This window comes from Chenopodium album, chromosome 27 (genome assembly GCF_948465745.1).
Source record: "Chenopodium album chromosome 27, dcCheAlbu1.1, whole genome shotgun sequence".
Taxonomy (NCBI): Eukaryota; Viridiplantae; Streptophyta; class Magnoliopsida; order Caryophyllales; family Amaranthaceae; genus Chenopodium; species Chenopodium album.
In genome coordinates, this window is record NC_137860.1 from 23,158,727 (window position 1) to 23,229,188 (window position 70,462).

The 70,462-nt window shown below is 36.7% G+C and overlaps 6 protein-coding genes and 1 pseudogene across 13 annotated transcripts; all 7 read right to left on the reverse strand.

Moving 5' to 3' along the window:
- Nucleotides 1–8,363: 8,363 nt before the first annotated feature.
- Nucleotides 8,364–8,903, reverse strand: LOC145619794 (uncharacterized). Its single transcript, XM_081674487.1, has one exon. It carries the CDS (start codon nt 8,901–8,903, stop codon nt 8,364–8,366), a length of 540 nt encoding a protein of 179 aa, XP_081530613.1.
- Nucleotides 8,904–13,773: 4,870 nt separating this feature from the next.
- LOC145619795 (uncharacterized) lies at nt 13,774–14,142 on the reverse strand. Its single transcript, XM_081674488.1, has one exon. It carries the CDS (start codon nt 14,140–14,142, stop codon nt 13,774–13,776), a length of 369 nt encoding a protein of 122 aa, XP_081530614.1.
- Nucleotides 14,143–18,732: 4,590 nt separating this feature from the next.
- LOC145619797 (uncharacterized) lies at nt 18,733–20,625 on the reverse strand. Its single transcript, XM_081674489.1, has 4 exons — nt 20,213–20,625; nt 20,055–20,126; nt 19,579–20,008; nt 18,733–19,464 (listed from the first exon to the last, which is right to left on the reverse strand). The coding sequence occupies exons 1-4, from the start codon at nt 20,623–20,625 to the stop codon at nt 18,733–18,735; spliced, it is 1,647 nt and encodes a 548-aa protein (XP_081530615.1).
- A 3,932-nt stretch (nt 20,626–24,557) lies between these two features.
- On the reverse strand, nt 24,558–31,379 carry LOC145620676 (pentatricopeptide repeat-containing protein At2g41080 pseudogene; annotated as a pseudogene). Of its 2 annotated transcripts, none has more exons than XR_014108282.1 (5): nt 29,039–31,379; nt 26,657–26,755; nt 26,433–26,478; nt 25,321–25,431; nt 24,558–24,970 (listed from the first exon to the last, which is right to left on the reverse strand). The product of XR_014108282.1 is annotated as a pentatricopeptide repeat-containing protein At2g41080 pseudogene, transcript variant X2 (transcript). The 2 variants fall into 2 exon arrangements; XR_014108281.1 differs by having other exon boundaries at nt 26,356–26,478.
- Nucleotides 31,380–40,395: 9,016 nt separating this feature from the next.
- On the reverse strand, nt 40,396–47,041 carry LOC145620614 (ATP-dependent zinc metalloprotease FTSH 2, chloroplastic). Of its 2 annotated transcripts, none has more exons than XM_081675313.1 (5): nt 46,884–47,041; nt 43,353–44,558; nt 42,936–43,249; nt 41,395–41,635; nt 40,396–40,880 (listed from the first exon to the last, which is right to left on the reverse strand). In XM_081675313.1, exons 2-5 carry the CDS (start codon nt 44,529–44,531, stop codon nt 40,539–40,541), a joined length of 2,076 nt encoding a protein of 691 aa, XP_081531439.1. In that variant the 5' UTR covers nt 44,532–44,558; nt 46,884–47,041; the 3' UTR covers nt 40,396–40,538. The 2 variants fall into 2 exon arrangements, with proteins under 2 accessions (XP_081531439.1, XP_081531440.1); XM_081675314.1 differs by having other exon boundaries at nt 43,353–44,541; nt 46,884–47,038.
- Nucleotides 47,042–51,567: 4,526 nt separating this feature from the next.
- Nucleotides 51,568–54,996, reverse strand: LOC145619136 (uncharacterized). 5 transcript variants are annotated; one of them, XR_014108097.1, is made up of 5 exons: nt 54,694–54,996; nt 54,532–54,608; nt 53,328–54,189; nt 53,153–53,176; nt 51,568–51,965 (listed from the first exon to the last, which is right to left on the reverse strand). XR_014108097.1 is itself a non-coding variant. In XM_081673744.1 (3 exons), exons 1-3 carry the CDS (start codon nt 54,769–54,771, stop codon nt 53,589–53,591), a joined length of 756 nt encoding a protein of 251 aa, XP_081529870.1. In that variant the 5' UTR covers nt 54,772–54,996; the 3' UTR covers nt 51,568–53,588. The 5 variants fall into 5 exon arrangements, 1 of the variants encoding a protein (XP_081529870.1); XR_014108096.1 differs by having other exon boundaries at nt 53,153–53,184; XR_014108095.1 differs by having other exon boundaries at nt 51,568–53,176.
- Nucleotides 54,997–55,780: 784 nt separating this feature from the next.
- LOC145619138 (protein SYM1-like) lies at nt 55,781–60,172 on the reverse strand. The gene is made up of 5 exons (XM_081673745.1): nt 59,869–60,172; nt 57,050–57,205; nt 56,713–56,845; nt 56,557–56,596; nt 55,781–56,100 (listed from the first exon to the last, which is right to left on the reverse strand). Exons 1-5 carry the CDS (start codon nt 60,133–60,135, stop codon nt 56,013–56,015), a joined length of 684 nt encoding a protein of 227 aa, XP_081529871.1. The 5' UTR covers nt 60,136–60,172; the 3' UTR covers nt 55,781–56,012.
- Between the last annotated feature and the right edge of the window lie 10,290 nt (nt 60,173–70,462).

The following is a 70,462-nucleotide window of genomic DNA, read 5'->3' on the forward strand; positions in this document are numbered from 1 at the left end:
ACTACGACCAACCCCACCACCTAACCGCTACCACCGCATCGCACCGCACAGCCACAGCCCCACACCGGATTTCGACCCCCTTTTCACCAATTTTCGACCTCAAAACTCTAGCCACCAAATTCCGACCACCCATATAGCCCCCCTAATTCCGACAACTCTTAAAACCCTAGCCACCACCAAATTCTGCACTCCTAAAACCCTAACCGCCACCTAATTCCAACCACCTCCCTAGTCCACACCAAATTCCGACCCCTCCCTTGCCCCCACGCGAAATTCCGACCATCCACGGTGAGTTAATTTCGTTGCCAGCTGGGTTGATATGGAAATCGGGGAAGATGAAGAAGAAACGTCAAAAAGGTGGGCCCTACTAACGGATTCATGGACAGAATCCGTTAGTTGGTGGTAAAATCGAATTTTTGTGAATTTTGATGGTGGTAAAGTAAATCTTTTTTTTTTTGGAGGTGGTAAATTCAATCAAGTGGTTATTTGAAGGTGGTAAAAGTCAAAATTCCCTTTCAGTAATCCCAACTAACAGATTAATAGAATAACTACCTAATACCTTACTCTTTTTTTTTTTTTTTTTTTTTCTTTTTTTTTTTGGAAAACAAACTTAATACCTTACTAATCTTAGCTTGTTTGGATAATACGGAGTCATAATTAATTAATACATGGAGTATTGTAAATGAAAACTTTATTAAGGAGTACTTTATAATTACCTGACATAATCAGCACCAAAAGTACTAAGAGCAAAGCCAACTTAGAGATTACTGAAATTGAATGATTCTCCATAGAATTTTTTTTATTTTATTTTTTTTTTATTGATGGGATGAGAGATTGGAACGCTCAATGTCCTTATTTATACTACTTCCTTTGCCCCATTAGGCCGCCATTACCCTTTTAGGATTGTATCAATTTGCTTGTACCATCTTTTAATTAAGAATTTTGAAATAAAAAAATTGGTAAGTAAGAAAAAACTGTCATATTCGTTCAGAAACTTTAATAGATCAACCTAGTTCGGGTTAACGACCTCCATTTTGAGAGTGAGAGTAGGATAAGGGGATCATCAGCCTCAAAGTGCCCCAAGTGAGAATTAAACTCCCAAAATCAAAGTTTAAAGGTTTTTATCTTACCACTAGGTCAATACTTTATTGGTCTTTAGGGCGAAAAATTACTAGTTGGTTTAGATTGTACATGTTCTTGTAGCTTAATGAGCCCATGCATCTACTTTAGATTGTACGTTCTTAGGCCAGCCTACATAATGTTGGTTCATAGACTCATAGTACATCACATGCCTTGTATATATATACTCTTACAAAGTCATAAAAGTCAACAAGTCAAAGTCATATCACATGCCATGTAATTGCCCGTTGTTGAGTGGTGATGTGAATCAATGAGTTTGGGAGGTAAATTAGGTTTATGATTTTGGAATGTCCGTGGACAACGAATATGAAATGTTTTTGTGGCGAGTTGGTGCAATTGAAATGGGTTTTCTCTTAGCCCTTGTTTGGCATGATTATTACATAGTACGTAGTATAAGAACCTATTTATGGTCGTGATTAGTTTATGCATCATGTAGAGTAGAGCAACTCAACCAAAATCTTAATCTAATAAGCCATGACTAGTTCTTCTATCAAGAATAATACCAACAAATTTCCTAATCTAATTTGCTCCATACCCGAACAGACAAGTTGCAGTAGACTTTTGCACTATTCATATACAACAAAAGTTCTAAGTAACAAATCAAATCACTAGAGAGTTGTGTCAAAAAAAAAAAAAAAAAAAAAAAAAAAAAAAAAAAAAAAAAAAAAAACCTCAAAGAGTAGAGACTAGTTACAATAAGCTATAAGAGTATAAGACTCCTTAGTTCCATGGTGTTGGCCTGTTGGGTACATACATTTTAGCGTTTTCGTTATGCTTCAATTATTGCCTAAATTTATTATTATTTTTTTTTTTACATATTTGCCCTCATATATCTACATATTCCAATGCAAATATACCCATTTATCAAAATAGATACTTGCAAATTAATTTCCATGTACCTACTCCTAATAGTCGTCCTAAAGCATTTCCTTGACATAGTTGTAACTCTATTGTCAAAAAAAGAAAAAAAAAAGACATAGGTGTAAACTTGGTAAACTAAACTAACATTGTAGAACAGAGGGTGTATTAATTAGGAAAATAAGATAAGAATTTAGGAAAAGATAGACTTGTATTTAATTAATATTTGAAAAATATAGGGGTATATGGCAAATGAAGTAGTATAGGACTATAGGATGATGAAGGTCTAAGCTTATAATAAGGGATGTTGTCTCATACCTATCCGTATAATCTACAAGCTAAGTAAGAAGGTTGTGGCGGAAGTATAACTGTATAAGTGCCATATCCCAACTGCGGACACTGCAATGCCTCCAAAATTTCTACCCTTACATGGAAGATACATGTAAAACAATACGGGTTGTCCAACAGAAGAATAAAATAGTTTGACAAAGAAATTCATTAGGTAAGTGTCATTTTTCAATAAATGACAACATAATATAATGACATGTCAAGTTATAATTGGTCAATATTTTATTTATTTTTAAAAGGCTAAATGTACTATACATGTATATATGCTTGTAAATACATGTATTTTTATAAAGAATACGTCATTAAATTTTTTTTTTTTAAAAAAAAACATTTGCAAAAATTAAATTATAATTAAATTTCTGAAAATCAAACTAAAAAAAAAAAAAAAAACTGCAAATCAAATATTTACGGAGTAGTGTTCTTCAATTGACAATTGCGTTCATCATCGTTAATGGCCATTCTTTTTTATGATCTCTCTTCTGGGCAATTAGGATTGCAGCAATTAGGTTAAAGGTTCCGGCGACTCTTCCGGCGAAGGTTCAAGGCGGCGGCTCAAGCTTCCGATGAAATTTCAAGCGGTTTTAGGCGTATTTTGGGTGCATTTTTGGTGCTTTTTAGGGGTGTTTCTGGGTGGGTTTCTGGTGCGGTTTTCAGGCGACAACATAGAAATTCCGACATGGCACGCAGTTCTTGGACTATTTGGCGACGATTTTAGGATCGATTTTGGTCAATTTCAAGAAGGTTTCAAGCGACTTTCTCGGGAGGGATATGGTCAGTTTTCCGGTGGTGTATATTTTCGAAAATTTATTAATATTATAAAACAAATTTTCATAATTTATGAAATGATTAAAGCTTTCAGAGATTGATTTCGATAGGGAAGACGAGTGTGGAATTTATCTGAGCTAGACGAGGGTGTAAATGTGAGCAACAGCTCTGAATTGGCAGTCGAAAATGATTGATTAAAGATGATGAACGATGATGAACGATGTGAAGAACGATGATGAACACGGATGATGAACGAATTTAATTTTATGATTCCTAATTATAATTTTAAATTTGAAATTAATTTTTATTATAAAACAAGATTTTCATACTTTATAATTATACATGTATTAAAAAGAATACAATTAAAAAATACAATTTTAATACATTTTGAACATTAAAAATAATTCAAAATGAAAATAAAAATACAAAATAAAGGCCAATCAGATTTTGCCACATCAACAAGTTGTGGTGTCATTTTTAAAGAATGACATTGTAGAATTTTTACATATAAGACTGTTTATTTGAGATTCTTTAAAAAAAAAAAATGCTTATTTGAGAATCAATCAATATACCTATACTAAAGGCGAAACCAAAAATGACACTTGGCATAACTTGGTTAAAAATTTTCCCTCCAAAAGTTCCCCTTTTTTTTTTTTTTTTTTTCAAAGCTTCTTAGAGAAGTATTTAATTTAATACTTACTTTACAATAATATTTCTTTTCTATTTGGCAAGTATATTCATTTTTACACATTCAACAAAGATTTATATATTTATTTATTTTATGATGGAAACAAAGTCATATAATACAATAATGTAATATTATCTATAACTTTATTATAATGTAATCCGTGGTTATTTTTATTAGTCGTGCATGCATTTCTTCCTCTGTTTTCTTTAAAGATTCAAAAAATTGTAATTACAGAACTTTCATCCTATTTTGCAGTTTGATATTATTTTTTATAGTAAAATAATTGTATTAAACTAATGATAAATAATATTGAAATTACCGTGCATGGCACAGGATCTAACCTAGTCGAGAGCTAAACATAACTCCTCTAGAGTAATTCTAGTTCTTAGATAATTAAGATTATAAGAAATTCACTAGTAACTATTAAGAGCAGCAAAATTCTCTCCTGAAGGACGAAAATCTTCAAACCAACAATAATAATCACTATAATCCCCATGTCCCAAACCTCCATTTCCATTACCACCATCTTCATCATCACTATAGCAAGTAAAGACCGGCCTAGCATTAACTACAACAGCACCATTATTATCATCACTAAACCAAGTAATATTAGGTCTAGCCTCAACAACAACGGTACCATTATCATCGTCATCACTATACCAGGGTTTATTATCAGAACTAATACCATTACTTTGAGATCCATCATTATCGTCATTGTTGTTGTTATGTTGGGGATAACCAAAAGCTTCCGTAGCAAGCGTGAAAGAGATAAAAGCATCAACACAAGCATATTGAACTTGATCATTAGTTAACCAAAATTGTTCCCACTCACTCAACCCTAACTTGTTAGGTTTAACAACATCATCAGCACCCATAAAATAAGAGGCGGCCCAGGTTAATATCCGTGCTAAACTTGAGCTGTTTATAGCAGGGCATTTTCGTCCTTTCATGTTCAAAAGTAAGGGTTAAAAAGTCCAAGGCAAAATTGATGCTAAACTGCTGTTATGTTTGCCGTTACCTTGCTTTGCTTAACCATGGTTACTTGCTGTCACACCTACCCAAACACATTACGTGTCTTCTTCTTCTTCAACTTTCCATTGAATTTCTCTCTCCTCCCTCACAATAAATACCCACCATTGCACCATGAAACACGAGAAACTTTAACAACAAGGAGGCAAACCTTAAAGCAAGCACCACAACCAGTGGCGGATCCATGAATCCTGACTAGGGGTAGCACTGATATAACAGTGTTGTAACGTAACGTAATATAATCTGTCAAACAAAGTACGTTAAATTTTGGATATAATGCGTTGTGTAGCCGTATACTTATTAACAATCATATTCAAACATTTTTATTGACAAGGTTATTATTTTTTTTGAAGGCTTGTTAATTTTTTTTACAAATAATTTATATTCTAGATATCGATTATACTATGATAAATTTTCCACCTATATTTTTTTTAAGTCAAAGTTGCATATGAATTTATACGGGAAATTTTGGCATAAATTTTTCTCTGTGCACGTATACTAATGTAAAACTTTGACTGAAAATATCTTTAATAATAAAAATTATAACAATTGAATATTAATAAATTTTTCGTTGAGACGATTCCAACAAGTACTCACATGCTATATTTATTCTGATGTATAAATCACAAACATTAGTCAAAGTGAATTAGATTACTTGTGTAAAAAGTCAAAATATTTCATTTACTTAAACACAGATGGTGACATCATGGAGTATGATTTTTTTTATATTCATTTTAGTGTAAATTTTCATATTAATATAAACAAGATATAATAGTAGCCAAATAATTACAATAAATTAAATATTATGTAATGAAAATGAGAAGAATGTCATCGAATATAACAGATAGAGTATTTCATATTAATATAAGGATTGTTTATTTTCCCTCAAAAAAAAAAAAAATAAAGGATTGTTTATAAAAGGTGTGAAAATGGTAAAAAAATATTTATGTTGGAAAGATTGTAATAGGTAATAGCTTATCCAAAGTGGAGGAAAGTGGAAATTCATTGGGTTTCAAAAAAAAAAAAAGTGAAAATTCATTTGGGTTAAAAGGGAAAAAAAAAAGACACTAAGGGGTCTCAAACCCATGACCTCCTGGAGAACAAAACATTTCACCATCCTTCTCCCTTACCACTGAACCACTGCTCAAGATAGTTAACATATATTCGAGTTATAATTCTTATATAAATATCAAGTAGTTTTTTTTTCAGAAAAAACAATTTTTTTTTTTTGGTGGGGTAGCACGTGCCCCCCAGGCATCAACGTGGATTCGCCTCTGACCACAACCAGCACCTCCTTTGAAAAGGGAAGGAAGGCCAGAAGCAAGTAGCCCGTCATTAAAATTCCAAGCTAAAGGTGCATAACCACAACTAACATACACCAACCTTAACCCATCTTTTCCGGCGGCTAAATTTAACGAAAACCCTAAGAATACGGGAGAAATTAAGGGTATGGTTAACCCTAAAGGATAGGCGTTTTTCGTGTTCTTGTGCTTTCCCTCCTCCATTGAAGTTGCTAGATTGAGAAATTGAAATTCTATGATCAACGACTAATACTAAATTGTGAAACTTAAATTCGATAATTAACTGGGTATTTGACAAAATTCGATGGTGGAGAGGAAACTCAAAGGCCGCTTCAATGGGGTACTATGGCGGGGAGAGAGAGAAAACTCAAGGCTGCTTCAATGGAGTACTATGGCAGCTACAAGGAGAGAGAAACAGTAATTCTAGAGGTAGTAAAAGCTTAACTCAAGTATAATTACCGTGGTTGGGAGTGAGAGTTACTGTGGTTAGGAGTGTGAGTTACCCCGGTACTACAATAACGGACGCTTGTAATATGCCGTTAGATTGTTTGTTTGTGCCGCAATTTCTACCCTACTCCTGGAGTACTGTGAGCATGATACTCCAGGGGTCAAACGACGTCGTTCTATTATCTATCCCTACCTTCTTCTCTGTTTTCCCCTTTTTCTTCTTGCTATACTTTGTTTCTTGTATTTTTTTTTTCAATTTCATTGAATTTCTTCATCCCTGTTTTCCTCTTTTTCTTCCTGCTATTCTTTTTTTTCCTCTATTTTCTTTCAATTTATGTGAATTCAATCAATTTTTTTCTTTCAATTGCAATTTTTGAAAAGTAAAAATAGCACTAATTTAAAATAGAATAACAGAAGATATGGTTTATTTGAATATCACATATTTAGAACAAAATAACAATAGACTTTAAATAGAATAACATCAATTTGTGTACAAAGTAACACAAAGTTTAACCTAAAATAACACATAACTTGATAACTGAATAACTTAAACTTCTATTAAAAATAACATAAGATATTAAACAAAATAACAACTTAACTCAAAGGTTAAGTAGAATAATTAAGGATATATTAAAATAACAAAACAACACAAATTTAGGATTTCATTAAGATAACACATAATAAAAATAAAATAACATTAGGCTTAAAACAAAATATCATCATTTATTAAACAAATTTAAAAAATGGTGTTTTAGAAAAACGTTAAATAATTCTGCCAAAACAAATCTACTTTCAAAAACTAAAACAACACATGATGATCAACCCAAAATAACATTAGATTTTAAGTAGAATAACATTAGATATTAAGCAAAATAACATCATTTTTAAAGAATAAAATTAACAAATTAAAACACATTTTAGAAATATAAATCTGACTTCACAATCAAAAACATAATATGCGATGCTGAATAACATAAGCCTAGAAACAAAATTGATCAAAATAATAAGAACTTCTATAATTTTTGTTTTCAAATATGCAATTTCATCTAGTTTTTCATTATCATTTAATTGGTTTACCATACTTGCTTGTTTTAATTGCAAATTTCATGTTATAAATGTACAATTGCAAAATAATTTATAGATAAAATTAAACAAATACTTACTTCCCTTGATATGCATTTCGCTAATTATGTTGTTTTTGGACATGATCTTGAAGTTGAATTTGGCCTTTAATGGACAAGAAATTTGCAGGAGTAGTTCAAATGGAGAGAGAAAGTGAAAGTAGTGGAGTAGAAATGAAATGATTTGATTTTTTTCATCTACCTTTCTTTTATATATGGAGTTAGTTTCATGCTATTGCTTTTCCTAAGTTGTTATTTTGTCAAATTAGCCTGGCATGCTTCAATTTCTTTTACTGGGTTTTAATCCCATATATTAGATTGGGCTGGGCCCTGGAGTACAATACTAGGTACTCCATGAGTACCTAATACTAATTGTGTTTGTGCATATGGCAAATGTCAGATACTTTAGTATACTTTATTATTGTTTATTGACTACACACATATTCCAATGCGATTTAATTACAAAAATGCCATGTGCTAAACTTGGTTAATTTAGCACATTTTTTTTTACAGCTAGGAAACAAAAAAACCCCAAAGAGTACCCCTATCTCCCACGTCTGGCCCGAACTGCCAGATCATGAACCCTAGAGGTAACCCTTCTTGGTACAAAAAAAACAACACAAATAAGTGATACTAGAACTAAGGCAAAGGATATCCAAGAAGGAGTTAAGCAACTTGGTAATTTAGCACAGTTATAAACTTGTATTTCCTCATAAAATAAAAAGCCATCTTTTCCATAGACCAATATTTTCTATCCATCCCTTGAGCTAAATCCACCAAATTCGACACCTCCAACTCCAGTCTACAATTTCTTAAGACCTTTTTATCCCTTCCATTATTCACCCCAACAAAGGTGATCCTATCATCCGCGAGGAATTTACGTAGAGTGGCGGGTGCCGAGGCAGGGTAACATAGTTGGAAGATGAGGCAGTTGTTGTCTATGCAGAGTTGGAGAGTGGTTGCTGAAGCGGAGATGCCCTTGGTGCGGGGATAGTTCCATTGGACACCGAGGCCGACAACGAGGGAGGAGGAGGAGATAGAGTGTATGTAGTCGCGGCGAATGTTGTATATCCATTGGCGTGCCACGACGGGGGTGGAGGTGACGATGGTGTGGATTGGAGCTCTGAAGAAGCTGACGGAGAAGACACGGCGTCGAGTGTTGTATGAGTTGTCGAGAGACGTAGTTTTGATAGATTGAGGATTCATGTTTGTGTGATGCTTTATTTGTGACTTTGCGTGCTTTCTTTGGGGTTTTTACTAGGGCATAGGGGAAAAATGTACTCATTCGGTTGTGTGAGAGAGACTTATTTTTTGTTATTTCAAAATTAATAAAGGATAAATCTTTTTTTTTTTTTCACAAAATAAAGGATAAATCTTAATACTGAGTACAATATCTTTTATGAAGATCAGAGCTTGAAGCTTTATCTTTCTCTAAATTTTTTTTTATTTAACAGGATAGATTTTTAGTTAACAAAGTTTTAACTAAAATAGTTTAGATAAATTCTCTAAGAGGTCATATGTTAGGGGCTTTTTTTTTATTTGCTGAACTGAACTGAATATTTTATGAGAGCAGGAAATTAGGAATTGAATTGAAGAGAACATGCCTAGAGCTTGTTATGTTGACTCAAAATTGGAATTTTTAAGAATTAAAACCAACATGCTTACAATTTTGTGTTTTAGTAAAACAATGTTTCAATGAATAAACGCATTTTAATAATTTTAGTTTTTATCATTTCAAAAGTAAAATGTAGTTAAAGGGCCTGTTCTCATACGATTATTTTCAGTTTAGTTTAGTTTAGTTCAGTTCACCTCTAATAAGTTCAGTTCTGCTCATTTCAATCAATGAGATCAGACCCTAAGTCATCATTCCCACCTTTCTCAAGTGTTAACCATACTTGTTTAATCTTGTGTATTTGATTTTTGATCGGGCCGGGTAGTATAGGTGCATGGTTAAGAGGGGTGATGGCCGACCGATTTACGTGCGTGGTTAAGAGGGAGTGGCCGGTCGGTTTCAAATGAGATTAGGGCCTTAGGGGCGGGTTTAGGGTACTCGGGTTGAGTCAGTTTTTGACAGCTCTAGCTATAATCCACACTTTTTGAGGAAATTTTAAGGTTTCAGGGCCCAGTAGCAAAAAGTGTTGAGACCATAGGGGATATATCTCGGGGTTATATAATGACGTTTGAAACCATATATGATCATTATATGTTGTCATCATAAACGTACGTGGTAGGCTTGACTTTACAAAATCACTGCAAGTTATGAACGGGTAAAATGACCGTTTAAGGGCATATTTGGATAGTTCCACCGACCCAATTGGACTCCCGAAAGGTATTAGGGACCATGGAAAACATCTCGGCAATTTTTATGGAGTGCGTGGAATTTTCTTGGGACCATAGACAACAAATTGTGTTTAACATATTGGCTAAATGTACTACAGGTACATATTAATTCTGTTTTATTTCCTGTACCAGTTTTGACATTTGAGCAAGTTTTCTTTGTAATGATCTTCGTATGTGTTTAGGCAAATCTCAACAAGGACATATGAGAATCTGCTAGGTTTGAGGGGTAATAACAATCATACTACCAAAACCATACAAATCTATTATGAACGATTGATAAAGCAATAGATAAACAATAAATGAGCAATAAGTAGACGATAAGAATTCAACTATGTAAAGAGACTAAGTTCAGAAGTACAATACTGAGCAAGGACAAGCCTCCTTCTTCAGTAGGAATGAAGCTCCGTAGATAAAAGTAGAGTAATTCTATTATATTTAGAGTATGCCTGTGTACATGAGAGCTGAAAATGTCTAATTATACTTATTTATACCTATGGATCTCTAGGTTTTACAAATATCTTCTGAATATATTCAAAATAAAGAAGATCTTCTTGATTTATCTTCTTCCCTGTTCTGTAGGTGTATCTTTGGCAAGTATCCTCTTGATTGATATGAATGATGCTGCTTTCCTTGTTTACTCTAATCAAGCCGTTTTGCCTATTCTTGCTGAACCATTGGTCTTGGATTGGTGCCCTAAATGTAATGGGTCGTATGATAATACGGGCCCAACATTTGCCCCTAATTTTTATTTCCAAGTATTGGAAGTGAAAATTACCTAAAGAAAATGCTTAGAAATATTTTGAAATTTAGAAATTGCTCCAACGGTTAGCAAAATAGAAAGTGGTGGCGGTTTTAAGGCAACTTCCTCGATAACTGTGAAGGGCGGTTTATTTCCGTCTTTGGTATTTATTAGGTGTGCAGGCTCTTGTCTAATCACTTCAATTGCTTTGCCCCAATTTCAATTTCATCAGGTATTTTCTCTCTCTTCTCTATTTGCTCTGTTTTTCACTTTGTATTTTTCCTCTTGTTTTTGCGATGGATGATCATGTGAAAGTGATGTTTGCTGGGGTGGATGAGGGTGTGAAAAAGCCAAACTTGGTGGCGCAGAACGTCTTTCCTGCCAAGGATGTCTATCCTTCCACTATTATGAAGGAGGAAGTTTAGAACATCGCTGCTATTGCGCGATTTCCTGATGGGGTTGTGGTGAAAATTCCATCTTCTAGGGAGAGGGCTGACTGGACTGCTCCTGGTTGGGTGTGTTTCTTCGAGTATCCCTTTGTAATTGGGCATACTTTCCCTTTTTCTGCTCTTTTTCGTCAATTTCTTTCTAGAATTAGGGTTTCACCTTGTCAGTTATTGCCCCAGACTTGGGGGGTGTTGAGAATTTTGGATTTGCTGATTGCAAAATTGGGTATAGATTTTGATGTGAGGGATTTGTGTTATCCTTATACTATTAGGACCAGTGGTAAGGGTCGGGTTGATCTTCGTTTGAAGGATGGTGTTGGTCCTTTGGTGACTGATTTGGAGAAGGCGTTTGACAAGAAGTGGTATCACAAGTTCTTCTTTGGGAGGATTGATTCGTTGGGTGATGATTGTGATTTTTTGATTGACACTGTTGAGGCTGAAGGTATTTTGTTTTCTTATTCTTCTATGTTCTTCTCTCCTTCTTTGTTGATTTGGGCTTATTTGCTTGTTGGTTGCAGTGAGTAAATTGAAGCAGCGTTCTCAGTCTCCGTCCCTGATAGACTAGTTGTACGAGTTGAGTGCAGACGAGAGATCCTTCATCAAGTTGACGCAGCCTGAAGCAGTTATTCAAATCAAGTCTCTGGACGATTCTGATTCTGAGCAGAAAGTTGCCCCAACTATGTCTCAAGGTTTGTTTTCTTTCCTTCTTGTGCGTTTTGATGTTTTGCTGTATTAGTTTTTGGTAGATGTGCCTGGTTGATGCAAGTTTGTTTCGCTTTTGCTTGATTCAATTTGAGGGTTTTCAGTTTGTTTGTTTTTCTTGAGTCAGTTATGTCCTTACTGAATATACTTGTTGTGTTTCCTGCTGGGTATGCCAATTGTGTCCCTTGCTGCGCTCCTTTTTGAATTCCTCTATGTTCCTTGTAGATACGTCGAGGTCACTAAGGTCTCATGATCTTCTTAGCTTGTCTTCCATCTTGGGTCGCCTCAAGTCTCGCTCGTCCCCTCAGACCTCTGAAACTGTTCCTATCAAGATGGTTGGTTCAAAAGGTGTCCCTCCTCCGCCTCCGCCTCGCGCTAGTCTCAAGAGAAAGCTGGAGATGCCTATCGATGTTGATGCTGCTGAGTTTTCTTTTGATTCTCTGGCTCCGCATGTGGATACCCTGCTGTTTCCTTCTTTCAAAAATCGTCAATCCTCGATGACTTTTGCTGACCTTTCTCAAGAGGCTGCTGTGCAATCTTTCCAAGTATAGTATACTCCAAAATTTTTTTTTATAAATTCAACATTACTGAGTTATGCTTCTCACATTTTAACTTTGTTTTGCAGAGCCTTCAGTCTTGCCTGGGTGTCTTAGGCAAGGTGTCAGAGTTTACTCGAGTGTATGAAACTATGAAGAAGGAGCGTGATGCTCTGTCTGACAAGTACAAAGCTGCTACTGAGGCCCTGAAGGCTGAACGGACTAAGCATAGGGACTGCATTGCTGAGCGAGATGGGCTGAAGGGTACTCTGAAGGAAGCTGCTAACGAGGCCATTGATTCTGCTACATACTACTATGGGAAGGCGCGTCTTAAGATGATGGAGGATTTTCAACAAGAAAAGCATGAGGCCTGGGATTATGAAGGTGATAAGGCTTCCTTTGCTGCTCCTGGCTCATTGCTGTTGAGCTTTGCTGATGAGGAAGTGAACTCCCCTCACAATGAAGAGGTTAAGGATGCTCCAGAAAGTATGAAACCTATTGCTGAGGAGGTGGTCTCTGCTGATAACATGGGGGAGAATTAGTTTAAGTGGTGTTGTGTCACCTTAAAAAAAATGTAAAGCTTTGAACGATGTTTGTTTTTACTGCCTTAGTGCAGTTGGATAATTTGTCTTTTGTGCTACATTTCTGTGGCTGGATAATTTGCTTATTTTGTTGCTATGCAACTAAGTATTTCTGTCTTTCTACTATGTTGATTTTTGTTTCTGTATAGTGTGTTGCGATTGTGCTACAGTTGTATTACAGTTGTATTTGAGTTGTATTACAGTTATATTATTGCTTACATGTGTTTGCTTGCCTTGTAAGAATAGTAGGTCTGTTCTGTGCAAGAATGACTGATCATCGTTCTGCGGTGACTTGCTTCATTCTTGCCTAGTAGTGTAAGTAATGTTCCTTACAAAACAGAATAAGGTGAGGGGTGGCCATGGGTTTCCCCAACGGCCCTCCGATGCCAAAGTCAGTACTCGTAATGATCATAAATCAAACTGACAAAGAGTAAGGAGAGAGGAGTACCTTTCGTGCTGATTTTGGCTGTTGGAGATTTTTGTGTTTTTCTTGTTTTTTTTTGTTTTTTTGCTTGTTTTTCTGTTTTTTTTTATTTTTGTAAATTAAAAGACAAAATTGAAATGATAACTACGTACCTTTGTTTCCTCATAAATGATATAGTTTTAGGTGTGCTGCGTTCCAGCTTCGCTATACTTCTTTTCCTTCTGCATTTCTGAGTCTGTACGCTCCATTACCTACTACCTTAGTGATCTCATAGGGTCCTTCCCAGTTGGGTGCTAGTTTTCCCGCATTTACTTCCCTGGTGTTTTCGTATACCTTCCTGAGAACCTAATCTCCTTGAAGACTCTTGTTCTGACATTCTTGTTGAAAGACCTTGCTACTTCTTGTTGATATGCTGCCATTCTCATTCGTGCGTCTTCTCTAAGTTCTTCCACTGTGTCTAGGTTGTGGATTAGTTCTACTTGATTCATTTCTTCTGTCATTAACCCATACCTTGCTGTGGGTACTTCTACCTCTGTTGGGATTACTGCTTCACATCCGTACACCAATGAGAAAGGAGTATGGCCTGTAGCGCCTTTAGGAGTTGTTCTATCAGCCCACAGTATGTTGGGTAATTCGTCTGTCCATTTTCCTTTGGCTCCTTCCAACCTTTTCTTCATGTTGCCTATAAGGACTTTGTTGCTCGACTCTACCTGTCCGTTTGCTTGTGGGTACCTCGGAGTAGACGTGATAAGGGAGATGTTTCATTCCTTACAGAACTTGGTGGTCTTGTTGCTGATGAACTGGGATCCATTGTCTGTAATGATCTCTGCTGGTACCCCAAACCTGCTTAGAATGTTTCTTTTTATAAATGAGATGACATGCTTGTCCTTGATTTCCTTGTATGCTTCTGCTTCAATCCATTTGGAGAAGTAATCCGTCATTGCTAAGAAGTACACTCTCTGTCCTGATGACGGGGGTAGCTTTACTATATCCATTCCCCACTTCATGAATGGCCAAGGTGTCAATGTTGGATGTAGTTCTTCTGATGGCTTGTGTGTCAAGGGTGCATGTTTTTGGCATGCTAGGCATTTCTTAGCGAACTCTGCTGCATCCTTTCTCATGCTGGGCCAGTAGTATCCCATTCTGAGTGCTCTGTTGGCTAGATTCCTTCCTCCGGAATGATTTCCGCATTCTCAGCTGTGTAGGGATTGTAAGACTTGCTGAGCTTCTTTTCCTTCCAGGCATCGTAAGAAAGGTCCTGCTGCAGATTTCTTGAAGAGTACATTGCTGATTAGACAATACTTGGAGGCTTTCTGAGCGAATGCTTGAGCTGTTACTTTTCCTGTTGGTTTCGTGTTGCCCAAGAGGTATTCTTTCAATGGTGTTGTCCAGCTGTTGTCTTCTTCTTCTGTAAGGCTCGTTTGAATTTCGTAGACACTCATGGTTGATTCTTTCTCTATGGCTGGTGAGAGTACATGCACTAGGGAGATAGCTCCAAAACTAGTAGAAAAATTGAAAAAGGCACCGCCCAATGGCCACCGGTTTTTGAAAACCGGTGGCTTAAAAAATGGGCGGGATAAGCTAATTCACATTGCCACCGGTTCAAACCGAACCGGTGGCATAAATAATAAAGGCCACCGGTTTGAACCGAAGGCAATAATCAATAAAAAAAAACACCCCCCTTATAAACCCCAAACCCTACCTCTTTTCCTCTTAGCCGCACCTCCTTCTCTCTCCTCTTTCTCTCTCCTGCTCTCCCCTTTCCTCTTTCTCTTTCGTCTTCTCTGTTCTCCACGAAGCTAAGAGTTCTCCCCTAGATCTCCTCATTCTCTTTCTCATCTCCTTTTCTTGCTCTTCTCCTTCGTCTCTTTCTCCCTCTTCTCCTTCGATTTCCTTTTTTTTTTTAAACATCTCCTTCGATTTCCTCGTCTCCTTCTCCTTCAATCTCCTCGTCTCCTTATCTTTTCTTTCCACCATCACCAAGATCACCACCGCAACAATAACACCACGAAGACGTGCACCACGAAGACATGCACGAGGTTTGTGTTTAATTTTTTTTTTCTTGATTTTTCTTGGTTAATTAATTGGATTTTGTTGGGTTAAATTGAATGAATTTTCTGGGTTTAATCGATTGATTTTTCTGGGTTTAATCGATTGATTTTTCTTGGTTTAATTGATTGATTTTTCTTGGTTTAATTAATCGGATTTTGTTGGAATTTTTTGAGTTTCTTAATCGATTTTAATCACTTTTAATTCTGGGTTTTTTTTTTTTGTTTTTTGAGTTCGTGAATTAATTGTTAGTTGGGTGGTTTAAGGGTGGTAGGTGGGTTCGGTGCATGTGGGTTAAGGTGGGTCTGGTAGGTGGGTTCGGTGTAGGTGGGTTAAGTTGGTGGGTGGGTCTGGTGGGTGAAGGTGGGTGTTCGGTTGAAGGTTAAGGTGGTGCGGATGGTGGGTTAAGGTGGTGCTGTTGGTGGGTTAAGGTGGTCGGGTGGTGACTGGTGTGAGATAGTTCTGGGTTTAATTCGATTTAATTCTGGTTTTTTTTTCTCTTTTCTGAGTTCGCGAAAATCAATTTCAGGGATTTAATTTTATTTTTTTTTAATTTTTTTTCCTGGGTTTTTGTTTAATTTCTGGGTTTTTGTTTTTGTTTATGTGGGTTTTTAAACTGATTTTAATCAATTAATGGTTACATGCAGTGTTTTGGTTATTATTTTTTTTCCACAGCTTATTTTAATCGATTTATTTTTTTGTTTTAATTGATGCAGGTATATTGATAAGATCTTAAATCGAAGAACCAAGATGCAAGAATAGTGAATTAGATGTTGTATGGGGTTTTTTAGATTTTAATGTTGTAATTATATTTTAATTTAATATTGGAATTTTAGTTTGTAAATCTGATTATCTTAGTTATTTGGAACTGTTTTATGAGAAATTTATTTGTAGTTATTATTTACTGGTTATTGATGAAAATATGTGTGTTTCATGTATATTATGCATATATATGTTTCTGCAACATTTTAAGTGAAAAAAATGCAAAAAAAAAAAGAAAAAAAAAATTGTTTTTTTAGGGTATTATTGACACCGGTTAACCGGTGGCAATAGTTGTTAATACAAAAAAAAAAAAAATTCGGGAACGACTATTGCCACCGGTTAACCGGTGGCAATACTTAATTTTGCCACCGGTTTTGAACCGGTGGCCTTTTCAACCGAGTATTGCCACCCCCCAAATGACCACCGGTTCAAAACCGGTGGCATAGGGGGGTTTTGAACCGGTGGCCAATTGATATTTTCGCCTAGTGCAAATTCTTCTAGGTTGATGTTTGATCCCAAGTTTGCTAGGGCGTCTGCTTCAGTGTTCAAGTTTCTGGGTACTTGTTTTATCTTGAATTCCTTGAACTCTTTAATGAGCTTCTTTATGACTTCTAGGTAAGCTATCATCCTGGTGTCCTTTGCTGCATATTCCCCGTTGATTTGGTTTACCATGAGTAAAGAGTCAGAAATTACTTCAGGTGTTGTATCTTCATGTCTTTTGCAACGGTTAATCCTGTGATTAGTGCTTCGTATTCAGCTTCATTATTGGTAGCCTTGAAGTTACACCTTATTGTCTGTGCTATCTTGTCTCCCTGGGGTGATGTCAGTACTACTCCTAAGCCTACTCCGCGTATGTTTGTTGTGCCATCTGTATGAAGTATCCATTTCTGCGCAGCTTTTGGTTCCTGTAGCGCCAGCACTTCCTTCTGCGCTTCTTCTTCAAGGGTAGGGCTGAAGTCTGCCACGAAGTCTTCCAAGGCTTGTGATTTGACTACTGTCCTGGGCTCGTATTGTATATCGTATCTGCTCAAGTGTAAGACCCATTTCTCCATCCTTCCTGACATCTCTGGCTTTCTCATGATAGCTCTGATAGGATAGTTGGTACGTACTTGTATGGAATGGCTTTCAAAGTATGGACGTAACTTTACTGAAGCAATGAATAAGGCTAGAATGATTTTCTCTAATGATGCATCCCTCGTTTCCGCACTGATTAGGGTTTTGCTTACGTAGTAAATTGGGAACTGTTCCTTGTCTTCCTCTCTTGTAAGAACTGCACTGACCGTCCCTTCAGACACTGCAAGGTATAACTGGAGTGGTTCTCCTTCTTTGGGCTTGGAGAGAATCAACGGGTTGGCTAAGTATTCTTTCAGCTTCTGAAATGCTTCATCGTGCTCTTGTTCACACTTGAATTCCTTATTCTTCTTCAGTACTTCGTAAAAGGCTCTGTTCTTTTCTGAAGACTTTGAGATAAACCTGTTCAGTGCCGCAATTTTCTCTATTAAGCTTTGTACATCCTTCTTAGATTTTGGTCGCTCCAGGTCTAGGATGGCTTTGACCTGTTCTGGGCTGGCTTCTATTCCTCTCTGTGTGACCATGTATCCTAGGAACTTTCCTTATTGTACTCCAAATGTGCACTTTGTGGGGTTTAGCTTCATTCCGTACTGTTTCAGGATGGCAAATGCTTCTCTAAGGTCTTTGACATGATCTTCTGCCTTCTTGGATTTAACCACCATGTCATCTATGTAAACTTCCATTGTGTTTCCAATCTATTCTTCAAACATCTTGTTCACCAACCTCTGGTATGTTGCTCCTGCGTTCTTCAATCCAAAAGGCATTACCTTGTAGCAGTATATCCCTTGACTGGTAATGAAGGCGGTTTTCTCTTGGTTGTCCTTGTCCATGAGGATTTGGTTGTAGCCGCTGTAGGCGTCCATGAAGGATAGCAACTCGTGCCCTGCTGTAGCGTCTACCATGGCATCGATATGAGGTAAAGGGAACGGGTCTTTTGGGAAAGCCTTGTTGATCTCTGTAAAGTCTATGCAGATTCGCCATTTCTCGTTCTTCTTCCTGACTACCACTACGTTGGCGAGCCATTCTGGGTATTTTACCTCTCTGATCTACCCTGTCTTCAGTAGGTTCTGAATTTCCTCATTGATAATCTTGTTCCTTTCTGGCGCAAATTTCCTTCTCTTCTGTTTCACTGGTGTATGCATTGGATCCACGTTTAACTTGTGGGTAATTACGTTTGGGGAGATGTCTTTCATGTCTTCATAGGTCCAAGCGAACACATCTTTTTCTTTGTCTATAAAGTCGTAAATTTGCTGTCTGAGTTCTGCCTTTAGTTCTGATCCTATTTTGACCTTTTGATCTGGATGTATGGGGTTCAACTGGACTTCTGTAGCTTCCTGTTCTTCTGATATGCTCAATTTCTCTTGGCCCAACTGACCCTCTGATTGCTATGCTGAACTCTTTTCTGCAGATGTTGCTTTCAGTGCTATCTTGTAACATTCTTTAGCTTCCCTTGGATCCCCTCTGATTTCTTGAATCCCCCACCTAGTAGGAAACTTGATGACTTGATGGTATGTAGAAGGGATGGCTTTCATCTCATGTATCCAGGGTCTACCCAAAATCATATTGTATGAGGACAGAGTGTCGATTACTAGGAACTTGACCTGTAGGTTGATCCCTTTTGCGTATGTTGCCAATGTAATCTCTCCGCTTGTCTTTTTGGTTTCCCCACTGAATCCTACCAGCATTGTTGACTTGTTGACGATGTTCTTCTCATCTATGTTCATATGTTTCAAGGTGTCCAGCATGATGATATTTGCAGAGCTTCCATTGTCAACTAGGATTCGCTTGATCATGCAATTTCCGACTGGGAATGAGATCACTAGACCGTCATGATGACCTTCAACTGCATCGCTTTCTTCAAACATGATGGGGATGTCTATCTTGGACTTCTCCCTCTTGTCTGGTTGATCTTTGTTACTCTCTTTTGCATGTCGCTTTGCTGCTGAATATGTTAAACCGCATACTTCTGACCCTCCTAATATGAAACAGATGGTTTTGGCAATTGGAGGTGGAGGTGGAGGACCTCCTTGCTTAGACTCTCTTTCCTTCCCTGAAGCTTTAGATCTATCTGACAGGAGTTCTTTGAGGTAGCCTTTCTTCAGCAAGTATGCAACTTCCTTTCTGAGTGCGACACATTCATCAGTAGTGTGACCGATATCTGAATGGAAATCACATCATCTGGACGGATCTTTCTTCTCCCCAGGCCTATCACTCCTTCTGGGCCATTGTACGGTATCTCCCATCTTGTTTAAGGTCCTTATTACTCCTGCAGGATTGACATTGAAGCAATAGTCATGTAACTTGGGTGGAAGTTCAGGATCTTCCCTCCAATCAGAAAATTCTCCTTCAACAGCATTGACTGATCCCTCATCAAAGCGTGAACGCTGATACGGCTTGAATTGATGGTCTCTTCTGGGAAAGTTGTTGTTCCTTCTTGACGGACGATCTTCGTCCTTTCTGAGCTCTGGAGTCTTTCTTGCATATGCATCTTCTTCAAATCTGACTTGAGCCATTGCTTTAGCTTGCACGTCTTCAAAGGTCGTACAGGGATACTTGGTCAATTCTTTGTAGAGCTCGCTATGGTCTAGCAACCCTCTTCTGAATGCTTCAATTGTTGTAGGAGCATCACACTTGTGTATCCCAATCTTTTCTCTGTTGAGCCTGTTAAGATAATCCCTCAAAGATTCACCGTGTCTCTACACAACACGGTATAGATCTGATGACTGCTTCTCTATGTTCCTGCTGCTGGCGAACTGGACCTTGAATAGGTTTACCATTCCTGCAAAAGATCGAATTGTCCCATTATCTAAATTAATGAACCAAGTTAAAGCTGGACCTGATAATGTGGCTCCAAAGCCTTTGCACATGATAGCCTCTCTGATGTCTCTGGGGATTGAGCTTGTCATCATCTTCTGTTTGTAGAGGGACACGTGCTCATCAGGGTCTGTTGTTCCATCATACATAGCCATGTTGGGTGTGCTGAACCTCTTTGGCACTTCTACCATAGCGATCTCTTCTGAGAAAGGAGACTTTATATAGCCATCTGATGCCTCTTCCTCCATGGGCTTTGGCATTCCAGGAATCTTGGCGATCTTGGCCTCGATTTCTTTGAGGTACTCTTTGACTACCTTCTCTATCTTTCCTTCCTCAGATCCTTCTTGACTATTTTGCTTGCGAATTCCTGCATCCAAAGAGTCTAGATCTAGGGTTGTTTCCCTAGTGTTAGATCCTTTTTCCCCGTTAGGGGTATGAAAAGTACCTGACATATCAAGCTGCATGGCTATACTTTCAGTGTTCTTTCTGGTGTTAACGGTTTTAGAAGCAACTGATTGTATTTGGCTACGGAGGGCTTCATTTTGTTTGGTGAGACTGGTGAGTTTGGCTTCGGTTTGGACCTTTTGGGCCAATAGTGTTTCAATCTGGCTTTTTTCTTGGTCTAAGGTTTAACGGAATGCATTCAATCCCTCATTGATTTCGGCTATGGTAAAGGGTACTTGGTGCCCAGACATGGTGTTTGTATTGGTTTTTTGGCGAATTGGTAGGTTAATTGATTATCAGCCCCACGATGGGCGCCAAATTGTTTAGGCAAATCTCAACAAGGACATATGAGAATCTGCTAGGTTTGAGGGGTAATAACAATCATACTACCAAAAGCATACAAATCTATTATGAACGATTGATAAAGCAATAGATAAACAATAAATGAGCAATAAGTAAACGATAAGAATTCAACTATGTAAAGAGACTAAGTTCAAAAGTACAATACTGAGCAAGGACAAGCCTCCTTCTTCAGTAGGAATGAAGCTCCGTAGATAAAAGTAGAGTAATTCTATTATATTTAGAGTATGCCTGTGTACATGAGAGCTGAAAATGTCTAATTATACTTATTTATACCTAGGGATCTCTAGGGTTTACAAATATCTTCTGGATATATTCAAAATAAAGAAGATCTTCTTGATTTATCTTCTTCCCTGTTCTGTAGGTGTATCTTTGGCAAGTATCCTCTTGATTGATATGAATGATGCTGCTTTCCTTGTTTACTCTAATCAAGCCGTTTTGCCTATTCTTGCTGAACCATTGGTCTTGGATTGATGCCCTAAATGTAATGGGTCGTATGATAATACGGGCCCAACAGTATGATCTTCCTTGGTTTTTTACTATGCAGAATATCGAGTCAAGTCTTCCTTTTCTTGTGACTCTTAATCCACCTCATCACCCGGAAAATATGTTGCTGAAATGGACAACTGGTCATCCTGTACCCTCTGTCGCGACAACAAAGGCTTCCCTTGACCTTGGTAATATTCAAGGAACAAGAGGAATATGGTTTTGTGGAGCATATCAAGGTTGGTGAGGCCTCGAAAAATTCTTACAGTAGTCTAGACCGGAAAATGTTGTATATATTTCAAATCAATTGCGCTTATTACTGGGGGCACCCCAGTTTCTCTTCTTGAGAAACAAGTTTGTATCTCTAATGGCATTTCTGAAATTTTTTTGCATTGGAAATTGATAAATAATAATATTTTAATGCGTAAATTTGCTGACTATAATATTTCTAAAATAGCTTATGTGTACCGTTAGTCACGGCGTTAAGTGTCGAATTCAACAACAATGAAAGGCCTTTTCCAGATCTAAGTTCTCTGTTACAACGTAGCTGTCTTTAAATCAACACTACAAACCTTCCTCGTCGGCGGCATATTTGCTCAAACAACACCACGGTCAGCAGCCTAACAATACAATCATGCTATTCTTCTTCTTCCTCTTTTTCTCAACCAAGCTCCATTAATGGAGCTCGAGCTTTCATCCTCACGCATCTACCACCAACACCGCCATTTTCGGCGGCGAAGCCGCCGAATTAAACGAAAACCCTAATATAAAGGAGAGAAAAAAAGGGGCAAGATCAACCCCTAAGGGTAAGGGTATCATCTTCCTCCATTGAAGTAGCCTTTGAGCTTTTGAAACTCCATTGAAGATGCCCTTCAAATGGGCAGGAGTAAATGAGACTATGGGCAGCTGTAAATGAGTGAAGGAGGGTAGCATACTCCGTCAACTTTCTGTTAAGTTGAAATTAGACAAATTTTCAAAAAGACGCTTTTACCCTTAATTTTCTAGGCGAAAGTACAAAATTAACCCCATGAGATACATAATTGGTTTCTCAAGAAGAGAAACTGGGAATTACCCCTTATTACTTCTTTCTCTTTATTTCAGGCTATGGCTTCCATGATGATGGGTTGAAGGTATATTTCTCCTTTACTTTTTGACATAAATTTGTACTGCATGATATTAAATTTGATGCAGGGTTAAGGTTGTGAACACCTTACTCTCTCCAAGACGAGGCAGATCCCATTAGAGTGGATAACATTGGTGTAGGAATTAAATATGGCAATAAGCTCTATTAATTGATTATTTGATTTATTATATTGATTCACCAATGTGGGCGTTATATTCTTGTGGATAGTGCTCCTATAATGTGTATAATTTGTACTATTGTAGTGTATATTTTAGGAATATTTGATTTGTTTCGTGCATAATTTGTGCTGTCTTGTAAAAATGATATATTTAATTGTTAGGTTTTTTGTGGTTAAATGATCAAAATGTATCAAGTTATTAAGTTGAAGCCAAGACTAAGAAGTACTCCGTAAAAGGTAGAAGAAATAATGGACGAAGAGAATGCTGAAAAGAATAGGAAATAAAAATTAGAGATGATGATCCACTATTTATTGTGTATAAGAATGTCAATATAAAAGTACTTCACTATGGTGTTATCAACCGTCTTACGACGTGACATTCGAAGTGTTTTGATAATAAGAAATCAAGCTAAAAAATTTTTCTTATATTTTCAGCGATGATAATCTAAGCCCTAATAATAGGGGTGAAAGATCTTGTAAATGTCTTTGAAAATTTTGTAACTCAGATTTTCGAAAAATGAAAATCAAATCGACTACAAAGAGTGAAAAAAGTTATAAGCATCTTAGGGGTTTTGTTAAAGAACAATGATGTAACATCTTAGGGTTTTGATAAGGAAAATTTGTCAGGAAAAATCTTTTAAAGTGACCTTTTTGTTCAGAAAAACCTTTAAAAATTTTTTTTGCCCACAGCAGCTTGTTTTAAATTTTTTTATTCAAGACAGCCAACACCCACTTTCCGGCGTTGACTGAACATTTCCTGGCATTGACCACGTGTTTTCCCACATGTGCCACGCACATGACTCCTAATTTCCTAATGACACCCCATTTTTCCTAATTTCACACCCTTTTCCCTCCAATCAAACACTCTCTCCTTCTCTCTCTCTCTCCTTCTCTTTATTCTATTTCATCTCTTTCTCTGCTCCGAGCTCTCAAATTCTCACCCCATTGCTGGTGTGCAGCCAATTCGAAGCAATAGAAGGCTTTCCCACCAATTTTCGACTAGAGGTAAGTGTTTAATTTGTCTATCTATGAGTTTTTCGATTCTTGATTGAAATATAGGGTTTTTTCCCCTCTTTAAATTTTCTCAATTGGGGCAGCAAATATGGATTGAGGAGGTGTTATGAGGTGTAATTGTGGTTTTCCTTTTGCGAAGAGGACTTCATGGACCCATGATAATCATAGGAGGAAATTCATTGCATGCAAATTTTATGACCATGAAACTGAGTAGAGAGGTTGTGACAAATTCGAATGGGTTGATGAGGGTATTCGATAGCAGAGGAAAAAACTGTAGCTTCATCTCCTCATTAATGATGTCGCAGCCATGGCAGAGAAGATTAATGGCCTTGATGTGTTCACAGAGAGATTAAAGAGAAGGAGAGAGAGAGAGTAGGAGAGAGAGTGTTTAATTGGAGGGAAAAGGGTGTGAAATTAGGAAAAATGGGGTGTCATTAGGAAATTAGGAGTCATGTGCATGGCACATGGGGGAAACAAGTGGTCAACGCCGGAAAATGTTCAGTCAACGTTGGAAAACGGGTGTTGGCTGTCTTGAACAAAAAAAAATTTTAAACAGGTTTCTCTGGGCAAAAAAAAATTTAAAAGGTTTTTTTTGAACAAAAAGGTCACTTTAAAAGGTTTTTCCTGACAAATGTTCCTTTTTATAAAGAACAATCACCCACTATTGCTGCCTGAAGTCTCAAATCAAAGTACATCAAGTCATAGAGCACTAAAAGCAAGATATATAGAAGAACAACCTATCATTCAAAAAACAACTCATGTTTAGGCTAACTAATGACATTTAGCTTGGGTACAATTAGATAGTTTAACATCTAGAGTCTCTAGGTCAGTCCCTAATTACATACAACTAATACAACCCATACATATAACAAAAACAAAATGAAAGAGAGAAAAATGGAAGCTTATCATGCATGAGAAATCAATGTTGTCTTTTGATAATGGTGCTTAGCTGATATTTGTTTGATTAAAAAATGAAATTCAAGCAGCAGTTGATTCTGTTTACCATGTGTACAAGGCGATTAATCTAAGTAAACATGGATGGTAAAGCTGTCCGGAATGATATTTCGTGCTTCCTGAAGAAGTTATCCGATGTCAACCTTGGGATATTGTTGTAGAAGATACAAGTCGGTTGCAAAATTGCTAATTAGCAATATACTATCTCTGTGTGTTTCTGTATTGCACGACATATGCACAGAAGCATGTCCTGGGTGAAAAAGAGGCATCATTCTAGTTAAGTATATGTCCCCAAACTTTCCTTTAAATTTAAAAATATGCTCTCGACTTTTAGTCTAGTACCTGATTTTGCTTTTATCACCTCTCATTCACAACACTAACACCTAATGTAGATATAGTGATTTTCAAGAACCTATCTCTCCCATTCTCTCCTCTTTGTCAGGGTAATGGAAGGAAGGTGAAGAATCCAATATTTTATAGTGACTTTGATGTTTATAGGGAGAGAAAATATCTCCAACTAAGGGATACAGGGATGAAAGTTCAGATTTGGCATGTATAACAAACAGTCCTTACTATTGAAATTAGAAAGACACTACACACCTGAACATCAGAAAAATGACTCGAGTGAGTCCCAAATTCTCAAAATGGTATTGAAATGAAATGCCTGAGTCAATAACGTAATCCATCTGAATGCATAAATTGAGGATTTACCTGCACAATCAAAAGCTAGAATAATTCAGTCTAAAACATCATGTTGGTTACTCGACACAAACACGCCAAAAATTGGATAGAATTAAAGCTTGGGATCTCCTCATAATTACACCGAAAACAAATTCTTACAGCTTCAATATTACTTTTGTTATCCATCAGAATGATTCTGGTAATGGCTAATGTCCTTAATGGAGGATTTGGTATTCCTTCACATACAGGTTCTATTGTAGCTCTTTATGCCCCCAATACCAAAATGAGGTAAGCTGGATCTATAAAATAGAATAAACCTAAATCTATAGAATCACTAGGTTACAAATAAGATATTAAGATCTTGTGTGCCACTACACCATGCCAGCATTATTTAAAATTAAAGACATTAAGTTGACACTTTATTCTCATTGATCATACAAATTTGCAGCATTACTGACAAAGTGTCAACAATCACACAGCAGCAGGTTCTCCGCCAAATCTCAGCTGAGGGACAGGATCATATGAACCAGAGTAAAGTAGTAAACACATTTAATTTCTTGCATATATAAATCCACACTACACAACATTCAAACATAAAACGGACTCAGGGACCCAAGATTAACCAGAAGCAAAACAATTCTGAAATTAATCCAGCCATCTATATTAAACAATTCCAGAAACATTAGATAAGAAATAATAAAAACTGTCTTGACTAAGTTAGCAATAGAACGATGCACATATGATGGTAAGTCTTTTCCATAGAAGCAATGAAGTAACTCAATGTCCTTTTACTGAAGCCAGGGAACTCAAAGTTCATCAAGTTTCTCCTCTTTCTTATTTCACATACTGACAACTGAGTGAATGTATGTCTGTGTGCGTGCGCACTCGTGTGTGTATGTTCATGCATATTTTAGGAATGAAGATAGCAAGAAGAGGGAAGACAGTATAAATTACAAGACAAAAGTAGTGTGGCCTGGAATACGACACTCCAAATTGCAACAGGCTTAAAATGAACTCCTGAGTAAGATAACCTGTTTTTGCCAATACTTCAATCATCTTGTTGTGAGTATCAGATGTCTGCAACAAAAAGGTTCAGAATTGAATAAAGAATTGTAATAACAAACTCAAGAATGTTAAGGAAGGAAAATGCCCAAGCATCATTTGAGTCCTTTTGGAGCCATTGGAGGCATGCATATAGATTATTTAGACAAAATTCAGGCAAAAAGTGCTATTATTTTAATATTAAACCATCCACCTTGTCTCATAGAAGGTTTGACATGGCGGGGAAAGGAGCCAAGCATGTGCTTGATATTTATCACGATCATGCAGATGCAGTCAAGCTTTGAATGTTACCCTGTAAACAAAGGGAAGCACTTCATTACCAACCAGAAATTGCATCCAAAAGATCATATTTTTGGAGCTCAGAGAACTCAATAATAATAATAAAAAAAAAAATACTAAATAAAAAAGGGAAGGGTTTCTGAAGCACAGAAAAGACAATTTGTCACATGATGTTGAGAAGAGCATCACAGCATGTAGTAAGGAATCAGATTATCGTAACACCAAAAGGTATACATACCTTTTTGGTACTCCAACTCATTTATGATTTCCAACCAACCAAAATGATTTATTAGGAGACATAGTTAATCAAATGATGGAAGCTTATCTATGAGACTATGAATAAGCCATGTAATTTTGTGTCAACATAGATATATGGTCTTATAATCTCCCTCTACCCTTTTTGTTCAACTATTCCCTCATCCGCTCTCTCTTCCTTACTCCCTTTTCTCCTTTATTTTTTATTATTATTTATTTAATCCTACCTCTTATTAATCTTATATGGTCATATGTAATTGAGAAATTTTCTTTTTAATAGTTAATTTTTTTTGTCATGTCATTAAAAAGATATTTTATTCAATAAAGATCTCCTACAAGAGCGTTAATCTTCATGTCTACTCTCCGACTTCTATCCCTTATCTTTGTTTATCATCTTAACCTTTTCCTAGTCACTTTTTTTATCCCTCTTCATCATCTCCTTCTCATTCTCTCCCTTTCCCCTCTCTCTTTATTCTTCTTTCCATATCTCTTTTCTTTAATGGTTTCAACATTTTTAGTAAGCTTAGTCCTACTTGCTCCATCCTATCAAGGTCTTATATCTTCACTCTCAAATTCTCTCTCCCTCCCCCTTCCTTTGCATTTATTTATTCCCTCCCTTTGACTTAAGTCTAGTCTTACTTGCTCCACTCCCTCTATCTCTCTTATACTCACTTGCATACTTTTTCCTTTCCCTTCCTCTCTCTATCTCTCTCATCTTAACTTTCATAATTTTTCTCTCACCCCTTCTTTGCATAAAGTCATAAACTCATTTCTTTATGAAGCACTCCCTCCCCAAGTCACCAACAAAAGAGCAAAAAAGCAATAAATCCAAAGAAAAAATCAGAACTTAAAGGGTAGATTTAAGGTGGCTTAGAATCAGAATTTCATAGGTCATTTATCTTCACTTTCAAATTGAGATTACAAATATATATATTGAGGTTACAAACGAACATAGCAAGCATGATTCAGGGTAGATTTTAGGTCGATAAGAATCGAGTTTCTTTTCACAAAATTATTGCAAAATTTGAATGAGATAACCTACTACCACAGTACCACATAGCTTAATGCACTGAACATAAAGAGGAAACCCACATTAAGCTATCCAATAGATAGTAATAGATACAAACGATCTAATATAAAATAAAAGAGAAAGGATCCCAGACATAGGCTTAGTTTCATAACGAGTTCCTCATTTAGTAAACACAAAGCAGAAGTATTCCTAAATCAATAATCTACTAACCAAGAAAGGTGCAGTGAGGAATATAAATCAGTAAGTGCTTTATACTGGAAGTTTTTTTACTGCTAGTGAAGAAATTCAATCACGAATCTTGTTCTTTATTAATTTTACTCATATATTTATTTTTACTTCAAACTATTTCAGGCTTTTCTAAAATAACTGATTGTATCAAATTCTTCAATATGTAATGTAAATAGTACAAAGTACATCACATTCCATAAAAAGATGTGTCATCAAAGAGATTTGGCAAAGTCTTGTGCGACATTCTCACAAATCTAATTGTAAGGCAGAGGAGACACTTTTTAATTTTAGGGATGAATTCTTACTTTCTCGAGGTGTGATTTTTGTTAGCACTTTTAGTTTTATTCTTTCTCAGATTCAATTTTGGTCTGCACTATCATAATTTGGAACATGCTACCATTTCAGTGGAAAAGATACATTACTGCCAAGTTTAGAGGAAGCTGAAATGCTCAGTCATGTGCTGTCAAATTGTGATATTCGAAGGGTTAAGGACAATCGGCCATTTCTTATTCTTGGTAGGATGAAAGTTCTCTTTTACTCCTTCACAGTCACACTATCTCACAAGGGCAGGAGAAACAAAACGGATATATACAAGGCTATTGAAAAAGACAATTAAAGTTATAAAAGAGGCAAGATTAATTAATTAGCAATATGCAGAACACTTTATACTGATAAATAAGATAAATATATATCTAAACTTCTATCAACAGAGATTATTATGCTAGCTTCATGTAGATTAATAATGTGAATCATTTTCAAGCTCAAGCAATCATAAATTTTCACCTTTCCCGGATATATGTGGAGTTGTGGACTGCCGAAATCCATCCAACGAAATTTCTCGCGTTTGGGTGCTGTTTATATAGATTTTCACCTTTTCCAGCTATATTCACTTTGCAGCCTCTCCAGATCCACCCAACAGACATTCCTACAGGTGTTCGGATTTTATTTGTTTAATTTTCACCTTTTCCAGCTATCTGCAGTCCTTCCAACAAAATTTCTACATGTTTGGGAGCCGTTTTGATAGCGCTTGAACAAAGTTGCATGAACAGCCAACCTCTTGCTGTCAATTATCCTACCAATAATCACTGCAAGAACATTCACCATTTTTGAAATGATGAAACCTACTAGTATCACGCACTATAATATCCCTGTCCTTTATCCTAGATATGTACTTGATAGCCACGTGACAATCATCACAAACACGCAGATTCTTCATCACCCTTATAGGAAAACCAGGCGGAGTGATCATTAGAGCAAATGCAATGGCCAACTTCTCACTATGCTGAGCCAAATTTTGCTCCTTTGCTTCTGTATCAATGTCTTGCAAAACAGATCCAGTATCTGGAACATACCCACATTTCTTTATATCTGACATTAGTTCTTTTAGATATAAATAAATCTCTATGGACCGAGGATGGTACTTTGCTCCCATGGTGAATTGGTGTACTTCATTCTTGAACTCAAACCAACTAACACCCGGTTCCTTCTTAATCTGTCTATCCCTCATGGCTTTTCTGACAGTAGAAACATCATCCCACCTCTTTGCAGAGGCGTGGATGTTCGCAAGCAAAACATAGGAAGCGGAATCCAGAGGATCAAGTTTGAGGACCTCTTCAGCGATCCTCTTAGCCATTTCAGTATTTTTATGGGTTTTACAGGCAGATAACAAAGTTTTCCATATAACAGCATCTGCTTTAGTGGGCATTGATCTGATCATATCTTCTGCTTGCAAGAGACAACCAGAACGCCCAAGTAGATCAACAGCACAGGTGTAATGCTCTAACTTAGGTTTTAATCCATATTTCTTTACCATTAGGTCAAGATATTCAAGTCCTTCATCCTTCAGTCCACAATGACTACAAGCATATAACAGGCTCAAGAAAGTAACATCGTTTGCCTCCAGTCCTTCTCGTTCCATCTGCTTGAAAAGCTCAATGGCTTCTCCTCCTTTGCCATGGAACCCATAAGCAGAGATCATTGAGCTCCACAGGATAACATCTGCATCTTTACACTGCATGAAAGCTTTGATCGACTCTTCTAAGCATCCACATCTAGAATACATGCTTATCAATGAACTAATTAGAGGAACTACAGAAGTAACCCCACGCTTTATCACCTCAGCATGTATTTGAAGGCCTTGTCCCAGGGTCCCCAGTTCAGAACATGAACTAAGGACACTAACAAATGTAATTCTATCGGGTTGAAATCCCGCCTTTTTCATTATATTATACTGTTGTAAAGCACCCTCAGGGCACCCATTTTGTGCTCTTCCGGCAATAAGAGTATTACAAGCAATCACATTATGAATAGGCATCCCTTGAATTACTCTCTCCCCTTCCTCCAAACTCCTACACCTCATATACATATTCGCCAATGCACTGCCAATAACCAAGCTCAGACCATGACCACTCTTGATGGCATAAACATGAACCTCCCTCCCACAAAACAAAGCTCGCAAACCAGCACATCCTCGAAGCACACTACCCAATGTAAACTCATCCGGCAAAAATCCCAACAAATGCATCCTCGAAAACAAACCCAACCCCTCCTCATTACGTTTATACTGTATCATCCCCGAGACCATCGCATTCCAAGTCGCAACATTTCGTTCAGGCATTTCATCAAACACCTTTTGTGCACTCTCAAAATCACCACTTTGCAAAAACCCATTTATCAAAATGTTACTAGACATCACATTCTTCCTATACATCACATTGTACAGCACTAAAACAGTCTCCAATTCCCCAAGTTTTCCATACATATTCAACAATTGATTATTAACGAATTTGTCTAAATAACACCCAGAAGTAATTGTAATAGCATGAAGCTGTTTTCCCCATAAAATCGATTTATTGGAAATACAACCATAAATTAAATGAGAAAAGAGATTTGGGTCTGACCATATTTCAGATTTGAAGCTCTCAAATGCTTCTTTTATGCGTCCCTTGTAGCAGAGATTGGTTAGCACGTTAATCGAGGAGGTGTTCAATGGTTGAGTAGAGTATGAAGAAGATGAAGAAGAACAAGTGTTGAAAGATGTTCTGATAATCTGAGAGAAGCAGCAGATTGAGCGAAGCGATTTGACACCGGACTGCATCATAGCAGAGGAGCATGATAAGTAGCTATGGCAATTAGGCTTTGTGTTGATCCTCCTCTAATAGGTTGAGCTTGAGTCCACAAGGACCCAGCTTAGCGCATATTCTTAGGTGCACACTTATGCACCTAGAAATAGGTGTAACAACAGCACAATATGAACATTACCTTTTCAGAAAGTGAATATAAGCATAAAAAAATATGAATATAAGATTTTCAGAAAGTGAATATAGGCATGAAAATGTGTGATTTTCTGTGGTGACTTTGTGATTAACTTCGATTGGTTAGGTTATACTACCTCCGTCAACATTTAGTTGCAACTTTGGGGCATTATTTGAGAGACATAAAATATTCCAAAGTTGCAACTAAATGTTAACGGAGAATTTTCTTAATTCTAATGAATTGAATTTTATCTGATTTTCTGTATTTTTTTTTATCAGTGAACATAATCATGCAAGATATGAACATATGCATAGTTCCCTTAAATGTGAACATTAACTTTTCAGAAAGTGAACATAGGCATAAAAAATATGAACTTATGCATTTCAGAAAATGAACATAACATTTCAAAATATGAACGTAAGCATTGGTTTTCTTAAAGTGAATATAAGCATTTAAAACGTGAACATATAAGTAAAAAAATATGAACATAAACATTCAAAAAAGACAACATATGCATAAACATATTTAATTAATATTTCATGAACAACACTATATATTTACATTATGAATATTTAAAATTATATATGAACATATAAAATATAATTATGAATATAATGCATTTATTTATGAACATAAAAATTTGAAGTAATAAAAATAATATGATTATGAATCATATGCATTATAAGTATTAAATGTTCTTACGTGTTCATTTTTTATTATTAAATGTTCATTTTTTTCCATGTTCATATATTTTAACTAAATGTTCATATTTTTTTACTAAATGTTCATTTTGTAGAGTGTAGTGTTGATTTTTTTTACGTTGTTGCACCTATCTAAGGTGCACAAGGGTGCACCTTAGACTAATTGACTTAGGGGTAAAAAAGGAATTTGCGTAAAGCTTGGGCCCACACCATTTGCTAATTTAAATCAATATCTATACTAATACTTCCTCCGTTGACTGTTATTTGCAACAAAGGGGGTGTTTGCGGACTCCTAGGCAAAATTTGTTTGTGAGAGTAAAATGAAGAGAGAAAAAGTTGGGTGCATGTGATGAGGAGAGAGATACAGAGAAATGATTACCTAAAAAGGAAAGAAAACATTTATTGCACATAATAGTTAGCATCCATTTATAGTATATGTTGCAAATAATAGTTAACAGAGGAAGTATATTAAAAGGCGTTTATAAAAACGTCTATGCGCCACGTAGCCAATTATCAAACACATTATAATTATGAAAAAGAAATATATATAACTTTAAACCATATGGTTTAATTATTACAAAAAAAAAACACGTATTTATTTCCTACTTCACTCTTTATTCCCTACTTCGTATTCCGCATATTAAAAAGCGTTCCTAAATCTTTTATTACACATATTACTATTTAACCATCTAAGCCAATATCAACTATGTTATTTGTATAGAAAAAAATTCATATAAGTGCAAACCACAAGGTTCAACTAAAAAATAAAAAAAAATAAAAAATAAAAAAAAACTATATTTAAATAATAACTCAATTTTGGTTTGACAATGACAATTGCAGTTTTGAAAAGCCTTCTAAAAAATTTATTGATTGTACGTCTACAACAGTAGCAACTCGGGGCAACGCCCGGGGTCACTCACTAGTTATTAAAACTCAAAGGCAAGGATTGTCATATCGCCATGTGTCATTAGCTTTTTGTTATTAATCCACGTCATATTTTAATTTGCCACATAATCGATTACATGTATAATAAATGTTGAGTATTGAGAAATATAACAAAAATGTATATAATGTTTATAACAAGATTTGATCTGTTTCACCTTATCAAAAGAACCATTACTCAAATACCCAATTTAGTTGAAAATTTTAAAAAGTTTGTCTTTTTCCTAACAAATCAATGGCCTAACTTCATCTACCATCCATTGTTTCTCACACTAAACCCACCCAAAGTCCCAAAATTTTCAATCAAAAATAAATGGAATCTTCATGGTTTAACTAAGGAGAACTCCAACGCATATCAAATGGGCGGTGTTTGTACAATCATGGTCTATATTATAAGGATAGGAGGCCATGGCTATCGTAGTCGAGGATGGGTAGCAGCATGGGGTTCAAATTACGGTACATCACAATGGACCAAGAAGATACATATACTTGCAACCCCCACAAAAAAAAGGTAACCAATCTAATCCTATTAAATATGGTATCCTAAATTAAGTTGGGTATATGAAATCATTTAATTGCCTTGATTGTAAATTAATAATAATTTATTAAATTGAATAATTGAGATGATAATAAGTTAGTTGAATAAGTAATCATAATGAAGTTTGTCACTTTTTTTTTTTTTGACTCAATTGAAGTATTCAAACCATTAAAATAGTACAGTAATTACTAATAGCTGTTGAATTACCTCATTTTATAACTGCTAAATATTTTATGGCTTAATTATGAAATTAATGGCTGAATTAAATATTTGATATTATGGAGTAGTGCTTTGACACTTAACCTTATAAAATAAATCACTTTGCTATTGTGACTATGTGATCAACCTATCATTATAAAATCAAACAATAAAAAAATAAGCGTTTGAAAAATTGAAGAAGAAATACAAACTTTAGCTGTTGTGGTTATGTGGTCAACCTGTTGCCACCTTAAGTGGTGATCGGCAATACCAGATTTGTAACAATGATTGCTCTTAGTAAAATTGTAGCACATAATTTTCTATAATATTGTAAGAAAAATTAAAGAAGGGTACTTTTGAAGTGGCATCACTTTCTTCAGCATCATTTTTGTAAGAAAATCATTTTTATACTGTATATCATTAGTTCCTTAGTATTTTTTTTAATCTATATGTTGTAGATAGATGCTTATCCCTTATAAAAAAAATACATGCTTATTATATCTATAGGACTATAGGTGTACAATTATTATATAGTTGCACGTCTACCTGCCACAATATTCCTAGATTGGTGGTCGGACAAATTGAACGAAGCTGACTCTCTAAAAAGTTCCCCAACGAATTTCTTACTATTATAGATTCAATTCCCGATATCAATGTCAACAACCCAGCTATCATTTACAACTTTCCAAACTTCCTCACCCCATTATTCGTCACCTCATACGTTGACTCCCTCCATGTCGTGCGTGTAGATTCGTTTATACACTACTTATGCTTTCAAGTGATATCAAAGTGGTTTTGGTTCCAAAGAGGACAATACCATGGGGTATACATACACTTCGAGTGTCGTATGTATGAAGCTAACGACTACGACTACATTCCCAGGGGCACTGTTGCAGCACATTGGAAATCCTAGGTGTAGATCGTCCTTCTTTCATACAGCATTTCAAAAGATAGTACGCTAACCTCAAACCTTGGATTTGGGTTATCACTAAATCTTGCGTAAGTAGGAACACGTTGGTCAGAATTTTGGGTCAATAGCCTGGTAGCTATCGAGTTTCTTGTTTCGCACCGCGGGGATGCACTGGAGGTGTTGTTCTCATATGCGATAAAAGATTAATCCCCCGTTTTGCTGACCGTGTTAACAATCTCGACATTTTGAAATCTAAATATTGATTAGATTTCACCAATGTGGAATAAACCTATTGTCTAGTTAAAAGTTTCAATGAGCCCCAATTAGAACTTACTACTTTCATTCAATGCCCCAACCTAAAAATTATACTTACATCAAACAATATCTTTACTACAAAAGTTTTATAAGTCAAGCTACCATATAAGTTTAACTTTTACAAAGTTACACCAATTCCACAAGATCAAACCAAGAATCACATTTGTAAATCGCAATAGTAATATGCAAAATAAGCAAAACTATGATGGGGCTTATTCCCAAAGAAAAACCACAAGTTCCATCACTCGACATTACACATACGCCGAGAAAGGAAAAGCAAAGGTGAAAGACTTTAAAATTTGCAAAAAAACTAGATGAACCTAGTGAAAGAGATGTATGTGAAGGATTCCATTGGCGCCATAGCTCTTGAAAAGAGATCAAAGAGTCGCATCCTCCCATTTCAGCTAGCCGTTAAGAGTGGTAAGGGTTTGGGAGCTATACACGGGTTACGGTTTCATCCGGACTACCCTTACTTCATACTACTTGAACTTGGACCACCAAGGGATTTCAAAAAGGATGCCTACTGCTTATTGTTTTACCTTTTGGATGTACATAACTTGGCTTTTATTTTTTACGTGGTGAAGTTGAACAAAAGACTGATAAAATACATGCTAAACAAGTGTGCGTACAAATGGCTTGCAATATTCTTTTCCATGTATAAGCCGTTAGAAGCTTGGTGGGAGGATGTTGATGAGCAACTTGAGAATGTGCCTGAATCGGGGAAATAGGGTGTTATTATTTTGGAGCACAAGTCCTCCGGAAAAAAATGAAATAGGTCTTCTTATTGCCAAGAATATCAGCATCCCATGTGAATGGGTCAATTTCTCACATGAAAATTTGAGAATGGAGTCTGAGTTCCGGCATGATGACGACAAATTCCTTAAATTCAAAAACATGATGATAGAGGCTAACAGGTTAGATGCTATGGACTTTTTTGGGATATGGATTTCAGTAGTGACTCCTCGTACATCACGATAGATACGGATGGTTGTGAAGAAAAACTTGTAGCTCATCCCACAATACTTGCAAGTTGCCTGCCTTCTAGAAGGTAAATCTTCTCTAACAAAGTGCTCCCAAACTTCAGACCGCTCTTTCATCCTCTTTCTTTTTGCTCCCTTTTCTTTTTTCTTACTACAGACTTAGTCAGTCTCATGTTCGAATTTAGACTGGTCAGAAACAACACCCAGATTGGTTGCCATTGGCCTAAAACATAAAAAAAAAAAATAAAAAAAAAAAAAAAAAAAAAAAAAAAAGTAGTAGTGAGCAATTAAACAGACTAGCAGACTATCAGCAATTGCAGTAGCAGACTAGCAGCAAACCAGAGCCGACTAGCAGCAATAGTGAGCAAAACAGTAGCGTAATCGCATTCAAAAATTGTTCGTGAAAATAATTCAGAAATTGTTCCAAAATCAGTAATTGTAGTCGTTAATTCAATTTCTTAACCTAATCTATACGTTCATAAGTATTTTTCATCAATTCATGAAGTATAATCGCACTATCAACATGAACATGAAGCCTAATTGTATGAACATCAAGCATAATCGCAAGTGTAATATGTAAATCAAGCATAATTGCATGAACATCAAACATTAATGCATAATCGCAATTCGCAAGCTAAGTATAATCGCAATTGATATGCAAAGATTAAAACTTAAATTAAAAGCATACCTTAACAAGAGTAGTAGTTGAGAGTGAGATGCTGGACGGTGGACGCTGATCGGAGCCGGTGGACGGTGGCCAACTGGTCGGAGGAGAGGACAGTGAGTAGGAGAAGAGGAGAGTAAGAAAGAGAGGCTAAGAACTTCTAATGTTAGATTGGGGTTTTTTTTCCTTTTATATACCAAGGGTAAAATCACTGTGGGCTAGGGTTTATTTGGGGTTGGGCCTAAATTTTGGTTTGGTATGGTTTTTTCGGTTTTTCATTTTCTCTAACCGAAATCAAATTGAAACCGAAACACTTCCCAAAAAAACCAAACCAAATTTCTTTTTGGTTTGGTTTTCGGTTTGGTTTGGTTATAAACCGAGTTTATTACACCCCTAGCTATGACGGCCCGACAAGTCATTCACTTAAAAGGACCCTCCCTGCAGCGCACCCTTCCTTTAATTATTTGGTAAAAAAAATACTCTCAAACATTATATAACATACCCTCCAATAATTACTTCTGTAGCCTACTGAGGAGTCATTGAACTGCTCGAACACTTTGACTAACTACATTACAATCACACACACACACACACACACACAAAAAATCCTTAATTTAACTCACATTCTAGAGTAGTTTACTCACAAATCTAACTACAAGATTTCCTAATTTATAGGACATAACACACCACCACAAACAAGTTCGTATTAAGTTCTAACATGTTTAGATTTACGCAAATGTCAAAATCTCAGAGCAATAAACAACCATACATAAGATGATATCATAATAATATCAACAAGCCATAAGATGGTATCAGCTAAATACCAATTTCTTAACTACGTATCAAAATTCCAGTCACCACCAATCCACACCAATTTCATAACACAACATCAATACCATTCCCACTAATTCTACACCAACAAATTATTAGAAAATACAACATCAATATAACATCAATAACTCTCCCTACAATTCTAAACCATACAAATTATTAGATAATTGGGACATCCCCATAAACCCCCAATTCACCCCCATAAATCCACAATTCACATGGCAATTACTAAGAAGAGTTACCGCTTTACAATTATACAAACACATAATTTGTCCATCACAACATTACAAATCCTACTGAAACCTAAATAAACAAACTAACATCGAAATTTGACAAATAACCCTAATTATCCAATTAAACGATTTTTTTCCCTAAAGATATAAACAATATATTAAAACCCAAAACACTTAATTGAATTGGAGACCTTGAACGAAATTCAACAAATAAATTGCAAGATTATCAATATTCACTAATACGACTAAAAACTTATGGAACAAAATTTACTCTACAAAATATGTCACTTCAAGTGAAACACGAAACCCGAAAACTTACATTAGTTGAAATACGTTACTCTGGAAACTTCGCGCGATGGCTTCTGGCAACGACGATGAACAATGTTCGGCAAATTCGAGCTCCAAATACCCTTGCTTGAACTTGGTCCCAATTTTTAGGGTCCCAATTTGCTACCCTTAAAAAATTTTGGGAAATGAAATTGCTTTCTCTTTCCTCCTCTCCCGCCTCAATACCATAAGCAGCCGTCTGGTTGGGGGTAATCAACAAAGGGAAAGGGAATCAACTATCATGAATCCCTTTGTTGATGTTTCATAGGCAAATTCAATCATTCCTTTTAACCCTCCCATGCATTACCCCATTTCCCTCTATTTTCATTCCCCTCGCCAAGGGAATCATCATAAACCCCAAATTCCTCTTCACCCAACTACCTAGACCAACTATTTAACTACCTTGACCACCCTTGAAACACCAACTGCCCATCGACACCACCGCCCAATCACCGACACCACCGCCCAACCACCATCAGAACCACCGACACCACCGCCCAACCACCATCAGAACCACCGACACCACCGCCCAACCACCACCAGAACCATCGACACACTGATGCTATCACCCAACCACCACCAAAACTACCTAAAATAACCACCCAACCACCACCGAAACCACCCAGATGCACCAGAAAACAATTCATCTTCCCCGAAACTACCCAATTCCACTCGAAATAATCGTCACCCACCACATTCACCACCCATTACTCACAAAATCACCACAACCACCACGAAAACACCCAATAAACCCTAATCATCATAATTAAAAAAAGCCCCATAACCACCCCATAAACAACCCCCAAACATCCAAAAGAAATACATAACACTCTATTAACAAACGAACAACCTATTAGATCAACCAAAAGAATTTACTTAAAGAAGAGAGAGAAGAGGGTGGACATTGACATATAGCAATGGAGTCGGTGCGGCGGTAGACGAGGAAGGGGCTGTGTTTTTGCAGGTGGAAGAGAGTATGTTGCCGCCAGGGAGGGGTACGACGGATGCCGACAAAGGGGAGTAGGGGAGCTCGGCGCCACTGGAGGGGAGGGGGGCTGTAGTTGGTTGTGTAGTTGGTACATCAAAATTGATTCCATTCTTTTGAAGTAAAACGTACAACCTAGAATAAATGAGGGAGATGCTTTCCATTCTCCTTCTTTCCCTTTCTTTTAGTCAGTCCCTTTCCGCTTTGCGAACCAAACGACCCCTAAAAGTCTAAAGCCAACTCTCAACTCCTCTTTTCATTTTGAATTTGCAAATTGTACCTAACCAAGTAGGGTCCAAGCATTTTCAAATTTTCTTGTATTCTTTTTAATTAAATGACGAAAATTCCTTTATTTCCCCTAAGTTGAGTCCTTATGGACTCAACCTAGTAGAGGATGAGAAATCCTCGAATATACTTCCTCAACTATCAACTGAGTTAGTTATTCACTTATGCTTTCTACTTTTGTCCTTTTAATCGCCAATTGTGATTGTCATGAATTATCATTATTTGAAACGGAGTAAGTATTTAGTCCAAGTATGGAGTATTCTATTTTTCACTCATTTAGACTCATATGCATGTGATTTATGAAGTGGATTCCTATTAATGTCTAGATAACACATGCTACCCCTAAAACTTAGGACAACTATATGTTTACCAAAATGTAAATTAAACAAAATTCATAGAATATAGGTAAAAGATTACGAAAGTGTCTAGAGAAGCAATTTTTTTGATTTTAAAAAAAAAAGGTTAAAAATACTTTATTTGTTTAATTATAAATTAATAACTAAGTAAGAAGTAATGCAATTTTACTCCATACAAGTTACAATCTTTATAACTTCTCTCTTGTGGTGTGCAATTTAGGATTACCAATGAGCTGGGCTAAAATAATAACTTGAAAGTGTTTGATTAAAGACTGATAGAGAACTTATATAATAACCAGTTAGCCACAATGCTTATGTTCTTAGTTTGGATCTTTAAAAGGAGGAAAATGTCTAATCTTGCGCATAACTAAAGTTGTTTGTCTTTGTTTGGGACTTCAAAAGGAGGGTGAAGTTTGATCAGGGGAGGTTCCTCGACATCCTCACTAAATGCACGGCTTGCATTACTTTGCAGCTCTCAATTCTGACTTTTGTGTTTTAGCAATGGCAAAGTATTTGATGTGTAGGCCAATATAGGACTCCAGTTGACAGTCTTGCCAGCAGAAATATACACACATATACACAAGTACTTAATGGAGGGAAGGAAGGAGATCACAGAGGAATTAGTTTCCAAGTATTAATTAATTAATTACAATTATACAGTATCTAAATTACAAGAGAACAATTTGGTCAAAATCTTTATAGGAGATGCTATATCTTGGTATAGAGGAACAAGGAGCACACCTGGTTGTATATGTATATAAGCTTATACTGTAACAGCAGAAGCTGTTGCTGCAGGTACACGGTTTTCAGGAGGAATCTCGGTAAACTCAGCCAGAAGAGCGCGGAACTCATCCCCACTCATAGTTTCCTTTTCTAGAAGAACATCAACAATTTTGTCCATGGCTTCTCGGTTGTTTCTTATGTGGGTCAAGGCAATCTGATAAGCATCATCTGTAAGTTTCTTCACGGCAGCATCAATGTCCTCAGCAAGCTTTTCTGACATGGAATTTCTTGCCATCATTCTCATGATGACATCTCCACTTTGTGCAGATGAATCCATAAGAGACCATGGACCAATCTCAGACATTCCAAAAGTAGTCACCATCTGTAAGATTATACACATTAATGTATCAGTTTCCTAGTTAAAACCTTCAAAAGATCTGGCAAGAGAATACAATGGATTGGCTTCAACAACCTCATAGACGTTTACAAGTTATTCACGACTTTGAGCTACAAACTTAAGAGTAATCACGATCTACTTTAAGTTCATTCCTAAATAGTTCATTAAAGACGATCAATAAAACCATTTCTAAATAGCGATATTCATATTGGTTTCTGTTGACCAAGGGCAGCAAGAAACAAAGATATGATCAAGCACTTGATTTTTTCGACAAGAATGAAGGTAATTTTCAGGCTACCTGCTTCACATTCTCAAGGGTAATCCACTAACTACTACTGACAACAGGGAAGACAAGAAAGAGAAAGAGAGAGAGAGAGAGAGAGAAGGGGGGGGGGGGGGGGCAGTATCAAGAACTTGACTCCTTAGGGGACAAACTGGACCTAACCAGAGTTTGAAATTGGCAGGATTTTCTTTTAAGAGTTGGTGATTGCAAGGTTACCTGCTTAGCCAAACCAGTGATTTGTTGTAAATCACCAGCTGCTCCAGTGGTGACTTCAGGTTCACCAAAAATAATTTCCTCCGCAGCTCGGCCACCCAGACCACCAACGATTCTCGCAAAGAGTTGCTGCTTTGAAATGAGGGTTGGGTCATCTGAAGGAATGAACCAGGTAAGTCCTCGTGCTTGACCACGTGGTATAAGGGTGACTTTTTGGACAGCATCATGTCCAGGAGTCAGAGTTCTGCAGCCACATGAAAAATTGACACAATTATTACTATTAGCTTTGTAAAAACCACTAAAGCTCCATTTTTTCTGAACACTTATTGATGACAAATGGACATACATCTTCGACAATAATATTACACTTATACAAACAAGCAACATAATAAAAGTCAGTGACCTGCTTTACTGTGATTCACAGATACTTGTGAGCTACATTTGACAGCAATAAGAATGACAAGAAGGTAAATGGAATCCACAAAAATATTTAGCAATGTTGTGGTGATAAAGCAGTTCATACAATGAAATACATATAATATGTTGAAGTTCACACAATCAAACCAGGGAGAACATATAGCAACTAGAAATGGTTAACTGAGGAATCCAAGTTTTATCACATAGATTAGTAACAACCAGATACCAAAAAGCCAGACAGTTCATTCCACAAGCCATAATGATCTGGCAGAAGGCCAACAAAATCCATCATTGTTGGATTCTTTATATTATCTGTTTTTTATGACAAGCAAATATTACATCTTTCATGCTTGATACTGAAGTTTACCTCCATATCTAAGTAAACATCCAAATTTAGCAATAGATGACATCCAAAAAAATAACTTTCATAATTGCAACAGTACTTTTTCCATTAATATCTTACTAAATTCTTTGCTACAGAAAGGACCTAAATTAGTCAAGACACTTTATATGTCAACCGTGTCTAAAAAATCAGTCAAGGCACTCTTTTGACCTCATCCCCGTATCGGCTATTTTTAAATCGGAGGATCGGATCCTCCAATCCCTACTTGGATACGACACCCAAACTCAAGTCTGTGCCACATAGGACCTAACACACTTCAGAATTGGCAAAAGATTTTACAACTACGACCGAGTACTCTGGTTTTATTTTGGAGGAAGATATTATTATAATTGGGGTTTAAGTCCTTGGATACCTAGCTGAATAGGAACATAGTAAAAGGGCAAAATGATATTGTAAAATAACAGCAGAACAAATTTTCTCAGGGCAAAACAGGAACAAAAAATCAAATTCAGCGACCTTGATACCCATTGATTTTTATTGAAAGGAAAATTAGGAAGACATGAAAGATAACGAAAACAAAGTAGGACTAATGAAGTAATGATTGCTAGAAAGTCAATCACTGATATTGTTTTAACTCAATCATATTTAGCTAAATTCATCAAAAATGTTGGGCTTGTTAGAAACAACTAGCAAGAATATATCAAGTTGTTTTTTTAAATGTACTCCAATCATTCAAAATTATACCCACATATCATAAATTGAGTAGTATGTCTTTTCCACTTACCCACAGATGGCATGTCCCACTTCATGATATGCCACAAGACTTTTGCTTTTGCCATCTGTCATGACTGTTCCTTCCATTCCAGCAACAATCCTGTCAATTGAATCATCTATCTCCTTGGAAGAAATGGCTGTCTTCCCACGGCGTCCAGCCAATATAGCTGCCTCATTTAACAGGTTTGCAAGATCTGCTCCGCTGAAACCAGGTGTCCGCATAGCTATCACATCAAGGGAGACATCAGTGTCAAATTTCTTATTTCCAGCATGAACCTTCAAGATCTCTGTTCGTCCACGTACATCGGGAACATCTACTGATACCTGTATAAAAACAAAGATTAGTTAATACCCTATATCTGTAAGTAACCTGAAGGACGTACTAAAAAATCACAGAGATGGGTCTACTTTGTAAGGATAGATTTACCTGTCTGTCAAAGCGTCCTGGCCTCAACAAGGCAGAGTCAAGAATGTCTGCCCGGTTAGTTGCAGCAACAACAATAATACCAGTGTTACCCTCAAAGCCATCCATCTCAGTTAAAAGCTGATTCAATGTTTGTTCCCTTTCATCATTTCCTCCCCCGATTCCAGTACCTCTTTGCCTTCCTACTGCATCAATTTCATCAACAAACACAATGCAAGGAGCATTTTCTTTTGCCTTCTTGAAAAGATCACGCACTCGAGATGCTCCCACACCAACAAACATTTCAACGAATTCTGACCCAGAAATGGAGAAAAAGGGAACACCAGCTTCTCCAGCAATAGCCTTAGCCAGTAGAGTCTTTCCTGTCCCTGGCGGGCCAACAAGCAGAACACCCTTAGGGATGCGGGCTCCAACAGCAGTAAACCTTTCAGGTTTTTTTAGGAATTCCACTACCTCCATAAAATCCTGCTTTGCTTCATCAACTCCAGCAACATCATCAAAAGTTACCCCAGTATTAGGCTCCATCTGAAACTTGGCCTTCGACTGGCCAAAGGCCATAGGGAATCCTGGACCACCCGGACCTCCCATTCCTCCAGAAGAACGTCTAGAGAGAAGGAAAAGACCCCCAATTAAGATAAGTGGGAAAGCAAGATTTCCTATCAGATTAAATAGCAGGGAACCAGAGTCCTCTTGTGCATTATGTGCCGAGAAGTCAATGTTTTTCTCCCTAAGCTTCTGTAGCAACTCCTGGCTAAGACCTGGAAGTTGCACCCGAACTCGTTGCACACGGTTACCTAGCTCAGGAGATATGGCCTCCACAATAGCTATGGTTCCATTTTCAAACAAATCTACCTTCTTCACCCTGTCTTTGTCAAGGTACTCCAAAAACCTCGAGTATGACATCCTTGAAGAAGAAACTCCTTGCTCATCAGCATAAGCATTTCCAGTACCAACTAAAGTAGAGGCAACTCCAGCATTCCCAAGCAATAATTTTAAGAAGCCTCTTCTTCCATTACTTTGTGCCTTGTCTGAAGATGCTTTTACAATGAAAGCTTTTTGTGATCTTAGCAATACTGAACGTCCTGCAAGTAGGTGCCCATGAAAAAGCCTCTCTTTCAAAACAGTTTTACTGCTCGAGGTAGATGAACCATGTCCCAATAGGCAGGCTGATGAGGCAGCCATTTCACACTATCTGCAAGTGATTGTCCTCTAAATTAAAGACAAAAATCAGCTCAAAAGAAAAATAATTTGAATATTTAAATAACAATTGCTCAACAAGAGTCAATAGAAAAAGCCCCACGAAGTATATAAAATCCTTTAACCCAATATTAAAAAGCATTTTAAAGCTAATATCCCTTTCTATGATGTAGTCACACATATTTTGCTTAAACTTTATATTTATTTGAAGAACCAACTATCTTATGTTCTTGGTTTCTATAGTGAAAACACAATAGCTCTACAATAGATTCTGCAACCTGATGACACTCTTAAACATCAACTCTGAAGCTTACTGATGCAGTTTCAACTAAATGGCCGGTATTGGCCTTCATTTACTGACATGAGATGCGTAAGGTACTTCTTTATCATATTACAAATTTATGCCTTATTTCATTATAACAATATGATTTGGTGCTTCTGTAATATTCAAGCTTTGCAAGCTCTCAAATTTCAACCTAGATGAAAACAATTCTATTGAATCATGATGTCAGACTTTGGTAATTAGAGCCTAACGGTTACAAGTTCGCAAAGTTTGAGGTTATCATACAGGAATGAAGCAAACTTCAGTGTAATTCCTTTGATGCACCAGCAGCACCACAGAGAAGTTACCAATAATTGTAACACTTTCATGACATCTACATGAATCCTAAGCCCAAAAGGCCATCTCAACTAATAAGTAAAGAGAGTACTAAGAAATGACATCCTAAAAGATAAAGATAGAACATGGACTCCATGGGAATTTCAGAGGACACTAACATTTCTCCAGCATTGCATTTTCTAGATTTTTCTTTTCTCGGAGAAAAATCTCCGGCTGCATTGAACTTGGAACACAACTCATTGGCAAAATTCCATGTTTGTAAGTTATGCAGATGTATGTGACATGTCACCTTACTGCCCATTATTCAATCATCTTTTGCAAATACAGTTCAAAATCTTACAGTGTGCTAGATATTGTCAAAGATCCACTTCATAGCTAACAAAGCAATGCTTACAACAACAAAGGCATCCTGCTCTTCTACCTCTGAAACCCAAAGCTTGGTTTTCAACATGATAATTCTAATGATTAAATCTATCATAAGGCTGCTTTTAAATTAGCCATTTTTCTAAGAAAATCCAAACGCAGAGGCATAAAAGAAAAAAGGGGCCAAGAAGGATGCATGAAGGTGTATAACTAACTAAGGTTCATCCTATTGTATTCTTAAATCATAAGTGCGTGTCTATATGTCTAATATGAATCTAAGAAAGGAAATGGATGGATACAATTAAGAAGGGTAAAGGATAATTATAAATTTATAAGTGTTGCCAATATTAGTTGATGGTATACCTAAGGAAAGGAATCCCTTGAAAGACATTGAGGATTGAGGAGGGAAACAATTTTGTTACAATAAGATTTGAATGGATAACAAATTGGTGGTAATGACTAATGATTACCCTTAGGAAATGGAGTGTGTTCCTTACCTCTCTTACCAAACACTTGATAATGGAAACATTTAATTGATTCCATTTCCATTCCTTAAAAACACTACGCCAAACATGCTCCAAAAGGACTCGAAAGGAGATAAGGTTAAAATGTTAAACTGGATTCCTAGAGAATTGAGATCTGCAGCTCACTTATCACACACAATTTTATCTATTTGGAGGACCAAGAGCAATGAGAATCATACAAAGTCTTAGGAAGAACTAATTCCTTCTGTACTACTTAGAAAGCTAGGATTATTTTCACTACTTAGTTTGAAAAAGCAGTTGGACAAGGCACTACCGCGGAGGCGCGGATGGAAAATTCACCCTTATCATGAATAAGAAAACCCCATTTCTCATTATAAATTCAAGATTATTTTCAGGGGTTTAAAGTCCATTACTATAGAACAATAACACTTCAATCAATTCTTCACTTGTATAGCTTCTTAAAGTAACACACAAAAGGCTCAAATCATACCAATACTCATACACTGCTACAAACTGAAAGCAAATTCTGCTCACCCATGATTGTATTAATAATGAAAAATTGATAATAATCATGGTCAACTCAACTTTTACTACATTCCAGGAAATTATTAGCCTTAAAAACACTTCCAATATCTCATTTCTAATAGAGCAAACTAAATAGGCAACAAATTCCAAACCCCTCAAAAAAATTCATTTAATTAACATACTACCACAAGTGGGTATGTATAATTTTGTAAAAAGTTGGTAAATTTCAAGAGAGTATATTAAACTAAGCGGAATTGATGAGCAATTATAACAACAATAATAAATTTTAAGCATAAATAAGACATACCCAGAAATAAAATAAGCTAAAAAATGGAGGAAAAGTACCTGGGTAGAATTCAGAGGAGAGAAAGTGGGGATTTGAGGAGGGAAAAGGGTGAAGAAGGATACAATTGAAGAAGGGTTCGTTGAGTATTTTAGAGGAAGTGGATGTGGTTCGGAATTGGTTACGTGGCATAGTTGTAGTGGTAAGTGATGATCCTTTAGTTACCTTCTAACTTTGAGATTTTTTTTGTTAGTGTTGTTTTGCTCATGTCTACAAATTCTTTTGGCTGCATACATGGTTTCAAATTTACGATTTGATCCATAAAAAGAACGAATAGGTTTGGATTTGTCGACAAACGAATTTGGATATTTATGTCATTGAGCACACATAAACGTAGAAATTCTACTCTTAGAGCAAGTTTAAGACTTGGATGTGACATTATTTTTTATCATCCCCATTATAATAATGATGTCATCAAATTCTTGTTAAGAATCATTAAGACTTGCACAAATTTATCACTTTAGCCCTAAGACTTAAATATTTGACATATTATATGTAGAAAAGTGCTAAAAAAAAAGGATAATAAAAATTAAAGTGAGGTGGGAGAAGTGGGTCCCAATCTCAAATCTTAAGTTGAGTCTTGGAATTTCAAGACTCAATTTGAGACTTGCTTGAGATTTTTGAAGAAAAATAGGAAAAGTCTTAAGCATAAATCTTAAGACTCAAAATGATAATGTCACCCCAAGTCTTTGGGACTAAACTTGCTCTTAAGTAACAAAACTATAAAGGCGGTCAAGACGGTATTTTGTGAGTTATTCAAAAATGAGAAGGTATTGCGTCAGTCTGGACTGACGAAACCGACGAAATGCAGATTTTTGGTATCATCAATTGGCGGGATGATATTCTCAATAAGCTTGATGATATCCTCCACTGGCTGGATGATATCCTTTATTGACTATATGATATCCATTATTGAATGGATGATATTTCTACTGCCTTGATGCATGATATCATCTATTGGTTGGATGATATCCTCTACTATATGGATGATATCCTTTATAAGTTGGATGATAACATCTATTTACTATATGATATCATATAGTCAATAGAGGATATTATCCGGCCAATAAAGGATATCATATAGCCAATAGAGGATATCATCCAGCCGATAAAGGATATCATAGACAATCATAAATAATATTGTATAGCCAATAGAAGATATCATCCATCCAATAAAGGATATCATAGACACAATCATAAATGATATCATATAGTCAATAAAGGATACCATCCAGTCAATAGATAATATCATCTAACTTATAAAGATATCAGCCAAGAAATGAATGATATCATCTATTCAATCAACCATGTCATATATCCAATTAATCATACCCCCATTTGCATTTTTACCTCAACGAAGATATCCCTTGGCTGCAAATTGAATCTCATCTCCGCCATTAAATCAAACCTCAACTCACCTCCGCCGTAGCTGCCACGTGGACGGAGGAGAACAAGAGAAGTTCGCGAAAGAGAATGAACGCAACGAAGGACGTCATAGCAATTGAAGCAACCAGCAATTGAAGCAACAAATTCATTTATTTGAAGCAACGAAGGACGTCAACGGAGAAGTTCGCCATTAACAAATGAAGGACGTAGACGGAGATTGCATCAACCAGAAAACTCTAACAATTGAACCCGGCAATTGAAGCAACAAACTCCAGCAATTGAATCAACTATTGAACCAACGGCTGCGAACTCCCCTACGACCTTAATTAAGGTTAACGTTGGTAGATTCAAATGGAAATTTGCCAAATCTCGTAAATTGCGAACTCCACACTTGCAATCGCACCACCAAATCGCATTAGAGAGATAGAGAAGGGAAAAGCAGGATAAAGAAAGAGAAGGGGAAGAGAAGTTGGAAAGTCGCGCACCACCAAAACGCTACAGCACGAAACTATAGGTCAGGCTTGATTGACCCAATAGTTTGTGTTCAAAAATTTATCACTTGGTAAATTCGCCAATTCAAGTGGGTGTTTATAATTTAAGCAAATGCATTGGTGAAACTATTGGCAACCTTGTTCCTTAAACTTCACAAAAATATGTTGTTTCTTCTATTGGTGAGACGACCTTCACTTTTACATATTCTTCACCCAAACAATCTCTTACCTCCAAACAAACATAGATTTCATCACCTTACCTTGATTTCAATTTTATACTTCCTCTAATGTGTGGGTATAACACATGTTTAGGGTTTACTAGGTGTTGTTTTCGAGAAACTATGTGCAAACCTAAGCCGCATGTAACTACCTAGTGGATGATGTGAGTGGCCTTTTAGATTGTGTTCGATATTGTATGATTATACACTTTTTTAGGGATTTCAGATGCAAAATTATTGATTCGCGGCGGATGACAGGCGTGTTAGTGAGAATCATGTGCATCCATCAAGCACGAAAGTCAAAGTCGCTCGTAGGGCTAACTAAAATTTTGGATCGGCAAAATCTGATCATTATGCATTTCTATTGTCTCTTTATTTAAGTCTACCCTTGAGTTTTTTTTTTTTTTGTTTTTTTTTTGTGTAGTAGATTCTTATAAGTTTTAAATTCAATTTTTCTCGATGTTTTGCTTCTTCATAGGATTCATCTTATTAAGTAATGAGCATTAATTAACGGTTTATCTAGAAAATATTGTGGCGTGACAATGAATTACTATCTTAAAGCCAACGACATCAAAATTTGATAGGTCGTCGTCGAGCCTACCAAAGATAAATCCTATCTTGGTCTCACTAACTAATAGCAAGGGTAAGATAGGGTCGAACACAAGAGAGGGGGTTATTCTAAGTTATGCCCCTCAAGTTATAGAATTTAAGCTATACCCATGCTTTTTCAAAGTTATAAGTTGTGCCCTCCAACTCACGTTATTTTATCAACAAGAACCTTTGACAACCACATTAGTTAACGGACGTTAGAGAATGTTAAGTGGCGTTACTAAAATCGTTTAATTAAAAAACATAAAAATAAAAACAGTTTTTTTTTAAAAAAGGAAGTTAAAGAATGTTAAGTGGCCGGTTTTCTGGGCAGGGTTGCGTCACATGGTTGTGTTCATGGAGTGTTAAGGAAGGAAGGGGGGCGAGGGGGAAAGGGAGGGGGCTCGCCGGCGGGAGGAATTGTCAGCGCGAGGGTGGGCAGCCGATCGCCGGCGGTGACGACGAGGGCTGATGGGCTGGGTTGTGGTGGTGGAAGAGGTGGTTGGTTTTTTTTTTCTAATTAATACTTAATTAAGTTTTAATTATTATATTCTCTGATTTTTAATTTTTTTGTAAAGTGTTAGACCAGTTACAACAGGACTTTGAAATTAATAACGCCATTTAACGTTCGTTAACAGATATGGCTGTGAAAGGATATTGTTGATAAAATATCGTGAGGTGGAGGGGTACAAGTTATAACTTTGAAAAAGCATGGGTACAACTTAGAAATTTAATAGTTTGGGGGCCATATCTTAGAAAAACCCCAAGCTAAATGAATTCGAAGTTGGTTTGGTTTTAAGTAACTTCTACTAGTTCAATTCAACTAAAAGCTAAGATGAGATTAACAATAGGAAATTTTGACAATTACCACCTTCTGTTATGTCCATTTTAGCAATTACCACCTTCTATTTTTTTTTTTTGAAAATTACCACCTTCTATTTTCAAAAAGATCAAAAGTTACCACCTTCTTGCCCCCCAACTACCACGTGACGTCATTTTGGGCCCATTCTTTCCCTTTCCTCCCTATTTCCCTCACATTTCTCATTCCTAACTCGATTGAAGTGTTTTTGATTGTTTGGGGGGAAAAAAGTGAAAGTGGGGATGAAAATCGAGTTAGGAATGAGAAATGTGAGGGAAATAGGGAGTAAAGGGAAAGAATGAGTCCAAAATGAGGTCATGTGGTAGTTGGGAGGCAAGAAGGTGGTAACTTTTAATATTTTTGAAAATAGAAGGTGGTAATTTTCAAAAAAAAAAATAGAAGGTGGTAATTGCTAAAATAGACATAACAGAAGGTGGTAATTGTCAAAATTTTCTTAACAATATTAAGAGGAATCTAGGGCTCGGGTTATACCATTTAACTTCATCACAAATCACAATTAGCATGCAACAATCAAGGTAAAATAAGGGGATAATAAAGGGGAAGTCATCTAAAGCACCTAATTATTTTTTCAAGCTAGAGGGATTACTTGAATCATGAATACAACCTACTTTCATGGTTACAAAGCATAAATCAAGTATTAAAGCATAATCACGATGACATAAACATTCCTTTGACTAGAAATTCCTTTTCTCATGGCATTTCAAGTCAAATAAGCATAAGGGAGCTAACTCAAGTTCATCTCTCAATCCTTCGTTGAGAGAACTTAGATAAATAGTTCTAGGAATGGTCATAGACAAGAAATAAGCAATGACACCACTTAAGCTCAACTAATAAACACCTAATAATTACCCAATTAGCACATGCTACAAATTCTTTATGGCTACATTGAGGGTTTTACCCAAACCCTAGAAAATTAGACTACTCACAATAATCCATGGAAGTTAAAGCAATTAAGTAATTCATGAATAGATTCAAACTAAGAATTAAGCTATTTAAAAATCTAAGCATACAAGAATTAAGCAAGTAATTAGTAATTAAAGTAGAGAAGATAAAAGAAAAGAGTGAGAAATAGTTACTAGAAACTTCAAACATGAATAGCAATGGTGGAACTTGACTTCTACAATGATAAAATTGAAATTTTCAAGATTAAGAACTAAGAACTAAGCAATGATTTGAGAAATTTTTTATGTTCTAAATTACAAACTAAGAGGAAGGACTCTGAAAACTTGGATCCCCGTACCAAAAAACCCCCCAAAGCTATTTATATTCCCCAATTACATAGTAAACTCCATAAAGAAAATTCATAGGATCTATCGAGCGCGGTCTCTCCAAGGCCTGGAGAGGCCGGAGGCCGCTCCATGGCTTGGAGAGGCCGCTCCAAACTGGGGAAGGTTGAGTTCCTTAGTAGGGCGGAGAGGGCTCTCCAAAATCCCGCATGTAACAACTGATCTCCATGGATACACGATTCCAACTCTTCGATGTATGACAAAGAGCTTCATTGATAAAACCTTTGAACAATGCCTAGAAGAATTTTGAGAGATAATATTAAAAGGAATGGAGAACTTAATTATAGTGAATGAGATTAGACCAGGTTGAATGAATTTGGCCACCGATCATTGTGAACCATTGTGAAACTCAGCTTATTTCATTATGCTAACTAGAGTGCCTATTTTTATTCATTTTCCTACATGTTTATGTTGGGCTTGAATCCCTTGTTATATGAAAAAGCCCATTTGATTTGGTGATTGTTTTGGGGCAAGTAGTGTAGCTTATGCCCAATTATAGAGGATTCTTCATGAAACTTCTTTACTTTGACTTTGGGGTGCCTTTGCTGTTTGGATGGGCAACAAAAGTTCTTTGGTTGACTCACTTGTGGACAGTAGAGTGAGATTGAGAGGAAACAAATTTAGTGAGAGAAAAATACAGAAGGTTTCAAAGAGCAGCTAATTCACGTTTTCCTGTGAGCAATCCCAAAAGTCACCTCCTATTGAAGCTCATCCATGGTCTGATTTAGCACAAGTTTTGACAACTTGTCCGAGACGTCAAGGGCTTCATCTTCAACGGTGTAATTCTTGTTCTATTCTACGGTTTGTGAGTTACAACTGCTAGAAAGAACTCTTATTTTGGTGACATTAATTCAATTTCTTCCTCCCTAGATCGGATAGCTCTTATGATTGTTGTTGTTGGGTTAATTGAGTACCCACTATTGAAACTTGAAATTGTGTTTGTATAACATTTATTTATCATAATACTAAGAACACTTGGGTGGGCTCCTAATCGTCTTGTGGTTTTTACTCTTCTCTTTGAAAAGGCTTTTCATGTAAACATCGTGTGTTATTTACTTGGTTGTTTGTGCTCATTCATTGTTATATGATCCTATGTTTTATGTGTTGATCTTGGAGAATATATCATATTGCTTATATATGTTGGTGTGACTTTGAACAAACTAGTAGCGGAAACTTGCTTGTGGTTTGTTTTGTCACTTGATTATTCCGCAAGAAGTGTGTTTATTACCTCAACTGCTTAACCTCAAGGGTGGAGTGCCCTCAAGCTTCTCTTATTTGATTAAAACTAGTAGTCAACTTTAAGCCATCAATAGATTAAGGACTAATTCTATGAATTCTCAGGATTTTCACATGGTTGCTGACTAAACATGCTTTACACATGAAACAAATTTAAAGTTGAGGTTCTCTGGTTCTTGTCCTTACCTGTATACATGTAATATGCAGCACCTGAAAATCTGAAATGATCATGTCAATATGTCATAGTGTCATACAATAAAATCCCAACTACAAGTTTGGTATCTAGACTGTAAAGGTTGTACTTCTTTGTTACGCAACAAAAACCTTTTCGAGTAAAACAACACATTAGTACTTCACGTACCGTTATCTCCTATGACATGATATGCCTCTTCTTCTTCTTCGCCTTGAACGCCTTATTCCCATTAGTGGGGTCGGCTACATGAACCAACATTAGGACTTCCCAAGAGGTCACCTATCCTAGTACTACTCTCAATCATTGTGGCTCATGCCAAGGGATGTGACAAAGTTTTACACTGGCTGTCAGCCTGTCACTGGCCTACTTAAACCCTCCTCCTTTATCCAGGCTTGGGACATGATATGCCTCTAGCAGGGAAAAAAAAACCTAAAATCTCCAAGGAAAAGCTTCATCTACAGCTTGTATAAGAGAAAGAAGCTCATCAGAAAACAGAACACGCTGATCAGCAGGCTGAACCATCGGCTGTCTATTATTGTTCAGTGCTGAGCCAATTTCTCTCCGTTCACAAAAATTAGCTCTACAAACAGGACAATGTCCATGATTTTTCACCCAAGGCACGATGCATTCTTCATGAAACATATGACTGCAAGGAGTCAGCATCACTTCTTCTCTAGGCTCAAAATCCTCTAAACAAACAGCACAGCTTTTCCCATCTTCGTCTTTATCCTTTTCCACTGCCTTGGTACTAGGATCTTTGTTAAGATCCCTATAATATAGATTCACTCTTCTTGCCAAGGTTCTGGGCGTAGGATTGTAGATTTCTTTCTTGAGTTTCTTAAGGACGATTTCTTGCTGTTCTTTTGTTAGCTTTGAGTCATCATTTTCTGTAGGTACGTGAATGGTTTCATTGCCACTGAATCTGGGCATTAGCCCGTGTGAAGCTTGTGGGAGCCTAGGGCTAATTCTGTGACTCGTGCTGTTGCTGAAGACTATGATTCGTGTTGCAGGATAAGAATCAGAGGGAATACTGCAACGTTTACAACATAATTAGGCTTCTGTTCAAGATATCAGAAGCTACATATGTAACATCAGCAATCAGTGCTCAAAATCAGACCAAAAAACAGCTCTTTTTTTTTCATTTTTTTTTTTTTCGAGGGACTCTGCTACTCATATTATGGCTTAAGCTTACTAACAGATTTTATCAGCCACTGACACACAATTTTGATTTGATGAGACACTAGACTTTCAGTTTGATTCATGGATAATAATTAACAAATATCTAGGATCGTGTATTTACCATACACAATAAAATAATACGTTATATCAAAAAACTCTAATTACAAACAAAAACCGGGTACACTAGATCTACCTTGTTCGGCTATATGGTCTATAGGCAGGTCTTTCCTCAAATGGCCTGTATCCAGCCGGTGCACCAAACCTTGGATTCTGCAATTAAAATTACAACAAATAATATGAAAAAAGAAAAGTTTGCAACACTTTCAAGTAAACACAAATCAGTTCCTAGCCTTACATCTTGAGAAATAGAATGATGATCCCATCTGAGTTGCTGATCATCGTGCAATGGAGAGTCTCTATATCTCCTGATCATTGTGCCTTTCCGTTTAACTCTTCAAGGTTCGAGCAACGAAAATCAAGTGTATGGTTGCTGCTAAGTGCAGAGAATTCCTATAGCTTCACAACTCTGGATTTTCCTTGAAGTTTTTGGCCTCCTACTAAGCATTGCCGTGCCTTGTCTTTTATATTGTTCTGCTACAAATATTCTGATTAAAAGCTATATTCTGTGCCTGTTGAAGATACTCTGCAATGTGTTATAGTTGTCAGAGAAAATGACTTTGACGGATATCAAAGAAAGAATCCAATTCTTCTGTGGGGTTCATGACAAAGGCTTGAGCGGTTTTAGTTGCATCATTTTTCACTTGTGTTCAGATTGATTAATCACCATTATAAAACCAGGATTTTATTTATTTATTTATTTTTTTCGCCAAATCATCAAATTCAAGAATAAAATGTCTTACTGTGGTCATGTACAAATTTCACTTTAAGGATCGTCTACTATCACCATAATGCGGAACTACTAAAACTTAACCTTTTCTATTTGGACTAAATTGTCACATTGTCCTTTGTCATGAACCGGAGATCAATGAAATGTATACTCGTATAACTTTAACAAAGAGATAATATGAATATAACTTGGCCACTATATGAATATATGTCTACGTATGCCATTTTAGAAAAATACGGAGTATTTAACAATTTTTTTGAATTTAAGCCATGACTCGTGAATCCATATCCATGTTGATTGCCAAATTTATGACACAGTTCATGCACAGACAAATAATGTTTGATAAAATAGTTTTAACATAATTAAAATTACTCATTGCACAAATTTCCAACTCCAGTAAGAACTTGGTGAAAATAGTTTTAACATAATTAAAATTACTCATTGCACAAATTTCCAACTCCAGTAAGAACTTGGTGGCAATAAAGCAGCCAGCAATTAATTTCTTTCATTTTCATCACAAATATCTGATAATATGTTAATTCAGTAAAGCGAAAGAGAGACAGCGCGCTACCTGGCCAACCAAAAACCAAAAGTCTGGCTAAAAAATTGAAACTTTTATCTGAACCTAAAGTATTACAATTGGTTCTGAATTTATCCATCCAAAAACTAGTGAAGATCAATACTTCTTGGCCTGTTTAATCTGAAGCTATTAGACGAGTACCTAATTACTGAACTTCAGAAAGGCAGGAAACTTGGAAGGATACAGAATTGCACATGGTTTGGGAATTCTTCTCATAATCTCATGGCAAGATACCTTGAATGTAGCTTTACTTGGTCATTGTAGAAGAGAGGATAAAATTCCAAAAGATGGAACCAAATGACATGAAAGCCACCCGTGTCTGAAGAGGAACAACCCTACAAATAAGCCACAGAAGAAACAAACAAAAGGTCAGCCACATCCAAAAAACCATATGCTAAAATTAATTTGTTAGTAGGTTTAAAATTTTGGAGCAACAGAGATGTTAGATACTCCATCAAAAATATTTGCCTATTCTTCTTAGATGTTGCCAAATTGTTTGCATTCTTTCAAAAACTATAGGATCGAGTAGTTAATTTCTCGTTTGAACCCTAAATGTATTAATACTTTCACATGTCAAAGATTTGCATTGAATATTATTTTTTTACTCTCATTTTCATAATTACCAAAGAATAAAGGCAAAAATCTAGTACTTCAGTTAGGATACATACAACAGGCATATTTTATCAACTAGCAAGTACATAAAATTTGAATTCGATAAATGCCTAATTTATCCCAAAATATACATTTTCCACATAATTTTACTGAAACAAGGACAAAGGTAGAAGTAATACCAAAAGTTCAGTACACTATATGGAACCCAGAATCTAAATCCTGCAAAACAAATACAGATATCATACAAGATACATCAGCATCCACTGTGAGCAGGAGAGGATAGCTTGTCCATTAAAAGAAAGGCAACTTGTAATCAATTGAATTTATATACTTACCAACAAGTAGGGTAGGAAGGGCATCCTTTTGATATTTTCCTGGTAGCTCACATAGCTTCCCTTGCCATAAATTATTCCATGCAAAGGCAACAGCAATAACTGATGGACCGAGAATTATTTGGTTTAACAAAACCTGAGAGTTGGTGAATCATCAACTTCAGATATCACAAATACACAACAGCATGTCTAGAGCAAACCATCAAAGAGAAAGTTTGCAAACACCAGAAATCATTCAGCAATGAGCCAACGAGAAATATGAGCAGGGTAACGCAGAAGAAACAAAGGTAACAACAATGATAAATTGGTAACAAACAATGACAACACTTAAAAACAATACCTTTGTCAGTAGGTTCTGAACTGTTGGCTGAGGAAAATATCGATCTAGGGTTTGATACCACACATAAGATCCAGGGCCATAAAGCAAAAACCCATAGGAAGTCATTCGAAGGGCTCGTAGCCAGTCATGACTTGAAAGAAGACTCTGGATAATATCCTGCAACAAAAGCCTAGGTTAAACTCCGCCAGTGGGTTTTCCGCTGCCAGACCCAGGATAAAGGAGGAGGGCTACGGTAGGCCAGTGACAGCCAATGTAAAACTTTGTCACATTCCTTGGCATGAGCCACAATGATTGAGAGTAGTACTAGGAATGGGTGACCTCCTGAGAAGTCCTCATGTTGATTCATGTAGCCGACCCCACTAATGGGATTAAGGCATTCAAGCAAGGAAGTCTCATTGATTTTAGGAGCCCTGTTCTAAAAAAAAAAAAAATGGGCCCTTAATTTCGAAATTATACAAATTTTTAATTTTTAATGAAGTACTTACATTTAGGTAATATGCATTCTTTTTTACTAATCAAAGCGACAAGTAATACACATTATTTGCAATAGATACTCATAGGGTCGTAGTACATTTAGAAGAAAAAAAAAAATAAAGAAACTAGTTGACATTGCTAAAATAAGAAAATTACCTTGCCGTAAATCAAACGAAGGATGAATAAGCAAGAACTTCTATGAAGTTATCGAAATCACTCAAAGTCTTAAATCAACAATTCACAAAGCAATTTGAGTATATTGTTATATGAGGGTTTGTAGTATTCCTAATAATTATTTTTCTTTACATGTCTATCTTACGTTAATGGAGAAATAGACATTTATTTTTTTCTAGTTTGTTTTAAATTTGGTAATTTTGAAAATTAAATTAAAATATTGATGGAAGAATATGGAAAGTTGAAGAAATTGACATGGAAACTTGAATAAGGGAGATGAAATATGCATAGGAATTGGAAAATAACTAGGCATGAGAATAATGCATTAATGTTGACTTAATTAATTTCTAAACCTAAATGTAAACTGTAGAAAAACATCAGCTTTTAAAATTTTACTACTTTAAAAAAAAATCAACTTTTATTACAAAAAGAAAAAAAAAAAAAAATTAAAATTGGGCCCTCCGAAGATTGGGGCCCTACACACCCCCTTCTACGCCCCAAGAAGAAGAAGAAGAAAAGCCTAGGTTAAAGTTTTAGTTAATACTAGGAATTCTTAGCAGATGGCTAGCCTTTTAAGTAGAATTATTATATACTTATTGATGAGGCAAATTAAATAAATTAAACAAGTCATCATATAATTATATATTTTTTAAAAAATGGGAGTCTAAAAAATGCTTTGAATATTGAAATAAACACAAATAATTATTCAATTTTGGTGATTCAAGAGACAATTTTAAGGCTTTTGAATTCAATTGGGGGGAGGGGGGGTAAATATGTAAATGGAGAGTCTAAAAAATGCTTTAAATATTGACAATTTTTAGGCTTTTGAATTCAGTGGGGGTAAATATGTAAAAAAAAACATTTTTAGGGATATAAATGTCCATGCACTATTCATAAAAGTATTCTCCCACTTTTTATAAGGTAGGGATGTCATAATGCACATCTTGAATATAGTCCTCAGTGAGTTAGGTAAGGTACTCGAGATCACCTTCCCCTAGGGCCAAGGTTGAACACTTAAACAGAGATATTGAGGCCAACAATCTTCAGGTCCCCCGGCACTTTAGGGAGGGATAGGGTTTAATCTCAGCCTCACCCAACCCCTTTCAGAAAAGGAACATTTGGTAATAAACTAACCTATGGAAGGGGCAATATGGGCAGTCTTGTATTAAAAAGTTAGTAGTCTTGGTTTTATTATAAAGAGAGGGAGGAGAAAAGAGAGGGTAGGCTAATATTGGGAGTAAATCCTTGAAAGAGTTATGACCTCAAATCACTATTTGGAGAGATATGACCTAAAGTCACTTTGGAACTTGATATGCTAGGACTATCGATTGTGTAAAACGTTTTTCTATTAAGCAAAGCCTCAATTTTTCTTCTCTATTTTACTGTTCCATTGATTTTCTCTGTTTTTGGTTGTGCTTGGCTTAACAAATTCAGTACATCACATCTAGCCAAGCAAAGGGAGATACAGTAACCCCAATAAGTCACTAAATACTACCAATGATTGGTTAGCGATAAATTGCCTAGTATGCCCATGCTTAATGAGCCTATTATAGATCACTCAAATGCATCTATAGATGCCGTATAGTATTCTCCCATACTAAACGAACCTGTCACGAACCTATCATATGCCCCATGCTAAACTAACGTATTACTCGGTCACTTAAATGAACCTGCAACTTCCCAATAGTTTGCCCCCATGCTAAACAAATCAATTTCTCGTTCACTCAAATGAAATTTAGTGTTCTATAGTTTATACTCTATAATATGCCCCAATTCTAAAATAACCTGTTACTCGGTCACTCCAACAAACCTATCACTGCCCTATAGTATGCCCATGTTGAAATACTGTTTTCAGACTGTATATACAACTAGATGATGCCCAAAATTCATTACAGCCATCATAAGCATGTATGTATTTATGTAAGTGCTAACTACTTCGTATGAAATTCAATTTAAGATCACAAAGCCCATAAATAAATTCAACAAAATCCCATAAAACGCACAAAATATCTCCAATTACCAATAAATTTCTTCCCAACACAAAACAATTCAATAACAAAGAAACCACAATTCAACAAACTTTACCCAATTAGCTTCAGAAACTCACAAATTCACAAAAACCAACATACCATTAACAGCAATAAAGAGATAAAGGGTAAAAAAGGAAAGACCTTATCAGAGTCATCAGTATCGGATTTGTGGGTGACAGAAGTCCAGCGTTGTCGGAGCTGAGCAATAGTGTCGCCGGCCAAGGCGAGAGATCCAGCAGTCAGCGCTTGTTTAAGCGGGAAATGGTGAGCGGAGTTGGGCTGAGCAGAAGACTCCGATGAAGAGGCGTTATGCTTGTGGTTTCTCTCTCTTCTTCTTGGTTTTCTTCCTCTCTGACGAAATTGATTGAAAGGGTGGGTGCTCCACCATGAACCTCCTAAAGCGTCCATTCTATCGTAAATACATTGAAAGCCCACTCAACTACTCACTACTAGGGGTGGCAATATCATCCAAACCCGATGGATAACCATCCACCCGATCCAAATATATGGATGAAAACCCGAACTTAAGCGGATGACGGATGGATGATGGATGGGTTGGGTGACGGATCGGGTCGGATACGGATGATGATACATCCAATCCATCATCCGATCCATCACCCGACCCATCCATCCACCCGTTAAATTTATATATAAAAAAATAAAAATAAATATTTTTTTTAATAAATTAATGTCTATTGTAGTGTTAGGAATTGAAATTTGTTTTTAATTTAGTAAAAAGGAATGAGTATTAGAAGGATGTATAAAAGTTTTAATTAATTGATCTTTTTTTTTTTTTTCAAATCTCAATTTTAATTATTAAAGTGCAAAGTTGTATTTATATATATATTTCACCCGAATTATCACCCGATCCACCCGATTCATCCATGGATGACGGATGGATCGGATATGGATGAAGGAAAATTAGGTGATGGATGGGTCGGGTGATGGATGGATTTTTGGCGGATGGAGGTGGATGAAGCATCACCCGACCCACATCCGATCCATTGCCATCCCTACTCACTACTCGAGTTTGTAACTTTGAATCTTAAGTAACTGGTGCTCGTTTGCCTTGAATTTTATTATTTTTTGGAAGAAATAAATATTAGGAAGCTCTCCTCACGAGGGAAAGTTCTTATGTTCTCCGTGAAAATACCCTGTAAGTAAACAAACTCGTTTTCCTTGAATTGATTGCAAGAAATTGTTGCGTTTGTACTTTGTATTTTGTAGTATAATACACTTTACGGCTTACATACGACTTTAGGGAGCTAATCGGGTTAGTGAGCCTAAACTATGGTCAGCTCGGTTCGTATTTGTTTAAGTTTGTTCGAACTCGAACCAAGCTCAAATCTTTATGAATCGAGCTTCTTTCGAGCTGAGCTTTGACCGAGCCGAACTCGAACTATTCATGAACAAGCTTGAGTTATTATTATCCTTAGTTTTTTTTTCCCTTAATTCCGCGACGATTTTTTTTGTTTTTATATGATGAAATACTGACTTATTACTTTGTACTATATTATAAATATATTTATGTTCATATACATGATTTAAATAATCAAGCTTTTTCACGAACTTTTCAAGCCAAACTTGGCATAACTCGGCTCGACTCGTTAAGGTATCGAGCAAACTCAAACCCGAGCCGAACCACCATGAATCAAGCTTTGACAAAACTTTGACTGAATCGAGCTCAAATTGTTCACGACAGGTTTGGCTCATTATCAGCCATAATACACCCTTTAATCCGTTATATTCTGTAGTTTTGTTCCTTTTATTTACTCTACTTTTCTTTTAACTAAGGCAGCTAACGTGCGCGTTGCACGCTCGTCATAGCTAGCAATATCCGAAAGTTCTTCGGGTTTGACCTTAAATCACATATTATTTCGTTGTTGATATGTAAACAACTATGTTTTAAGGGTATATATGTCCAAGACAACTAATATTAATGAGAGAAAATAAGTAAATAAACCTTTTTGAAGGTATAATTGTCCAAACACTATTTATTAGGAAAAAAAAAAACCTCGTACATATTAATGAGGATCTATATGTAAATACAGTTTTTGAACCTAATAATGTTTAGCCTTTACCACAATATGAAAGAATGGAAGGTAACACATGTCTAGTGTGAAGAACAAGAAAGGTAAAAGGTAATCCAAGGTTTTTGTTGCAGGTCCAAGAAGCGCAATGGAATAAGCTCAGTGCATTTATGAGTAGTGTCTATAATGATAGTTGTCAGCACCCTTATTTGTATCGCCAAGCAAGCCATGAACGTTTTACCTCCAATCCTCAGTTTAGGTCTTATATATTAGTATAGTTAAGAGAGCTAAACTTTCTTCTTGTTTAATTGAAGTGTTGTGTCAGTTGAAGCTAGTCTTCTTTTTCCACTTTGTCAGATTAAAATAGATTAAAAAAACGGGAATTCATTTTGTTTGGGTCTAATTCACCCTAATTGGGTCAGTCCATAAATGATTCAATTATAAGCCCAAGGTCAAAGGTTTAACCTTCCATCCATGCCAAGTCAAGTCAACGATCTAGTCAATGTGGCAAGCCCACTTGGCCCAAGGCCCATTTCTCCTTATATGCAAAAGTATAAAAGCCATCAATCCTGTCACTTTACATTCATTCACTTATTGCCTCAAGCAATTAATTCTCTTGCATAGTTTTCTCTCTCTAAAAACACTATACTGACTTCGGCATCAAAGGGGTCGTCCTCGGCACAACCCCCGAGGCTAGTTTACGCGTGTTTGCTGAGTAGGGAATCCTCGGCCTAGTCATCACTTGGTCTGAGTCCAGTCTTCAGCCTACCAGAAAGGACCTATCCGAAGGTCCCATTGTTTTCACCCGAAACAATTTGGCGCCGTCTGTGGGGAAGACTTTAAAAAACAAGCCAATCACTATCGTTCTACACAATCTTTTGTGACAATGGCTAAGAACCATAAGAATGGTAAAAGTTCCAACAATAGCGGCCTTTCTTCATCGAAGAAGAGTCAAATGGTGCCGGGGAAAAGTCTGATCACCTTCACCTTCTTCGTCTCCATCGCCTTCGCCGAGCCGGCATTCCTCTGGGAGGGCCAGTTTGGAAAGGGTTCCCGCGGAGAAATCTCCATCTCCATCTCATCACACACAACAACCAACCAGTTCTCGTTATGTGAGCCGGTCAGATGCTAAGAGTCACCCTCAAAGCGTCCACTCTCGTTCTCAGCCGAGGACTCCTCAAATAGGGCCCTCAACCGAGGAAGTGGCGAGAGCGGTCGCGGTCCTCATGGAAGTCATGAAGGCCCAAGCAATGCCACTTCCTCGTGACCGTTCACCCCCTCAGCCGAGAAAGCTTCGGAGGAGAACGGGCCAAGGGGAGGGGGAAAGCCTCCATCATTTAAAGAGTTAGGGGACAAATGGGAGGAGGATACTTGGAGAACCGAGCGAGAAAGAAAAGGAAACTCGCATTTCTTCAGGGCGTCCAACACCTAAAACTATCAAAGCAACAAAAGCAGCAGCTCTGCCTCAGCTCGATTAGAGTTTGCTCGCCGAAGCATTTATGAACGCCTCAGCTCCCGAGAGTTCAGTGTGCACAGCCGCCTTTCCTACCCTAATCACAATAAGGCCCAACCTGAGTCTTCTTAGGTGAGGATAAAAACCACTTCTATCTCTCTAAGAGGGCGGAGCAAGGTCCCAACGGCTAGGAACAAGGGAAAGGTCGTAATGCCTCCCACCAGTTCTCCATTTGAAAAATGGATTATGGAAGAGCATGTGTAGACGGTAAAAATTTTGTCGCACATCACCTACGATGGAACTTCGGATCCGAAGGACCATATTGCCTCTTACGAGGGGCACATGCATCTGAACCCTAGGTCCGAAGCGGCCTGGTGAAAATACTTTCCAACCACTTTCACAGGGGTCGCGCAAGCGTGGATCACCAAGGGAGTCAAGAAAGGATCAATTACCGGGTGAGACGACCTGTCCACGAAGTTCAAAAGCAAGTTTTCCATGGCCAACCGTCGAGAGAAAATAACTGCAGAGCTTATGGGCCTGCAGCAAGGGGAGACCGAGAGTCTCCAAGACTACCTGACTCGTTACAAGCCTGGACTAAGGGTTAACCATTTTTGCCCTACAAAACGGCCTACAGACTGGCAAGTTCCTCAACTTCATGGTCATGCATCCCCCGCGGACCTTGGAGGAAGCTTTGAATGCCTCGGTTAAGTTCATCCGAGCCGAGGAGTGGAACAAAACAAAGACCCACCCCCAAATAGGGGTTGGGAAAGAAAAACAACACTGGGAAGTGACATTCCCCCATGAGGATCCACTGGTTATAATCACGACTGTAGCTAACCACAACATCTGGCAAACCCTCGTCGACGGTGGCAGCGGTGCGAACATCCTATTTCGTTCGGCCTATAACCAACTGAAGTTGAAGACCAAGCACTTAACTCTGGTACCCTACCCGGTATCAGGATTCAATGGGTCTTCATTATATCTAGACAGGAAAATCACTCTTCCTGTCACCATCGGCCATGACGAAAGCCAGGATCGTTATGGCCGAACTTTTGGTCATGGATGTTCCATCATTATACAACGTGATCATGGGGAGACCTATGATTCACGACATCCAAGGGGTAGTCTCCACGTATCATCAGCCGGTGATTTACGTTTCAGACGCTGGCTACCCCCGAGAGAATCCAAGGCAGCCAAAAGGAAGCTGCCCGATGCAACTACCTCAAGCCATCCACTAGTTGTTCTGTTGGAGTTAATGATTTTGATGATGACACAACCTTACTTACTTACATACTAATAAAGGCTTGATTGTTTAAGTGTGTGATCAGTACAAAGACTAGGAGAATTAAGTGTTGAGCAAAGATACCATGAGGAACAGGAAGGCCAGAAACAAAGTTATCCAAAAAGAAGAGTTCCCTCACAGGAACTGGCGCTGCAGAAATGAAGACTTGAGAAGAGAAGGTTCCCTCAGGGAACAGAAGCTTCAGAGAAGAAGCATCACTAGAGAAGAGAAGTTCCTTTCAAGGAACAGAAGCCTCGGAGTTGAAGCTTCATCAGAGAAACATGAAGACTAAATATTTTACATATTTTAGGATTTATGTAAGTATAAGAAAGTTAGTTACATTTGAATTTACTGTGTGGAATTGGTCTAAAGAGATAAAATTGTGTTAGCTAAATTTTAGGAAAACTGTTAAGCTATCAAAAGTCTATCTTTTAAAAGATTTTATTTTCTTTTCTTTTTCTGATTTTCGGAAAATGATTTTTTAACAAAAATAAAATCTCCCATGTTTTCCAAAACTTGCGCCCTACTCTCCCATGATCTTAATCAGTCATGGCTTTGCACATTGAGGAGTTCATGGTTCCTTAATTCAAGTGACATGATCTTCTTAGTGGGTATGAGTAGTGGCGTAGTGGATATGCTGCACAATGAAGTTTTTCCAAGGCGTCTTATGCTCTATAAATAACTCATAATTTCTGTTGGAAAAACTCACCCTTGCTCACATAAGTTTTCATCTTTTAATCGAGTTAAGAGTCCAATTCCATACAAGTCTATTTGAGTGTTCTTAATGTTCTTATACTAGAGTTTAATTTCTTTCTTTTGAGTTGTATTTTGGGGAATGGGAAAGTTTGAGTGAACTTTTGTATTGTGAGAAAGAGAAGTGAGAAAGAGAAGAGAAAGAGCAGAGAGAAGTGAGAAGAGAGAAAGAGAAGAGAAGGAGTAACAAGTTGGGTGACTTGTTCCTCGGGGCTTCAAGTTTGTTGAGGAACTTGAAGTAAGAGTCTTTAGTTTGTAATAGGATTTATTGCCCTATTCTAGTGAAGATTCTTTTCCTAAAATCTCAAGTGGTCGTGGTTTTTCTCCTTGATTAGGGCCAAGGAGTTTTCCACGTAAAAATCTCTCTTGCACTTTTGTTCCTTCAGTTTAACTTTCTGTTCCTTTGGCTTACTTCTTTTTAATTTCGCAAAAAGTTTGACTAAACTCTCATACTACAATTCAACCCCCCTTCTTGTAGTATTCATTGAAACAACATGTTCTGACGATGACGAAGATGAGGAGGAGAAAGAAAAACAAATGGAACAAAGTGCAAAGAAGCCGAAAGGCCTAAGTGCTTTGGCCCAAGGCACTCCAGCTAAAGACAAATCTGCGGGGAAAGAAAAGGCTGGTTCCTCATTTGAGCCGAAAGACTCAAAAAGCCAGCCAAAAACAAAGTCTAGGACGCCTGCTGATATCGACAGCAGGCCCGATTGCGAAGAATTCGGCCCCAAAGCAATGGAGCTAGATCAGCTGACTAAAACAATATAGTTGACCGAAGGAGACCCTGAAAATGCAGTTTGGGAAGATTAACCCTTTAAACAATTGCATACACCGAATATGACTTTTTAATCTAACAACATTCCATGATAACCATATTAGTTAAATTTTGATAATTGTGCCAATTTGATAGTAGTGATTTAATAAGAAAACAGCAGCACAATATTCCTATACTTAACAACATCTGTAGGTTATAGATACTAGAAAAAACATAAAATGTCATTTATTAGTATGTGTCCGATTTTTTATCCTAAATATGACAAGATAATTCCACTTACAAAACACTTGAAGGAAAGCATTACTGTAGACTAATGACCAAACAACAAAAGGCAAAAAGTAGTACAACTGTAGACACCCATTTGTGTCTCCCCAAAACCAAACCCAATGATGAATACCTTTTGCGTCGAATGATAATCGAATGAAGTGAAAGTGTGAAAGGTCAAGTGTTGCGGTAGTTTTTATTAAAATTCTTTCTTTCTATTTTCGAAAACAACTCTATTTTATGAAAATAGCCAATCCAGCTTAGTTTAGTATATGACAAGGGTCCAATAATAGTTTATTTGGATGGGGCTTGTAAAGAGCTTTCCAACGATATGTTATAAGCCCAATTCTGATGAATAATGAGGAAGTTATGGCCAAAATACTAAGCTGGGCCCGGTTTGGTCTTTACATGCGGCCCAGTGATCTAGAGGAGGGCCCAATGTTAATTATTATTCCTAGAGTTATTAGGATTAATTATAGTCTTCTAGAAGACTCTAGAAGGTTCTTTTAAATCCCAATGGAATTAGAATTAATAATTATATTTTGATAAGTTTTATTTGGAATAAAATATTATTTTATGAAAAATACGATTTCAGCTTTCGTACAGACTCCATAAATCAAATTTGATTACCAATTGGACTCCGCGTGGAAAGCGCGTGAAATCCAGGATGTCGCCAAACGACAGGCCTGTCGCTACACGACAAGCCTTGTCGCCACGCGACAGAGCTTGTCGCCAAGCGACAAAGTAGTTTTGCGGCGACAACATGGAGTTTTATTCCTTATCAAATTCTACCTATTTCCGGACTATTTTTCTTATAAATAGGGTCTTGGACCTCCGTTTTTAAATCATCTACAACAATCAATTCTTATTCTCAAATCTCTCTAAGATCTCATCTCTCTCTAGTTTTTCATAAACACAATTCCGCATTCACAAGATCTAGAAACACCTAGCCAAGTTCGAAGTTTCCTTCGCCCTAGACGTGAAAGGTTTATACTTTTCTGAGGGTTTGGTCCCAAATCCAGTCTAAACTTTTTAACTCTTTCTTTCAATTATTTAATTTAATTCTTTAATTTTATTATTTTCATTGAAGTTTACTAACACGTGTATTTTGTTATTCGAAAGAGGTACGAGGCTTCGAAGTAAGTAATTAGCTTACTCCCTATTTTTATTTCAATGTAGAAAGCATGCTTATATTGTTTTAATATTCCTAGTATCATGTTAGGATGTTATTTATTGCTTTCTAGAATCATGTTTAGGGTACTTTTTATTATTTCTAATAGCATGTTAGTACCATGTTAGGGTCTAAAGCTTTGATCTTTAATGCTTAGTGACATGCTAGGATTTGTTATTAATCTTGCTAGTATCATGCCTAGGATCTTGCTATTATATTTAAGCTTTATTATTAACATGATTTTGATTATTATTATTATTATTATTATTATTATTATTATTATTATTATTATTATTATTATTATTATTATTATTATCGTTGTTATTATTATCGTTGTTATTATTATGTTGCTTGATATTATATTATTGTTAGTGCTTGATCACGCCTTTTATGCATGTTTAAAAAGAATTTGTATTTGAAATCACGCTTAATAAGATAATTAATAATTTTATTTAGGCTAATATGATTTTAAATTCAAGTGATCGCCAATAATAGTTTTATTTGTGCAATAATATTCAACCAATAACATAGATAAACAGGTTTAGGATTAATATAATGATTGCATGTTTCCAAAAGCGCACATGAATTCGAGTTGAATAAAGTAGAGGCCTATTTTATAGGGCGGGTCCTCTCTTTTGTAGATTGGATTCGTACCCTCATCCCCGAACCCAATTTGGTTCAAGACCTTATAGAGTTGACGATCTCATGGATCGTTAAGTGGTGTAACCTTCACCTCGTGAACGGTTTACAAGTTCCTAAAACTTGTTGGCGACTCTTTTGCTCTCTTTTCTTTCCCTTTGGACGCCGCCATACTTAAGTGTATGATCACAATGGGGTTCAAGCTTGGGGTTATGATGCTTGAAATATTCCCTACAACAACAAAAATTGATGAGAAATTTTGGAAGCAAACCTCCAAAAATATAAAAAGTTCTAGCATATATTTTGCATACTTTCGTTGTATATCACATTTTCCCTTTCAAAACTTTATGCGACAACAGACATGATGTAAGTCACCTTTTGATTCCAAACATAAGGTGACTTCTTCTTGAGTTGCCATTATCTTTTTAGCTTTCCTCTTTTGACGAATTGGTTTATCAAAAAGTAAGACTTGAACAAAGGTGTTGTCCTCGATTAATAGCCCTTCTCTCCTTGACCAAGTACTGTGGAAAGGGAAATTAGGGGTAAGTTTTTTTTATTAATTACTTATTGACTCAAGCTCTTTTCAACATGCAATAGGTAGGAAGAGAATATGAAAGGAAATAGGAATGGAATGGACCCTCAACTCAAATGACGGAAAAACGACTCATGCATGAACCTTAGACATGGTGATGGGTGACATATACAAAGTGTGTGCTACGACTAGTGAGTGTAGGTGACATGTTAAGACTTGTGTCCTGACCATGTGGCTAGACTCAAGCAAAGACTAAGTTAAGACTTCACGTATGTGCACTAACTGGAGAGGCTGTAGTATATTAGTCTTAACTTTTGATCTATGACTCTGATTGGGATGAAACCAACGCCAAATTAAAGATAAAACTCGTGGTTCTTCCTAGAACTCCGGCTTTGACAAAAACAAGTTGACGCTTGTGCAGTATACGGGAATAAAAATCCGGGTTGACTCAAAGAAACTATAACTCGATTTAAGGCATATTTATTAGGTCAAATTAATTAATCAATTAATTAAGCAACGTCCTTTAGTCATTAGTTAGTTTAATAAGACTTATTTACAAATTTAAGTCAAGACAAACGGTTAGCTTAGTCACATATAAGATATGCACAAGCAAGTAATGCACAAGTAGTCAAGTAGTCACAATATGATGCAATGAGTTTGCAACCTAACCATGGCTCTAGTTCTCTAAAGTTCAAGGATAAAGGTTAGTCAAACAGGGTCCATGGTTATGAGTCCGGATGCATGGCGCGGAAGCCTTACCTTTGGAAGGGTTGGCGCGTATGGATGGGACCCCGCAAGTTAAAAACTTGCTTCCACGGTTTGGTCAATTCACAAACTCGGATGTACCCATTGTTGCCAGGAGCATTCGATTAGGTAGATGGAGCGTGAACCTCCAGAGGGTTATGGCCATATGTAGAACACATATGGGTTTCAGAAAAGAGTGATAAACTCAATCAGGATGTAGAATCGAGTCAACAGTGTTAAAACCAGTCAAAACAAGAAGGCAGACTTCTGGCTCGGTATTGGAAGAACTTGGCGCCAGACTACAGAGACTGTCGCCATAAAAGTACCCCTGTCGCCAGGCAACAGAAGCACTTTACAGATGACAAGCTCTGTTGTGTGACGCTAGTTCCTACATGCCTCAGCAGCTTTTTGTGTTCTTAGAATTTTGCAGTTTTCGCAGTATTGTTTTGATTCTAGTTCTGAAAGATATTTCTCAAATTTCCTACGTGTAAAAATCCTATGGTTTTGACTCATTTCCGATGGTCTATCCAATGAGGACCTTTTTTATGCATATGACAATAATATTAATCAAAATTACGCACATGAAAACTTAGAACTTTTCGAGTCTCATCCGCTAATTCTAAAAAATTGCCAAAATAAATTTTAGGAATTAAAATAGAAATCCTCCCCAGTGGAGTCGCCAAAAGACAGTAGGGAATATTTCAAACATCATAACCCCTATCTTTTACTCAGCATGACATTATAACTTTCGACGTGAAATATTGACGAGCCAAAGTAGACTCCCCTATCTTTCACTCGGCATGACATTATATACCTATTTGTAATTTGAGTGCATAATTTTGTTTAATTTTGTTCATTTTGGTTTTATATTTGTTTGTTTTGTTAATTCTTGAATTGAAAAAAATTTTGACTCGTCAATTAACAAATTAGGTGAAACAATTCCTTAATTAACAAATTACGTTAAATTATTTAATTTGCAATAACAATCATCATAATAAGATTGATTTGTACCAATCAAATAACCAAATGTTAACCCACAAGTATAGTTCACAACCAACTAAAATCAACCCATTCAATATCAAAATCTTTAGT

Bases quoted from the DNA above. Each gene is read 5' to 3' on its own strand.
- LOC145619794 (XM_081674487.1), bottom strand. From the start codon at position 8,903: ATGAATCCTCAATCTATCAAAACTACGTCTCTCGACAACTCATACAAC.
- LOC145619795 (XM_081674488.1), bottom strand. From the start codon at position 14,142: ATGAAGAAAAGGTTGGAAGGAGCCAAAGGAAAATGGACAGACGAATTA.
- LOC145619797 (XM_081674489.1), bottom strand. From the start codon at position 20,625: ATGCAGCTTGATATGTCAGGTACTTTTCATACCCCTAACGGGGAAAAA. The intron at 20,009-20,054 runs GTGTTGTGTAGA...TTATCTTAACAG, and splicing joins GCAGTCATCAGATCTATACC to GCTCAACAGAGAAAAGATTG. The intron at 19,465-19,578 runs GTACAATGGCCC...GCACTCAGAAAG, and splicing joins TAAACAAGATGGGAGATACC to GAAGTTGCATACTTGCTGAA.
- LOC145620614 (XM_081675313.1), bottom strand. From the start codon at position 44,531: ATGGCTGCCTCATCAGCCTGCCTATTGGGACATGGTTCATCTACCTCG. The intron at 41,636-42,935 runs GTAAGTGGAAAA...ATGTGGCTGCAG, and splicing joins GTGGGACATGCCATCTGTGG to AACTCTGACTCCTGGACATG. The intron at 40,881-41,394 runs GTAACCTTGCAA...ATAATCTTACAG, and splicing joins TCACTGGTTTGGCTAAGCAG to ATGGTGACTACTTTTGGAAT.
- LOC145619136 (XM_081673744.1), bottom strand. From the start codon at position 54,771: ATGATCAGGAGATATAGAGACTCTCCATTGCACGATGATCAGCAACTC. The intron at 54,609-54,693 runs GTAAGGCTAGGA...TTTTAATTGCAG, and splicing joins ATCATTCTATTTCTCAAGAT to AATCCAAGGTTTGGTGCACC. The intron at 54,190-54,531 runs GTAGATCTAGTG...TAAACGTTGCAG, and splicing joins AGACCATATAGCCGAACAAG to TATTCCCTCTGATTCTTATC.
- LOC145619138 (XM_081673745.1), bottom strand. From the start codon at position 60,135: ATGGACGCTTTAGGAGGTTCATGGTGGAGCACCCACCCTTTCAATCAA. The intron at 57,206-59,868 runs GTCTTTCCTTTT...CTTTTGTTGCAG, and splicing joins ATACTGATGACTCTGATAAG to GATATTATCCAGAGTCTTCT. The intron at 56,597-56,712 runs GTAAGTATATAA...TTTGTTTTGCAG, and splicing joins CCTTCCTACCCTACTTGTTG to GATTTAGATTCTGGGTTCCA.